The sequence below is a fragment of the Rhipicephalus sanguineus genome, chromosome 3, assembly GCF_013339695.2.
Source record: "Rhipicephalus sanguineus isolate Rsan-2018 chromosome 3, BIME_Rsan_1.4, whole genome shotgun sequence".
Lineage (NCBI taxonomy): Eukaryota > Metazoa > Arthropoda > Arachnida > Ixodida > Ixodidae > Rhipicephalus > Rhipicephalus sanguineus.
This window is the reverse complement of record NC_051178.1, coordinates 111,498,978-111,560,890: the sequence shown is the minus strand read 5'-3', so window position 1 is coordinate 111,560,890 and position 61,913 is coordinate 111,498,978. Positions and strand designations below refer to the sequence as shown.

At 46.8% G+C, this 61,913-nt stretch overlaps 1 protein-coding gene and 1 long non-coding RNA gene across 2 annotated transcripts; one reads left to right on the top strand and one right to left on the bottom strand.

The window, feature by feature from the left end:
* The first annotated feature begins 2,853 nt into the window (after positions 1 to 2,853).
* Positions 2,854 to 9,301, top strand: LOC119385760 (solute carrier family 2, facilitated glucose transporter member 6-like). The gene is made up of 4 exons (XM_037653146.2): positions 2,854 to 2,886; positions 3,025 to 3,311; positions 3,915 to 4,187; positions 8,959 to 9,301. The coding sequence occupies exons 1-4, from the start codon at positions 2,854 to 2,856 to the stop codon at positions 9,299 to 9,301; spliced, it is 936 nt and encodes a 311-aa protein (XP_037509074.1).
* A 9,216-nt stretch (positions 9,302 to 18,517) lies between these two features.
* On the bottom strand, positions 18,518 to 27,528 carry LOC119386952 (uncharacterized). The gene is made up of 3 exons (XR_007415605.1): positions 27,452 to 27,528; positions 24,462 to 24,515; positions 18,518 to 18,640 (listed from the first exon to the last, which is right to left on the bottom strand). It is a non-coding gene; the product is annotated as an uncharacterized LOC119386952 (long non-coding RNA).
* Between the last annotated feature and the right edge of the window lie 34,385 nt (positions 27,529 to 61,913).

Sequence of the window (61,913 nt, the reverse complement as noted above, 5' to 3'; positions counted from 1 at the left end):
TCTAAATAAAAGGTTTTTGGTTGGTCGTGAAGCCACTTTTGCACCACAATATGCGCGTCTAAATCTGAGGCAAAGTGACGACCACGCAAGGCATTCTTGAGTGGCCCAGACAAGAGAAAGTCACATGGAGCTAGGTCTGGGCTGTAGAAAATTACACCATCTCCCGCTAAAGGGGACCATGAGACGATGCGAAGCCGGAGCACTTGCACGATCGCGTTCCGTTGGCGTTCGTTGGGCATACTACCGACCTCGCGTCGTGGAACGCGAAGAGGGACGCTACGCGCGTCGTATCTTCCATCTAGCCTGGCCGTTAATTTTCACAGGGCGAGCGGGGAACGCGGTCGACAGGCGGGCGAGAGGGGGGTCCGCGTAGGAGAGGAGAGAGAAGGGGAGGGGACGCGCATGCGCTCGAGCTCATCGCGGCGTTGCGCAGGAGAGAATTTCGGCATGTCTAGCCCGCGTTTCAGAGGAAGAGTGGAAAGGGGGAGGGGAGAGATGAAGTGGAGAGGGGTATGGGAGAGGGTGAGTGGAGAGGGGAAGGGGCGGGGGTGAGTGGGGAGGGGAGAGGGGTAGAGGCAGGGGGAATGGTGAGGGGGAGTGGAGAGGAGGTGTGTGGAGAGAGTACGCGCATGCGCAGTAAGGGTGGTCACGCCGCACACCACCACCACCGAATTGAGCTCCGCCTTAAGATACTTCGCATCTAAAAGGTCTTCTATTAACTCAATGTTCATCTTGTTGATGGTTTTAGTAGTGGGATGAGCCCTGTGTGGCCGTGCATTGGCATGTAACAACAAAACTTCTGCTGCAACAAACCTTGCAGTTTATTGTGAATTGCTGGCTTCAGCTTCTTTTCTAACATTTCAATATAGCTCGCATTGTACATCGTCAGTCCCTTTTCCATGAACTCTGCCATTATAAGCCCCTGTGAGTCCCAAAACACAGTTAACATAACCTTTCCTGCGAATGGCCCAGTCTTGCATTTTTTTTTTGTTCGTCGGAGATCTAGGGTGTTTCCACTGCATACTCTGGCGCTTTGATTCTGGCTCATAATGATGAACCCATGTTTCACCTCCGGGGACTATTCTGCTTAAAAATGCATCACCTTCGTCGTTGAAGCGAGTGAGCAAGCGTTGACAGATCCTAACACCAGTGGGCTTATGTTCTGCAGTAAGCTTTCTTGGCACCCACCGTGCACAGACTTTATTAAAGCCGAGCTCGTCGTAGATAATTTGATGGGCCATGACTGATGAGCCATGACTGATGTTCAGAGCAGATGCTATCTCATCGATAGTGATTTGCGTATTCGCCAGACCCATCTCTTGAGCTTGCTGAATGTTGTCAGCTGTACTGGAGGATGATGGCCGTCCTGCTCCCTCTTAATGCGTTACACTTGTTCGACCACTTTTAAACTTCTCGATCCACAAAAACACAGTTTTATGTGATAGTATACATCTCGCATATTTCGAGGATAGTCTCCGATGAATGTCTGACCCTTTAACGCCCTCCGACCAGAGGAATCGGCTTACTGCTCGTTGTTCCGCAAACCTCTGACATAGCAGCCATGATATGTCTCCAACAGAAGGAAAAAAAATGGAGGAATTAGGATGGAACTTTCGCAGCATTACCGCAACAGCATAACAATAAAATATGCGAGGACAGAAGACAAAGTGTGCAATCTAAGAAAAGTCATGACAATAGTGTAGATAATGTTATACTTGCCCTTGTGTAAAGTTCGCAGCCTGCGAAGTTTTCCCCGGGGAGCATCGAGTGCGTCTCCTACCGAACGCCGCGTACCGCAGCCTTGCCTATACATGCAGTATATTGCTGCAATGAACCTTGCGCGAGCTTCCAAATGTTCATCCCAAGAATAGCAGATTGTTTTTGTGTGCCTAACTGTGAGATGAGTATCCAGTTAGCCCGGCCTGAAAACCAGCAATCCCCATGGTCCACGCTATTTCTGTCGCCCCCTCTGGGCAAATACGGAGCTACGCCTCTGCTCAGCATGACCTGCACGATTAACCCTGACAGCGGGCCATTGCGGCGACCTCCAAGAGCTAATTGCGGAGGCCACGCTGCTCTACCATTTGAGCACCGGAACGGCAGTTACATCTGCCCTCGGAGCCCAATACCTTGATTGCTCGCTAGATTCGACGTTACGCACCTGCAAAAATGGTATGAACTTGAGCTTGTTGGCATGGCTTCACAGGAATGAGCGCGGCCAAACGGGACAAAAAAGGCAGGACTTGGCACAGACAAGACAGGACTTGACAGCGCCAAGTCTTGTCTGTCTTTCTTGTCCCGTTTGACCGCGCTCCGCTCTTTCCTGCGGAGACGCGCTTGCGACACTGGCCATCAAATCACAGCGCACAATCTACCACGGACACATCCTTGTACTAGGAAAAACTTGACTTGCTGGCCCAGAACGCTCGGTCCCAACGTTACGCGGCTGGATCCTTTTAAGAGAAACTCATGCCACTGGGAAGCTACCCATGACAGTCGGAAGAGCTAGTTGACAGGCGAAACAATCAACCACTTCCAGCGGTCGCTTTTAATTTAGTGTTCATTTATTCTAAACATCTTTTTCTCTCTCTGCGCCCGCGCCCCAGTGCCGCTCTTCGTCCTCAATACAACATAAACATCTCGCAGCATTAAACTGCTTATATGTGGTTGACTCAAGCATGAAAATTTAGAGTAAACGTTGTATAATAGGTAGTACGACCACCACTCATATCTTTTAAGTATTGCAATCGATTACTCGGGTCATTTTGATAGCCTTTTTCTCACAAGAGTTAACTTACACACATGTTTTGATATTTGTGTTTTATCTAGACACGTAAATTCTCCAACATTAGAATGCAGCTGCACGGATTAGGAATCACACCTTCGGTCTCCTGTTTCTCTGGTGGTAATCGGATAGACATTGAGTTACCTCAACGCGGTCACGTCGTTTGACATTTTCTTCCAAATGCGATCGATCGCTCCATGTGTTTTGGCCGTTGATTATTTTGCCACCGGCATTTGCAGGTAGCCACGAGCGCCGGACTTCTGACGGCTTACTCGCTGTCCGCATTTCCCTGGGAAGTGCAGGCGGGCGGTTGCGCGCTCACTGCCGTTCCTATGCTGGCGATGCAGAGCTACATTGTCGAAAACCCGCGCTGGCTTCTGGCGCGGGACCGCTCACTGGACGCTGACACGGCCGTGATGCGACTCTACGGCGTCGACCCGCCCCCTGACTTCCGACAACGCAAAATCGAAAGCGCCGCAGACCAGCAGAAACCACCAGATGCCTGGCTATGGCCCAAGGAGGCCAGGTGAAAATATTTTGAAGAAAATGGCTTCCGCTGCCTCTAGCACTAGCTTTCTGTAAGAGGGCACGAGGACGATTTCTGACTCATTTCAACTTTCTCCGAGTAGCCACCAAAATGGCTAGTTTTACCTAACCACTTTCTAATATTTCTAAATTTAGGTTAAGTTATGTCTAACCGTGTCTAATATTGGTAACAGCAGGACAATTCCAGCTAATTTATTGTGGGATATCCGCTGTGCTAACTGCCTCGCTGTTTTTATACCACGTCAATTTCATTGTTTAGTTGAATCAGAACCTTCTTCTTCTTTTTTTTAATTCGACTGTCTGGTTGTAAGCTATGTCGGATAGCTCTAATCTATAGCTCTAAACAGCCATGGTTTTTGTCTCCGACAGGTTAACGTAATTGGTCAATCACCGCATTTGAGTTATACGTCCATTAGCATTTACTGTAAAGTAAAACGCGTTCTTTGTCGACCGTTCTTGGACGACCGACGGAGTGTGGTTGAGTCGCCGTTACACTATTCGCACTGACACTGCGTTTACACAAGTGACCTTAGTTGTAATTGTCACTTTTTTAAATGTTTGGTCCTTTCCTAAACAATCCCAGGAATGTCACGGCTTGCCTGCTATTGCACCTTCTTCAGAACATCTCCTGCGCTCAGCTTTGCCTGCTTCGAGCTGTGCAGGTGATGGGCGCCGCAGTGACAGACGTGCCCCCACAGGCTTTCGCTGTGTTGCTAATTATCCTGCACATAGGATGCGCCACCTTAGCCATTGTCGCCACGAAGATCGTCAGCCGACGTGGACTCCTCGGTCTGTCGGCCTTGCTGATCGCAGTTGTTCTGCCCATACTGCGACCGCTGGATCACCTTGGCTTCGTGTAAGCAACTCCCTACTAAATGACGCGGCTTTTCTTACCTCTTTACATAGCCCCTTCCAGCGTAATGCGGAAACTTCACGGCATACGTACAAACAAAAATATTGCAACAACTTCGCGAAAATTCCGGCACATCCCACGCTATGTGGGGATCAGTTTCATGCGATCCTGTCAGCGGGTAGCTGCTTATGCCTCACATTGAGCCAAGTCTTACGAGGGAGATCGGTGTTTATGTGTCATTTGAGTAGCTTTGTGCGCATCTTGAGCCTACCAGGTAGGTTGACTACACTGACCCTTAAAGAGTAGCTCATTGTATGGCGTAACGTGGCACTAACGTTACAGCACAGACCTCAGTTTTTTAAAACGAAGTTTCAGCACCGTTCGTTGGCGTATTCCTGCGGGGACGAGCAGCGCTAGACTATAGCTTGTTGAGTGATACAGGTAGGCTATAACGTAAGCCTTTGCCCCGCCACGGTGGTCTAGTGGTTATGGCGCTCCACTGCTAACCCGAAGGTCGCGGGATCGAATCCCGGCCGCGGCGGCTGCATTTTCGATGGAGGCGAAAATGTTCGAGGCCCGTGTACTTAGATTTAGGTGCACGTTAAAGAACCCCAGGTGGTCGAAATTTCCAGAGCCCTCCACTACGGCGTCTCTCATAATCATATGGTGGTTTTGGGACGTTAAACCCCAGATATTATTATTATTATTATAACGTAAGCCTTTGTGTGTCAGATTAAGTTCGCGAACTATAACAAATTATATGCCTTCTTCAACCCGCGCAATTAAGGTTTCTTAAAACGTTTCCAATGGTTATTTCCACTCCCCAATGTTGATACAGACTGGAAATCACCAGTGGCGCATGCACGCATACCATGAGCTGTAGTATGTGGCTACGTGTGGCACGTGACCCTCGCAAAGGGTTTCGTGACATACGCGACACGCATGTCATGTTATTCGTATCGTGACCTTTCAGTCGTATTTGTCACACAGTCATACCTCCCCCTCCACCCCATCCCCCCTTTATGGCAATTATGCCCCAAGAGCACCCACACGTGGCGGCTTGATATACAGAAACGGGGAAAATGATTTTCATTCCCAAATAAATGCGTCGCATTTAAAAGGGTCATTAGTTCTAATATGGTTGACAAAGTGACGTTAAGCTGTATGATCAATTTGTAGGTTGGAACAGTAAAAATGTTTTTGCTTTGCGAGTTTCCATTAAAACGAGCAATTGTGATAGCTGCGACAGGCGACGGGAGATTCCCAATGAAATTCCTGAGCTATCGCTGTCAATTTCGTGTGTGACAAACAGGGCATCCCCACTATCACGCAGCATGATTAAAAGAAAACAGGAACGGCGTTACGCAAAGCAGACCCAGTACATAGTGTTCCAAATTGACTAGAGTGGCCACCACTAATATTTTTCTATAATGATGTTTAAATAATTAGTAATAATTATATGGATAGCTCGACAAGTACTCACGTAGTTATCGAAATGTCAATGAGGTAATATGTAGCCATGTTCAAATTACATCTAACTGAGTTATTTTCAACAACGTACTAATTGTGTGCTCATTTTCTCGGGCTCATAAAGAAAGCCCGCGAAATATGAAAAATAACACGTGACTACGCTCCCACCCACCAGAGTAAGCAGCACCCTGAAATAAGCTTACATCAAGCAACCGCTTTACCTGTTGTCCGTTACAAGCGTCAGCGCACATTGGCAAGGTTACATGTCGGGCGCCAACATGCGTCGCAATCTTGCAGAATACATTTCACTCGATTGTGCGCCACTATAATTATCCAGATATCACGGTCGACTGTTCCCATTGACAACGCGGCCGAACCGCTGTTCTGATTACGGCTTGGCTCTGTAAGACGGAAGCGCCGCGTTTCTTCTGCCGGGGAATGGCAGATAGGGCGATCCATATTTTATTCCCCTTTATACTGACTACCTCGCAGTGAGCCTGCTTGAGCTCGCAGCTTCCTGATGGGCGCAACAGCCTAGTGACGTGTCACTTTTCAGACATAGCGGGCTTTCTTTATCAACTGGTAAAAATGAGCGCGCAATTAGTACGTTGTTGAAAATAGTGCAGTGAGATGTCACTTGAAAATGCCGACATATGCCTCATTGACATTTTAATGATTGGTTGTGTAGTTGTCGAGTTACAAATATAATTATGACTAATTAATGAAACGTCATTAAAGAAGAACATAGTAGTGGCTGCTCTAGTGTACTAGGAACAACATGAACTAGGTTTGCTTCACGTAACGCCGTTCCTCTTTTTTTTTAAATCGTGCTGGTGTTTGTTGGGACGCCCTGTTTAGCTATGCACACCGCACAGTCAGAAGCACTGCAAATTTCTCAGTGACGCTGCTTCTCATCATACATGTAGTTGGAGTTCGATATCCTTCGTAATAAAGCTCTAAAGTTAGAGGTTTTCTAAAAAATCAATGCGAAAACGGAACACACTTAAGTATGTAAAATGTTTTAAGGGTCTATTCTCAGTCCTTGCATTGATACTGACAAGGGGACTGACAACCAAATTTTATAGTGTAGCCCTTTGATTCGGGCAACAGGAATTTGGCCGGTAAGAGCGTTGAATCCTGCAAGGTTAAAGTGGCGAACATAGCTAAGCTATTCATTTATATATTGGGATCATGCTACGGTGATCATGCTGTTTATCATAGTCAGAGACTGAAAACTATGTCTGAGCCCGATATTGACTTAAAGGTTTCATTGGGAAGGAGGGCGGGGGAAAGGGTGGAGGTGCAAAGAGGTGCGGCCTAACAGGAGAAAAAAACGTAAATTTTGCTTATGAAATCGATATCTAGGAAACGTTGAGTAATTTGCGCACTGTGTAAGAGCCACGTGTACCATGTTGTCACGCATAGGTCAAGCCAAGTGCTTTCATGACAAACTTGCCCCAAGGTTTGTAAGGGAAAATTACACTTTTACACAGCTTGCGTTTTCTCTTCTATCCATTTATTGCGGTAAACGGTATTCTCAAGAGCTTTACGTAGGTTACAAAACAATTGGTATAGCGAGGCTTGTGCAGCGTATAAGTATTCGTTCCCTCTTACGTACCCTGCTACCCCCCCCCCCCTATGCACCTACTACGGCCTGGACCTACTTCGGGGCCTAGGTTAAATATTCCTTGCAGGTTCCTCAGAGCCTGTGTAAGACTGTTTAACGGTGTGTCCATAAAAAGGGAGTCAGAGGGGTTGTTTGCCAATGTATTGATTTCAGCAAAATTTTTAAACAGCTACGTATAAGAGCGCGAAAATCCACATGACACACAGGAAGAGAACGTACACAACAGTGTGCGTTCTGTTCCTGTGTGTCTTGTGGTTTTTCGCGCTGTCATTCGAATCATTTACAACCACCAGGCCCAGTTTTTCACACTTTTAAACAACATAGCGAAACCTCCTTATACGTTGGACTCGGACTTTTAAATGCGGAGCGTTTCTTAGTCGCACCTGCGGCGTCGGCCGCCGTCCACACCCCCACTGCGCATGCTCGGCTCGTCTCGTGCCGGCAGCAAGCCTCTCCTCTCCCTCCCTCACATCCTCGGCTCGTCTCGTGCCGGCAGCAGGCCTGTCCTCTCCCTCCCTCTCTCCCTCCTTCCTCTCCGTCCTTCCCTCCTCTCGATCGAACGCGGGTGGTGTGTATATAAGCGGCGGAGCGCGCGTTCGGAATTCAGTCAAGGGCGTCTTTACTTGGCTTTCGCTTGACCTGACGCTTTGCATGACTCGAGTAGATGCGATGGAAGCAAGAGTACCTTCAATCAGCGTCCCACCGCTCGTTGAAGGCAACGTTACCCCACCCTCACTGTCGTCGGCGTCAACAACAGCAAGCAACGCGGAAGACAAGGCTGCGAAGAGACGAGCATACAACGCTGAACGCAAGCGTTTGAAGCGAGCTGCGGACCCGGAACTTCCTGCACGAGAAGCTGCTGCCAGACGGCAACGACGTGCTGCGGATCCTTCACTCGGGGAACGAGAAGCAGCTGCGAAACGGCAACGACGGGCTGTGGATCCTGAACGTCGTGCTCGAGAAGCAGCAACCGTTCGTGAACGTCGAGCAGTGGATCCATCACTCGGGCAGCGCGACGCTTCTGCGAAACCCAATTACGCAACATTCACGCGATACTCCCACCACTCTGCGACGCATTTACTCGAGTTCCCCCCGTGAGAAGATGCGGGCGACATTTTTTTATTCAGCGGCCGCCTCCGTTTCAGTGCGAAAAAAGTATAATACAATATCTTAAGCGCGGTTTACACGTTGAAATGATATCTGTAATTTAGAAAAACTAAAAAAAATATATTTCCATGCCATGATATGAGACGTTTTGTTAAGAAACATAAAAGTAAACTCCTGTTTCGGTGTTAGCCCTCTTCAGATACAAGAACATTACAAGTTTGGCTTCCGAATTAACAGGTTGCAAATGGGCATTTCTTAGTAACTCCTTGTTCATTTCCCCTGTCTATTTCTTTTTTTCTTAATTTCGGTACACACTTTCATACATATTAAACATGCCGTAGAATGTATTACGTCATTTATGCGGTAGTATTTTCACCTTGGCGCCAGTCATTAATTAAATCACGAAACGTTGCAAATTTGACAGTTCTACACGAGAAATAGGAGAATAATCAAGTCTGAATTTCAATGAAATTACCCCGGGATCACCTGCATGTCTTCTGTAATCTGTCATGAGCACAAAATTACAGTTACGTTCCAAAATGACCACCACCCGCACTGAATTACCGACAGAGACTGGGCTGTGGACAAGGACCCCGCCATACCCAGCTCGAAGGTCCTGCCTTCGGTGGGCCTGTTCGTGCTGGCTTACTCGGTGGGCTTGTGCCATATCCCGGTGCTGCTCACCGGCGAACTGATCCCCCTGCGGTTGCGATACCTCGCCTCGTCCTTTGTGTGGGCATCCCGCTGGTCGCTAACCTTCGTCATGCTCCACTTCGACGAGGAGCTGCTCGCCGCTTTCGAGTACAGGGTAGCGCTGCTGACGCTCAGCCTTGTTGTTGCAGTGGTGGCTGCCACTGCCATTGCTCTCATCCCCGAAACCGAAGATCGAACTCTATCGGACATTGATAAATAACTGACTGGCCCCCCTCGGCCGCATCCTACGAGCGTTGCTGCGGACAAACACCAGACCGAAATCTTCGTTTGTCGCTGCAACGTCTGAAGGGAAATCCTGTCGAATAAACAGAAAATGATATTGTTTACGTTGCTAAGCTGAGTTTCCTCAATATAATAATTTCGCAGTTTTCCATGTCGTCCATACGCCTCTTGTTTCTTTATTACAGTCTGCGTCTCTGTTCTCATCAGCGTGTCAATTGCTGTCCCGGCTATTTTTTCAATGAACCCCAATTATTATTAAGCTAAAGACCTTGCAACGCTCTTGCTTTATTTCTGGTCAAAGCCTTCATTTTCTCTATGTAGTACCATTTGTATTTCTTAACAGGGAAGCTGTTTAGCAAATCGTACCTTCACCGGCGAACCAAAAACCTATCATCATCATAAGCGGTAGACGGATATGTGCCACCGAAATTGGGCAAATCCCACTACAGCCCACTTCATCATAAACGCGCGTGTGCCACAGAAATTGGGTAAATCCCACTGCTCACCTATGGTCCACCAAAAAATGAAGAAGGCAACAGTTAGCCCAAAGAATGGCCGCGAAGCGACGGCGGCGAGAAGACTCCGAGTAAGTACAGCGAGAGCACACTACCAAATGCCTGTCACGTCAATGCGAGTTCCCCGCTTAAATTACTACCTTCATAAATCTCGCTTCTCATTAACTAATCTCTGTGCAGTTTGTAATGAACCGGAAAGTATAGATCACTTTTCTATCATGCCACCGTTTCGCCTCACTATAGAATGGTCCAGGGACCCGGGGGGTCCAAACACACTTGCTATTAAAGTTTTTCCCTCTCTCTCTTTCTTGAAATACCGACTGGTAGGCTGGGTTTACCATTTACTACTTCTATCCTGTTGTCGTTGGAGCCGGTCAGTTTGGGGCAAGCCGCAGTGCTATTATGACTGCGCTACATAAATTCATTCAAGGAACCGGAAGAGTACGCTGCTAGTGCTACTGACCACTGAAACCAACCTTTCTCCCCTTTATTATTATATTTTTTTTTTATTTGTTCGGTGCTTATCCTACGGCCTTTTGAATTTCTTAAGCCTTTCACATTTTATTTACATCGCGTTGCGTTCTTTGTTTTTCTTATGTTTCATAGGGTTTACATTTCTCTTGATAAATGTCAGTGTGGCCAATCACCCTCGTGGGTATGAGCCAGTCTCCTCCTCGTGGGTATGAGCCAGTCGAAGAAACAAACTAGAGAACGGCAAAGGCAACGGCGGCTGCGAGCTCAAAAAGCGGCTTTTCTAGAGCCAGTTCCAAACAACCTTGGGGCACATAATACAAGTACACTTGCGAGGTATCCACTACACCATCAATCATCATTTTTGTGAATTAGGGAGACACCCACTATGCCACTACGGATAAGCGAGGTACCTGTTACACATCTGTGAGGCATTATGTGCACTTTGGTGATGCTACATGGCACTGATGACGATGATGCATTATGGCTGAGCACGTTTTAGTAGGTGGGAAGCTCTCAACAACACACTCGTTGTGCAATTAGCAATGTGTGACGCCTGGTTGTTATTTTACTCGTCTGCCACGCTATATTACATATGTTAACGCGATTTCGAGCCCGACATAACGCCTCTATAGGGCGCCAAGGAGTTTCAAGCACCAGTGTGGCTCTGTGGTAGAATACTCGACAGCCCCGCAGAGGGCCAGGATTCAAATCCCATCCGATTCTGGCTATCTTTAAATGCGAAGCATTTCTTAGGAACCACAGGCACTTTGAGGCTTTCTATCTATCTATCTATCTATCTATCTATCTATCTATCTATCTATCTATCTATCTATCTATCTATCTATCTATCTATCTATCTATCTATCTATCTATCTATCTATCTATCTATCTATCTATCTATCTATCTATCTATCTATCTATCTATCTAGCCGCCTACGTCTGGGTGCTCTCATGATCACCTCGTTAATTTGGTGTAGAGCAAAACTGGCGTGGGAGGGTAAGAGGGTTTGACGAATATGACTGTCTGGTCATGACATGAGTAACGTGACTATCGTGTCGCGTACGTCGCCAAACCCTTTCCTCCAGACACGTGCGGCACATACCCGTATACCACGGGCCGCGGAATGCGGGTGTGCGTCACAGGTGATTGACAGTTCGTGTCTACCCAGGAATGGCGAGAACAGACATCGGCGCATTAAATGCGAGGGCGTTAATAAAATATGACATCGGCAACGTTGACCCGACTAATGCAAAGAATAAGAGTCAGGATCTCAGCAGGAATCGAACCCAATCATTCTGCTTGACAGTCGGGTATTCTACCGCAGAGCCACGCCTCGTCTCGAAGCTGCTTTGGAAAGACACCATGTGCATGCGTTGCATGCGTAATGTCGGTGAAACGTCAGTTGTAGTTGCAGTGCTTGTTATCTAATTTCATAACAAAGCAATAAACATTACATATGTACTCCAACGATACAGGCGTCATGTTGGGTTAACGTCAGCTGTGGTTTCATTGTTGGCTCAGCTATTATAGCAGTCTAATAAACATTGCATTTGCAGCGTTATATGATTCATCAAATTATATTGAAGCGTTCACTCTACCCCTGAGGAACACGCTAACAAAAGTACGCGTGATATTCACATCATCGCACCGTAAAGGGCACTTCGTTTCCATAATACTGGCGTCTGTGCTCTGACGTAACGTCAGACTATTAGCTACTCTTTAAACGCCAGCGTAGTGGAGAGAGAGAGAGAGAGAGAATTTTTTTTGAAGGCAGAGAGGTCGGCCTGAGCTAGTGCGCTCTAGCCTGCTACTCTGCACAGGGGAAAAGGGAAAGGGGAAAAAAGGAGTGATGAGGGGTGATGATGGGGAGAGGAAAGAGATATGCGTATATACAATAATACAATAACCACGTGACGTAGTGGTTTCGCTATAGTCTTGTGTCCAGTTCTGTGCTCCTAAGAAAATCTATCACAGCCTTGATAGCAGTTGGTGACTTTGTCTGGTCGCACATAGCTGACAAAATACCCGTCTCACTTAGTGTTGCCACACCGATTCCCGACAACGTTAAAGCAAGTGCATTACGTTGTGACACGTAAAGTGGGCAGTCACAAAATATATGTGCTGTTGTTTCATGTACTTGGCATCGTTCACAGTTCGGGCTGTCCGCACGGCGGATGAGGTGTGCATAGCGGCGAGTGAATGCAACTCCCAGACGAATCCGGTGCAGCAAACTGGCGTTGCCTCGGTTCATTCTAGGCGGGAGGCGAAAAGTCATTTCCGGATCTATTTCCGGCAGGCGCCTGTATCGATGGTCTGGCTGAGACCAATAAGTGGTTATGCACTCTCGCATGAGCAATCTCAATAAAGCGTAGTGGAGATGCCTGGTAAGCGGACAATGTGCACACAACTACACATATAAAAACACGTCGACCCACCTCGTAACGCTTGCCTCAATGCCAACAAATGCATCATATAAAACTACTCGCTGCCTGCTTCGTATGAAACTGATTCCCACAAGGCGTGGGATCTGCGGAATTTTTTTTGTTTATTACATTTTTCTTGTTTCGCGCAAAAGCGGTTACGGACACCGGCGGTGGTGGCGGCGTAGGCCGCGGATGACAATGGCACTGTTCTTGTGATCTCATAAGAGCTCTCGCTGTAAAGGGAGAAGCTGTCTATAACTATCTCAGTTAGTACTTACCAAAAAATTGAGTCAGCAATACTATTCACCTCCGTTCCACTAAAAATGAAAAGCTGTCTATAACTAGCCTGAACGTGCTGCGAACCGCGTACACTGCAATAAGAGCGAAATTGGCATTTGGTTTTTTGCGGAAGGCCAATGTATCTGACCCGGAAACCCGGAGGTCTTTCTCAAATATTCGGCACTGGATAAAGTCGGGCGCACTCCGCAAGAAGCAGCTACCCGCCGGACGGGTCAACGGGAATTGACGCCTAAACGGCAACGTCAGCGTCATTCTGATCCAGAAGTCGGCACAAGAGATGCCAAAGCCAAGTGCGAGCGCATGACAGGAGATACAGAGCTTCGGGTGAGCGAAGCTGAGCTTAGAAGTGAACGTCTTGCATAAAAACCCCGAATTTAAAACGAGGTGAAGCGATGCAACGCAGAACGCTTCGCTGTTACATCAGACTTCGCGACGTTGGGTCAGTGACCTAGCAAAATTTTCATATATAAGAATGATGGAGGATATAGTCACTAGAAAACCCTTCTTCGCACTGATGTAAGCAAGAAAACCGCACAGGAAAGCGGTATATACGTAAAGGGAAAAGAAAACACCAAAATGAAAGTTGCTCGAACTACCTTCATGAAATCAGATCAGTTGCTTTCACCCTGAATTATTCTCAAGTACCAAAAAAATATCAGCAGACAACAAGGTCTCGTCACATTTCTTCATGCGAAACATTATGCAATATATAGTATTAGGGTTGCGCGATGAAGCAGGCGGGCCGTTGACCCATGAGAGACTTTGCTGTGCACGCAAAGGCTTCACTGAAGAACTGCGAGTTTCTCAAAGCCAGATTGATGGCATACCCGTGCATTTTCTCGTAAAAAGTGTTCCATTGACTGTAAACTCAAAAGAGGTACACAAGCTGCTCTTTAGAGATGAGCGTGTTGGTTAAGTTGAAGGTGTCGCTCCAGTCATTCATCCTCCCGGCGCTCGCGGCTGAGGCAAGACCAAGTGCTGTGTGGAACGCTCTGCGCCACCAGCTGTCGTTTGAGGCGTCAGTGAAGTAAGTTTCTCTGAAGCAGTGGTGGTGGCTCTCCACAAACTGACGGGTACTTGCCGGGTCCGCGTCTTCAAGAAGCAGCGACCTAACTTCCGAGGCCAGTCCCACTCCCAGGCGGCCAAATCAAGGATACTCTCACGGGTCGTGTACGGGTCAAGAAAAAGATAGAGCTTATTAGAGATATAGATGACATTTTGCCTCCGCAATCTTTTAGGCGACGCGAGTTCTATACGGCCCGGTATATTGAGTTTCGTTGGAATTCTCTTGATTTCGATGTTGTGCCCTCGAACGGCTAGCAAGTCTAAGGCAAACGACCAGGACATATGTGGGATTGTAAGGCTGGACACGGCGTTGCTTATATCCTTCGGTAGTATTGGCCTCAGTTTATCAAGGTGAGCTTCAATGCGCGCACGTTTAGCACTTCCGGCCACCACGTTTGCTCCGATTGCTTCTAGGCACACCTTGCTGCGCATGAGCGAGAATAACGCCCGTATGCGCGCGTCCAGTGACTCGCTCAAGACAGCTTTCGTCTTTGCTATGTCGTCTACTCGACATACACCGACCACCTCGCACACTGATGAACTCGTTCACTGTGCAGTGCGGTCATTAACTGCAGTGCGCAGGTATTCCACGCTGTGAATAGCAGAACAGATGATGAGGCACGCGATCGCTGCCGGTTAGTTCTATGAATCTGAGAAGAGCTGGATAATATCTGCCAGCTTGTGGGCGGCCCTGACCGAAAGTCTGGTTACGTTCGGTAGTGTGGCGAACACGAAATCTTTCAGAAGAGCTTGCCACTCGTCGAAGGTGATGCCAGGAATGGGCACCATTGTAATGCTGAATTGCTTAGTGTCCGATTCCCCAGGCTCGAGAACAGTGTCGGTCACTCTCTGTGCGAAACTGCGAACATCGTAATCGTTTACGGTTGCGTTAGTATGGTCGTCGAACTTGCGAAGAGCCACACTCATCGAGTCGAGAATATTCGCGTCTAGAAGGCAGCCGCTGTAGGTCTTCACACGGAGAGTGGTCACTGAACTCGTGTTCGCAAGATAGGCCTTGATATTTACGACTGACCGAAGACCACACTTTAGGCTCATCGAAGCGAAGAAGCGCGAAATTATAAGCGAATTCATTGATGCCGTAACGTTATCTATGTTAAGCACAGCAACCATCACGTCGGCTATCTGTTCCTCATGCGGTAACCAGAGCCACCTCGCTAGACTCCGTCGCAAGTCTTGTAACACTCCTTGGCTGGCGCCTCCACTGTGGGCCATATATGTGACTTCGATGAGCTTCCAGGCCATGGCGACCTTCAACGGTGGTGGCACGAAACCCGAGTCTGGACTTCTTGCTCGAGAACTGACGTACTCGTGAAAGTCCTCGCAGGCATTTAAGCTGTGCTTGACATTCGAGAGGATCAGTTCTGCGTCGTCCTTGCAGCAGAACGCCACTTCTCGTTTGCCTCCAGCAATCCTCTGGAACTTGTAACGTCCCAACACAAACGGCGTGGTTGCAGTGAGGATCACTGACAGCGCTGCGCCGGCTGCGACTACGCTGATGTACGCCCATTTCTGATAACGAAAGCCCGTCGTTAGCACCGCTGCGCGCAGTCGCCATTCTCAGACGTAGACTGGCCCTGGAGGTCTTCGCGACTGCTCATGAGTAGAGTATAGTAGATCCTATAAACTCTGGCATGATCATGATCATGATCATGACCTGCTCGTGGTCGAGGCCAGTCCGAAGGTTTTCTTCTTCCTCTTGACTACAATATGTCCCATTCACGAAACAGGTCTTGGGCAAGTAGGGGTAGACTTTTCCGTTAGGTTCTATAGGTTATCAATGTTAGACCGCTAAAGATGAATAACATATTATTTCAATTGGAAATTATCAATAATGAAATATTTAAAGCCGAAAGAATTTACCAAGGTATTCTTTTAGTCTCTATGATAAATTCAGCAATAGCCAAGCAAACGTCCCCGCAGCTGTATTCTATAGTACAGGATTAGACTGGAAGAATAAGTGATTATAATATTTCTTATGTTTCAGCGCAAGGAGACACAAACACGAGCAAGAAGGGATGAGGACGTCTCCTTGCGTTGAAACATAAGAAATGCAGTACCAACTAGCCCACCAGTTGGTTTTATTGATTCTAATAATTCCAGGCCGAGTTTTCGAAGAGGTTGTACAGGTATTCGTCTGCCAGCAATTTTGAAACGGTGACAGGATAGAAAGACGTGACCGACGTTTCATTCACATTACTTTGATTCGCTGATTCGCTGTTCTTCTTCTTCTTCGCCCTGTCTTTGTACTAGGATCGAACACATCCCAAGAGACAGGTCGGATAGTTACACTGTTATACTGGAAAGCTGGAGGTGCTAGTAATGGTGCAATAAAAGTTTGAAATGTTGTTAGGGGTGTTTTGGAAATTTTCAGCCTAATTAGTGCGAAAATGATTATAAGCTAATATATAGTGACACGCAGAAGTATTACGACCTATATTGTAGGCTCAGGGCAGGTGGTCGGCCGGAGCCTTCGGAGAGGACACGGAAGGAGCAAAGAACAGAAACATCTGTACTCTTCGAAGGTCCGGGCCAGACTGCCATGCTGTCACGGCGAACGCGAGCGCGCATTCGAGCGTGATGATGATGATGAAGTCCTTGTCCAAGCGGGCCGTCTTCTTTCTTACGCCAATGTGACTCCCAAGACAGTGCCCCAGAATATCCAGAAGCAAACAAACAGTTATAGATATTACAGAGCGTAGCAAGCGACGAGGGACCTCGACATTTTGCTCCGATGGACGGCACCAGGGTTGCCAATGGTGGCTACTTTTCGCCAAATTGGCGAATTTGAGAGGCTCGTGGCGACCTAAAATTATGAATGGCGACATGGCGAATTTTTGGCGATTTTCAGCTTAGGTCTCCACTGAGTTATGCATCCTAAGCTCAGTGCCTTCCCAACGAATGAGCGGCACTATTCTCTGTATTTTTTTGGATTTTGAGGTGCACATTACGCGCCGTTCTGTATGTCCGTCCTGTAACTCGTGTGTATCTCCTCAATTCATCTAGATGCTTCTACCTCAATTCATGTAGATTCATCTAGATGCTTCAGAGCTTCGCTAAAGTTTCACTTCTGAAGGGGCTAGATGACGGGTTGGCCGTGTGTTCCGGCCATTTGTTCCGCCAAAGCTCCAGCTATTCTGAATAGCTTGGCGACCTATTCACCGCTGCAGTATCCCCGTAATCGAGCTCGTATAGCGAAGATGGGCGGATACGCGGGTGTTCGTGCAATAAAAAATTATTTATTCAGGCATTTTCTACTGTTCTCGGTGAGCGTGTGCAATGAAAACAATTGCTATATAACATTTTACAATGTCTACCTGTTCAATTATAACGCACTGGATTGACGCGGGTAGATATAAGTGATTATATATGAAAGGGACAGTGGTGTCCGGTATCATTTTAGTTCACACTGAAATGTATAAGACTCACTAATGAACGATACCTGTAAGAATTCTGTCTTACTACTTTCAATAAACCTGTTAATTCTTTTTTTTTTCATATGAGGGGATGTAAAGCTGTCTACAAACAACGCCTTCGCGGCTTTCGCCCAAGGTTTACCACACTTTTACCTTTGAAACGAGCGGACAGGGATGGAAGGATATCATGAGCGTTTTATTCTTTCATACTTGCGCCTCCGCGCACATCTTGCGGCTAGTCGGAGAACCAGGTGCACCAAGCACTCCCATGGTGAAGGGGCGATGCGCCTGGCATTGAGAAATGTCAAGATACTTTAAGGGCTTTGAATGGCACTGTATTCTACGGGGCTATACATCAGTGAAAATTCCTATTACTAGGATATGCCGCACACATCTAGAATGGCGACTTTTTTGGCGAAATTTCTAAAAAAATGGCGACTTTTGGCGACTTTCTGCTCGTTGTTTGGCGACATTTACTCGAAAGTCAGTGGCAACCCTGGACGGCACCCATCTGTGGGGGGTTCATCTTTGTGCGCTCGTGAAACAAAATTTATCCTTGTCCTGATATGGCGCAACAAGCAGTGCCAATGCACGGCCAACGGGAAACGCGTTTCATTATAAAGCTTGTCTGTTGTAGGAGTTCCAGTTTAGTTCCTTTGCAGTGTATTGTTGGCCAGGTCATCAATGAGGCATTGGTCAGATATTAGTCACATGTCCTGGTACCAAGGGGGAAGGGAAGCTTTTCAAAATTGCTTCGGGCTTCATTTATTAACAACTCAGAAGATGAAATGACAGCCCGAAAGACCATGGTGCGTTGCTGTTGCCATCTGAGCGCGAATGACACATTACAGTGGCGTAAAATCACGGCAAATAAGCGAAAAACTTCTCGTTAGCAAGTGCTGTTGGTGGTGAGCATTACTCAGTTTCACATCGAGATAACACATCAGCTCAAAAGAGATATTCTTCACTTTTATAAATTTAGGAAGACAAGAAGAAGCAATTTTATTAGCTTGAGGGAACCAAGGTGACACCTTTTAGAAAATGGCGTATAGCTCCTTGTGCTACTGAAACGTCCAATGGAAGCATGTCACCCCGAAGACACACCTGGAACAAAAATGCGGGAATGTGTGGGGTACAACAAGAGAAAAAAATTAATATGAACGTGAAAAGCCGACGAAAGAAGGCCCTTTACGGATGCAAGTGCACTGCAAATTGAATTGACGCCGTTCACAGCTTGAGACAAAACTTAATGATATCTATGTTTCACTGACTGTGAAAGCACCGTGAATATGGTCATCGTTAACAGTGAAAACAGGCCTTGTACACGTCATGAGACAGAGAGACACCACACACTTTCTCACCGTCTTAGTTAAACAACAGATACCGAAAACAATTTTCAATTCAGAGGTGCAACACTTCTCCGTCGCTGTAAGATTTTGATAATAATCATAATACCACAACTCGCTAGCATTCTAATGTAGTATGACTGTTATACTAAGAAAAGCGATTTGAAAGTAATGTAGTGCCAGAATCATGGATGGAAAATTTTTGATTGATCGCGTCTTTTATCTAATTGAATGACTGTTTCGATTAATATGGGATTAGATCGGGCGGAAAGTTTGTGGGGAGCGGAAGACCCAGTGCAAGGAGCAAGATATACGCTCAAAACCGGTGTGGTATTCCTTGCCAAAATCTAGTCACCACACCAGCGATGCGCCACCTGCTACCTCTCTGACGCACCCTTCGTAGCTTGGTGCTTTGTCCTTATGGAAACGTCTTCTTAGCAGCGCTTCAAGTGAAATAAAAATTGGAGCAAGACAAGCGGAGCGTGCACCTTACACACGTATTTGCACATGCCACAGTGTCGAAAAAATGCCAGGCCTGCGCGGAAAGCGCAGCACAGTCGCAGCGAAAGCTGGAAGAGCGGCATTTCCAGAGCCCGCTGTAAACTCTCTTGGGGCTACTAATACAAGTACACTAGCAAGGTACCCACTACGCCATAAATCACAATATTTGTGAAATTGGGAAGCACCTACAACGCCATTATTTGTCATTGTGCGCAGAAGCGAGGTTCCAGCTACACATATGTAAGGCATTATGTGCACTTTGTTTACGTTACGACTGATGACGATGAAGAATTGTGGCTCAGCCCTTTGTAATGGGTTAGAAGCTTTAAACGGCTCACCAGTTACGTAATTCGCATTGTGTGACGCCCGGTCGCTATTTAACTCTCCCACCATGCAATATAACATACATGGACATGAGAAAGAGAGACAGAGAGAAGGGGGAAGAACTTTCTTGAGACCCTGAGGAAATGGATGATCGGCTTATGGGCTTCCTTGGCAACCAATGCAAGTGCACTTGCGAGGAACCCACTACGCAGTAAATCATAATTTCTGTGAAGTAGGGAAGCAGCCACTATGCCATTTTTCGTCATTCAACGGAGAGCCGTGGTACCCGCTAAAAACATGTAAGGCATCATGCGCACTTTGTTGGTGTTGTGCCTGATGACGATGAAGAATTATTGCAGAGCCCCTTGTAGTGGGTTGGAAGCATCCAACAGCCCACTCGTTGCGCAATTCGCATTGTGTGACGCCTGGTTACAGAATTCGCGTTGTGTGCTGCGTGGTTGTTATTTCACTCTTCTACCACACTAAATTACTTATGTTAATGTGGTTCCTTCTGGACATGAAGCCTCTATAGTGTCGTTTTGCAAGGCAGTTCCAGGCACCGGTATGGCTCTGAGGTACAACACTGGGCTCTCACGCAGATGGCCCAGGTTCGAACCCCGTTCCATCCTGGAAATTTTTTCTTATTTCGTTTTTTTTTCTTATTTCGAGCGATAGTGGTTACGGACACCGGCGGCGGCGGCGGACAACTACGCCACCAAAAACGGCCGTTGAAATGATCTCATAACAGCTTTCGCTGTAAAACGCCAGGCCTGTGCCGAAAGCGCAGCACAGTCACAGGGAAAGCTGGAAGAACGGCATTTCTAGAGCCCGTTATGAACTCATTTGTGGCTACTAATACAAGTACACTAGCAACGTACCCACTACGCCACAACTTATAATTTTTATGAAGTTGGGAAGCACACACCACGACATTATTCGTCATTCTGCGGAATAGTGAGCTACCACCTGTAAGGCATTATGTGCACTTCGTTGATGCGACAGTTGATGAAGATTAGGAATTATGGCTGAGCCCATTGTAATGGGTTCCAAGCTGTAAAAGACCCCTAGTTACGTAATTCGCATTGTGTGACGCCCGGTCGTTATTTAGCTCGCCCACCACGCTTTATAACATACGTTAACGTGAGAAAGAGAGAATTAACTCTATTGATATCCTGAGGAAATGGATCATGGGAGCCTTATGGGTTTCTTTGGCAACCAATATAAGTGCACTTGCGAGGAACCCATTACGCTATAAATCATCATCATTTTTGTGAAGTAGGGAAGCAGCTACTATGCAATTTTTCTTCCTTCTGCGGAGAACCGTGGTACCAGCTAAACACCTGTAAGACATTATGTACACTTTGTTGATGCTGTGGCTGATAACGATGAAGAACTATGGCAGAGCCATTTGTAATGGGTTGGAAGCATTCAACAACCCTCTCGTTTCGCAGTTCGAATTGCGTGACGCCTGATTACAGAATTCGCGTTGTGTGACGCCTTGTTGTTATTTTACTCTTCTACCACACTACGTACATTACACGTGTTAATGTGGTTCCTTCCTTACATGAAGCCTGTATAGGGTCTTTTTGCAAAGATTTTTCTAGCATTGGCATGGCTCGAGGTAGAATACTCGGCTCCCACGCAGATGGCCAAGTTCGAACCTCGTTCCATCCTGAATATATTCTTATTTCGTCTTTTTTTTTTCATTTCGCGTGATAGTGCTTACGGACCCCGGCGGCGGCGGCGGACAACTACGGTGCCAAAAACGGTCCTTGTTGTGATCTCATAACAGCTTTCGCTGTAAAAAAAAACATATGGCAGCTCCCCTACTGTGAAACCTGTGGAAGTGCTTAGCACGGTCACCCAGCGATTCCCATTCGTAGCGTTCCCAATGCTCCGTTTACCAAAGTGTCCATGATGCCAGAGAGAGAGAGAGAAGCAACATTATTGAAGTCAAAAGTATTTTTACACAGGGATGGCGGTCAGGCCGTGCCTGGCTGCCACTTCCTCGGCTCGTTGTATGGCATTAGAACGTTTAACTGGGCAAGTTGGTGTGATTCCATCTCGAATGAATAAACCGCGCAAAAGAACGAGGACGAACAGAAGAAACAACAGACCACAGCGCTGACTCGCAACTAAAACTTTATTTCACAAGGAACAGAATAAATAGCATCTGGGAAAAGATATCAAACGACCATCACGTATGCACAAGGCCACAAAAGTAACAACAACAACAAAAAATAACACAATAACGTACGTGAGTGATTAGTCACGAACATGAGGCAAGTTATCGCTGAGATAAGAAACTTCAGCCTGTGACAAGACTACCGAAGGTTGGCTGACGCATATGTGACTTTCCAATGACATGTAAAAAGCTTCCATTATTTCTCGTGTGCGCTGATCCCTGTGCCTGTGCAAAACTTCCGTCCTATCAAAACTGGGATTACAACCACTTTTTCGACAATGAAGAGCAAAATGAGAACCAGTGCCGTTTTTAACATTTTGCGCATGCTCTTGGATCCTAATGTTTATGCATCGACTAGTTTGCCCTATGTAAATCTTGCCGCAGGAACATGGAATTTTATATACAACGTTAGTTTGACAATCTACAATTTTTTCCTATGTTTGACCGCGCACCTTAGCCGTTTGTCACTTTTTTCTCCATTTAACTTTCTGTGCACGGCTGGACATACCTGTCGCAACTTGTGGCCCACACTGAAAACAACGTCAACATGGTACCGATTTGCCACATTTTTAATTCCATGTGATAACCTATGCACATAAGGAATCACTGCTAAATTCTTTCTTGTGGTATCGCGATTGCCATCAGCTGGCCTGTTCGGTCTAGCTTTTACTGTTTTCGCCACTTTTTCACAAGCTCTCGTGATAACCCAAGTGGGGTATCCTGCTTCTTGTAGTCTGCACTCCTGTCTTGCAAAACTTTGTTGCATCAAGTGGTGACATGATTTAAACAAAGACGACTGTATGCATGCAACGCTGATACCGCTTTTGACCACTTTCGAGTGTTCAGATGAAAACGCTAGTAAAGGCTTATCTGCCCTAGGGGAATACTCCCAACAAATGTGATCCCCCGTACAAAAAAATAACTTTAAATCTAGAAACTGCAACTGTTTTTCGACAGGCAATTCACACGTAAAAGACAGGCCCTTACCGCATTCTCTGAACACTTTTAAAACATCAATAATTCTTCTTTGTACATCGTTGTATGGCCCGGTTTTCCATGGCCGGTGGCTCCGCCTATAACCACTTCACACTCAGAGACAAAAGGCACCCCTCAAGGAGCTGTTTTGTCGATGACCCCGCCGTTTGAGGTAAGCATGTAGGGTTTCCGCGGCACGAGTGAAATCTTAGGGAGATTCGCAAACTCGGTGTGCGGCATGTGCACTACTTTTTGCTGCGCTTTATCGAGTTGCTGCTTTTTATGGCAGTTGAGATACGCGTCGTCTGCAGCGAGTTCCATCAGTTTGTTCACCCCATCAGATGTAGAAACGCCGAGCCCGCGACGAGCAGGGGGAGGGACATTAGCTTGCTCGGCGAGGCGGTTGCGCCTCGCGTGTCGCAGGAGTCAGTCGCTAGTTTCCGAAACGTTTTTAGCGGTTTTAAGTAATTTATTGCGATGACGTCTTGGTTATTTCTGTCAATTATATTATTTAGATTTTGTTCATTCATTTTAACCCGGTTTTTAGCATTGCTAGTCTTGTTATGGCCTATATTGAGCGCTTTACTGTGAGCGTGGTCACACCACATGAGACATATGGATGGACAAGCCGGACCCTTAAAGTGCTTCGCACTTAAAACACTTCACCTGGGCCCTTGAATTAAGATCAAATCAGTCACAGCTTTTGGCGCAGAAACGTACTCATGTGAAACAAAAGCTCTGAATCTGAACACATAGCACACAGAACATCGAAATGGGATATTTTAAGCTCGTGTCATCTTAGCGTGCATGTAACAGAAATGATGTCGTTGAGAGCCTCAAATAGTGGCGATTTTAGGCAGGTTGCAACATTGTACAGCATTAATTGTTTTAAAAAATGTAGAAGTCAAGCTGCATAAAAATATGACTGATTTTAGCTTTGAAGCAACCCATGTTGCTACAGCACTGTACACAAATAAAAATATTATCGGGCTGTCACGGACGTAGATAAATGGCAAATAGTGCTGACCACTAATCAATATGTGGGCAGTAATCTTATCAGCTGTACTTCAAGTCTGTCCACTTACATCTGTCCCTGTTTCTTGCAGTATTCCGCGTCTCACAGATGTAAAAGTGATTTTGTAACCTATGAGTTCTTGTAGCCTTCTGTATCAAATGGCAAAATAGCTTGTCTGACTGTACGAGGCTTCTCGTAGGCGCGCCACACGTAATTTATTTAGCTATAGTGACGTATGAGTTGGCACTTTGGGCAAAGGCTATATATATATGGACAGATTTTGATGACATTAGAGATGTGAAAAGCTTTATGCGTATAGAATATAGCAGAATGTTTCATAAAACACAGGTATTTGCATTCGAGACATGAACTAAGTTACTTTTATAGTATAACGGGATTACTAAAAGTAACAGACGTAGTAAGGTAACACTGAGTAGTGGCGGTCACAAATATAAAGAAATATCAAGTGTGCAGTAGGTGTTCAACATACGTTATCGCCACGTACGTTAAACAGCCTCTTTTTTTCTTCTATTCGTGATATTCAAGAAATAGGAAAAACTTGAGGGCTCGTTCGCTTACGTTGAAATGATGCATCAGATCAGTGAACTCGTTCTCCTTGAAAAGAAACATTTCCTGTAAAGTAGAAGAGTACAAAAAATATGCTGTTAATTTTCTTTTCTCTGCTTACTTTTTTTGAAAATGCAACATGTACGTTTCAGCGTTTTGTCGCGTGGTAACTCCATTCAGTAATAACTAATAGTTCCATAAGCTTAATTTAATGGAGGAGGTGAAGTAACCTAACAGCAATGCGCATTTTTCTATTTATAAACTTGTCTGTGTATTGTGACGGTTCATTCAAATTTTTCGATTAGGAATTAAGCTACATTTCAACTATTTTCGTTTTTTTTTGTTTTTAAAGAATGAAATGAGTAGTGAAATTACTTGGAAGGTTTCATATTTAGATATTCTTGACTGTCGAGTGGTTCCTTAATTGGAAAGCAGAGAACACGTAGGCGGGCGAACAATGACAATCGAAAAAATTGGCCGCGTATCTGCGTGCTTCGCTGCAAATGCCGTCTAAAGACGATAGAAGAGGCGCTGCGTAAGATATCGACGCCATCTGGCAATACGTCGGGAAACATGAGTGCTGTGTTGCGGGTTGGTAGTCCCGGCGCAGCAGCAGGCGAAGACCGGCGGTGACCAACGCGACCGGTGGGGACGCCAACCAGCCCGAACACGCGGTTTGGCGCGATGCGCTGAAGCAGAAGAAACGTCCGCACTAAACGAGTACTCTCCACACACTATTTCATTTACACGTCGCCTGCGTAAAACAGGAATGCCAGAGCGGCGCCCCATAGCATTTGTACAGTGCAATACAGAACCGAAACCGAAACACAACAATGAGCTCGTGCAGAGGGCACAGAGGAAGGCAAGTTTCAGCGCAGTCGCATTTTCAGCGCAGCTTAGAAAGTAGGGTGTTTGGAATTACGTATGTATGCATTTTCTATTAAAGGAACACACCACCTAATACTTACCTAGTGATGTTGCCCTCAGATATGCGTGATATTTACTTTTTGATCGACAACGTTCACAAATACGAACAGCCGTACCAGTTCAAGATGGCTGGCCATTGGGCAAGTGGTTCAACTTTGGCCGAGTGGCCGAATCGAGTGACGTGCCGACAAACAGAAAGACGGACGAAAATTTCTCCGTTTAAGTATCCCAAGAAAGACTATGGTCTTTAAAACCGAAAAATGGCACAAACGCTATCGAGTGACTCGGCCAGCCGGCATACTATCAATTTGGATAAGTGGTTACAAGATGCAGGCAAAAGCAAATTTCATGAAACCGTAAACACGAGCAAAAAACGGCAAAAATGACCATGACTTGGCGTTCGGTACAAAATTGATTAAAACAGGTAAAACGAAACATTCAAAAATCAACGAAATCTAAAAACCAAAGTACCACAAAAAAAAAAGGTTTGTGTTAGCGTGTCATCAGTAGCACTGCTTGACAAAGAAATTAGCTACCTTGAGCCTCGTTTGTGATCACGCAGCTTGTTGTCAGATGCTTATGTATTCGGGTTTTTTTCTTTGTTTCTTTTTATAATTTCTTTGTTCTATTGTTTCTGGCTGCAGCTTTCTAGCCTTGTTTTCACTTGTTTAAAAAACTTTTAGCTGTTTTATTCAGTTTTGTACCGACAGCCAAGTCATGGTCTTTTTGCCGTTTCTTGCTCGTGTTTACAATTTCATTAAATCTGATTTTGCCATGCATCTCGTAAAACAATTATTCATATTGATAATTATGCCGGCTGGCCGAGTCATTTGATAGCGTTTGTGCCATTTAGCGCTTTTTCGGTTGTCATTGTTCGCATGCCTATATATTTTCTGTCTTTCCAATAAAGAAACCACTTGATAGTCGGCGCTCTGTCCTGTGTTCTTCGTCTCGTTTTCTGCGTTGTTCTGCCACAATGTACTATCGTGGGTTCCCGCGCACTCGTATCCGACACTGCAAGTATATTTATGTGAACTGTCGTATTGAGGGTGTATACCAGGGGTCCCAAACACGCGGCTCACGGCTTCGCACGGAATAATGTTTTATGACTTTGGTAATTAAGTGCTCGCATCATTTTATCGCCTATTGCAATTAGTCGCGCTTGCTTAGGGTAAGCTACACAGATGACACATGTCTCAAGCATTTCTTTCGTGAAGCGCCAAGTGCGGTTTCTATGAGTTGAAACATTACCGTGGAACGAAAACTCCATATTTAAGAACTGGCGTCAAGATAAAAGCCTTTGTAAAAATCAGTATCAATTTGTTTTCCGAAACCTGACGTCAAATCCCTTTTTTGAAATGACCCGTATGTGGAGTATGGGAAAGGTGTTCATTCAAATGACAACGTTTGGTGACATTTTGAGTCTGCTTACCCCCCTCCCCCGATCCCACCACCCTCTATGTTCCGTCCCTTGTGGAACTAAATTTCGTGACTGCGACTCCCTAACTCACGTCAGTTTGAGACCGCTGGTTTATAGACTACATGAGATCGCATACCGATATTAAGCCAACAAACGCAGCGTTTCGGTACCTTGTGCTTGATTACGAACAGTGCACACGTGCCCACTGCATCTACATTGTCTGTTCAAAGCATTGTCGTATAAGCCAGTTTGCTTCAGTAGATACTGTCTCATGAGCGATGAGTTCAGCGTGTATTTCATGGATAGGGACGGCTTCGTACATATCTCCCATACCGGGGTTCGCAGTACTTTCTATATCGTTCACCTATTGCAGAAAGCATGCATGCGACAGAATAGACATCTTGAAGCATCATGTGAAAGATGAAGTCGCATTAGACCGAAGCCCAGAGATGAAGATGACGGTGAAGCCCCAAGCTATTGAAAACATGAATATGAATGTTCGTGTCTGTAATAGGTGCGCAGCTACCTCCTTGCTATATACAAGAAAGAAATATCTTCTGTGGCTGGCCCCAAGTTGAGCTATATCAAAGTCCTTACTGAACCTAAGGGAAGAGCTAAAGTACATTCAAAGAAATTGTGCAAAACCCCAACTTACTGGCTTTACAGTGTAGAGCATTATTGAGCCATTCACTACGCACTGCCGCACCGCTCTCCTGAAGGCAAGGCTACTCTGCAGAATACATTGAGTGAAAGGTAAAATGCGTAAAATCATCAAAATTGAATCGGCAACAGAAGGCGTATGCTTAGAGAGAAATGAAGCCGCTTTAGCACTAGCCATCGCACTAAAAATAGTCCAATATGAAGCCATATTTTCTTATTAAGGGACACTAAAGAAAAACAATGAATTGGTTTAGATCGATAAACTCTGCTCTAAAGACTGTAATGTCATTAATTTCGCCATCGATGGTTTATTAATAAAGGTGAAAATCAACTTCAACGTTTCATTTTAGGGGCGAAGCTCCTTAGGGTGTGGGTCGTCCCTCCTCTGTAGTAACAGTATGTAGCCACCTCGCCCGATCGGCAACGGTGGAGCGCCGATCGGCAAGGGCGCGAGGACCCTGCCGTACAAGAGGTAAATCATACTAAAAGACATACTTTGCGGGCGATATACTCTAGTGAGCTTTGAACTGTTCGTCTTGATGTACATGATAAAAAAATTATTTCTACGAAAAACGCAAAGCACACCTTGAGCAAGATGTTTGGTTTTGGGACGCTAAATGGGACCATGACGCGATGCCAAGCCGGAGCACTTGCACGATCGCGTTCCGTTGGCTTTCGTTGGTCATGCTACCAACCTCGCGTCGTGGAACGCGAAGAGGAGCGCTACTCGCGTCGTGTCTTCCCTCTAGCCTTGCCGTTAATTCTCACAGGGCGAGCGGGGAACGCGGTCGCTCTTGGCGCGCTTTCTCTTTCGCTCGGGAGCGGACACTTTCCTTGCATTTCACCGATCACAAAGCGGTGATAATGAAGTGACCACGTAAACCAACAGTACAATAATAGTTTGATGTTTAATATATACACGGCGTTTCACACTCTTTACATGATGTACTAGGCGAATTTCACCGAAGAGTTTCATGGTTTACCGATGATCCCCTCCGGAGCTTCGCCCCCCTCATCATCATTCACCCCGTGGATATGCTGTGATATTTTAAATGTTGCGCCGAAATCTCCCCGCGTGGCGTCACAGATTTCAAAGTGTATTTGTCGTATTTTGACGCCATTGGCTCAACAAAATTTCCCTAAACTTGGTATGTTAAGTCTATGGCCTCCTCAGAGGACACTGTACTTCATTTTTACTGATTATGGACTACGTAGTCCCTAGTAGGCGCCGTCAAAGCTTGTGACATCACAGCGAATGGTGCGAAAACTTCAAGGCAGCGTCGCCGCCCACATTTTGTTTTTGCGTGTTTTCTCGCTTACTAAGCGTCTTCTCGCAGCAAGCGTGGTGTTTTTGGCATCGTGAAGGAGTATTTTACTAATATGAGAAAAATCGTTTTGCTCTTTAGTGTCTTTTTAACGGCTGGTTAGCAAACACGTTCCACGGTATTTATTTATTTATTTATTTATTTATTTATTTATTTATTTATTTATTTATTTATTTATTCATGTAAGAAAACACCTTCCAGGCACTGTCGGATATTAAGTAAGGGGGTCATTTCAACAATGAGCAAAGTACAACAATGGAAACAAGAAAGAAACATGGCTGATCCCTCCGTCACAGGAATCGGTATAACACGAAAGTGAAACGTGTCTTCACAGAAGTATTGCTTATTGTGCAGTGATATATTAGAGCTTGTACAATGTTTATTGGTGTTCGGCAGTGATAGCAAATTTTGACGTGGATGTACCCACCTTCACGACTAGTGGTGTATGTTCATCGCGAGGACTAATGCCCATGATTAAGATTTAACCGTTGCAGTAGATGAAGATTTTAACATATATACCTGGACACAGCGCATCGTGAGTCCCGCGCAAAGATGACATCAACAAGCCCATAATAAACAATAGTACTCGATGTGCACTTCTTCAAAGCGCCGTCAATTAAGAAGGTGCTCCCGGGCAGTAAGCTAACCTACGCTTGTGCTCATGCATACACTACCACACTGCGCTACAGCAACACGGGAGGCAGATGTTCGTAGCTCGAGCCGCGAACGCACGCAGGCATTCCACGTCCCGCTGGTATCTGCCTCGCTCCACTAAGGCACGACATTCGCGCGTCGACGTCGTTGCCTTTCTGCAGCGCTTACTGCAGCAGTTCTTAGTCGGTGTATTAGTCCGTGTAATCGCACTCGATGCAGTCGGCAGCGAAACACCGTTGGTGCGTATGGAAGCTGCACTACTCTGACAACAACAGGAAGCGAAAGGCAAATGCTAGATGCTAGCGAGGGCAGTGTTTTTCGCTGCTATCGATACACTTTAATCATGGCCTCCGAGATTGCGTGCCGGCGCGCAATCTCGGAGGCCAGGTTCTAGCTGCATCGTCGCGAAATCGTTCTGTATCGGCGCTACTAAGTGTCACGCCGCATTGCATCACTGCACCGCTCACGGACAGCGGCACCGCCCGGCCCCGTCGAGCCCCGCCAACAGAGAGCACCGCGTGAGAGATAACTCTTTAGAGATATAAGGCGCGTTTGTGGACGGTCGTACGTCTGCATTATTAGCTCAGTCGGTAGACCGCCGGGCGCGCCTTATCGTCGCGGACCAAGAGGTCGTAGGCTCAATTCCCGGCGGGAGAACTTTTTCCAACAGTTCTTTCTTTCTGATCCGTTAGCCTCCATTTTGTCATCGTCATATGTGTGACGGAAATACGTCACTAAAGTTTTGGTGGACCCCGGCATAAAACACTTTTGTGTTAAAAAAGAAATATCTGACCCAAGTGTGCAATGGCTTAACACAAATAACGCACAGAATGCGCGCGTACAACAGCTAACCAAAGAAAGAAAATGAAGTAGAAAAATTGGCAGAGCTTTCATTAAGTCGCGCAAGGCTTCAAACAGCGAAACCGGACAATTCTAATGTCGAATCTGGTTGCTTCTAAGTTCTTGCTAGGCTTTGTCTAGGTTAGTCACGACACGGACGTCCAAACTCCAGAAGAAAACGTTCGTACCTCTCATAGATCTGCGGCACTTCGTCGTTGGCATAGGGCTTCCATCGCTTCGGCATTCTTCTCGCTGCCGCCGTTGCCTTTCCCGTTCCCTAGTATGACAGCTTCGCACTAGCCGTGCCATGTCTTTCTATCTTTTTATGTCTTTATTTCCTATATTTCCTCGACTTTTTTCCTTCTCTCTCTTTCTTTCTATAGCTTCCTCTTCGTCTCTCTCTTATTGAACCAGTGGAGAGTAGTGGGATTTCCTTCTCACCCTCCTCCTCACCATCACATCTCTCCTCCTAACGCTCACTTCCCTTTTCCAGCCCCTTGCTACGCTTTACTGTAAAAGGCTATGCTACGTTCTGCCAGCGTGCCTGGATAGCCGAGTGGTTAGGACGCTCACCTTCGGATTGGGGGCAAGCGGGTTCAAATCCCGCCTCGTAAAGTTTTTTTTCGGCAAGAATTTTACTCTTTCATTAAATCGTTCTTTCCGTCTCTCTGTATTTTCTCTTTCTTTCTTTCTCTTTCTTTCTCTTTCTTTCTCTTTTCTCTCTCTCTCTTTCTGTGCTCTTTATCTTGCCCGTCAGAGTTATTGCATTCCACGTTGGCCAAGTCGGCGCACAAGTTCTGGTAGCGAAGCAGAAAATGGCCAAGAGGAAGAAGGGGACGAAGAGAGCACGTGGCAGTTCATGATGATGGTGATTTCTGTTCACGCGCCACGGAGCAGTGCTTGGCTCAAACAGCTTTGAGTTAATATTTAAGGCGCATTATTGGAGGGTACAGTAAAATACAGGTGAATTTGCTGCAATCCCTAAGTGCTCACTTAAACCAAAGGCCATAAGAAAGAAGTCAGATGACTTAAGGTCAAAAATTGACTAGAAGGAATGAATTAAACTTGCATGCCTACTAAACTTGTCTATCATAATTTGTTAAGATTTGGATATTTCACCTTTTGCTTTTTCTCTTCGTGATGAGCGTAGCACAAACTCATTCCCAAGCAAGCCTTTTCGGCGACCTGCAATGTATGCCGAAACATAGTAAGTGTTCATTTTGTGGTACCTGGCTACAGAATCATCCAGTAGAAATGCGCATAAACGAATCAAAACTTCTTTTGAAACAGCCTCGCTTTAGGCAAATATTTGCCATTAGGCCGTGAATCCGAGTTAGCGTAGAATGGCTTCGCGAAAAAATGCAGCGTTTGTTGGGTTTCTGAACTTAAATGGTTCCAGCACACATCTTTCAAGGCATCATTGAATGACCTCATTATCTGAGTTTATTGCCTCATGAATCCATTGGCGCAGAAATGTCTCGTATCTGTCAAGAACTAGCGGAGTTACAGGAATCTCTCACAAGCTTTAAGCACTTTCTCATCTCTCGTCCCAACGAGCACGCTGAAAGAAAAGCAGGGCGTGCTCATCACCAGACAGCGCGGATTCAACACAGGACAAAGAAAGAACACACACGCACAGAGATGACACGCGGGAAAGAAGCTACGTCAGTGCGTCATGAAACGCGATCACGCTGTCCCGTTGGGATTCCTGCGCGCGTAACGTGTTGTTACTGCGATGAAAAATTCGTGTACATGGGGTGTTGCTGGAGCGGTGTTACAACTGGTATTGCAGTTGTAGCCTTGAAGAAGACAAGTCCGCTTGTCGAAACGCCGGCTCCAGCTAAAATCTCATGTTCACGAATTTTAGATGCGAAGCATCTCATGGCGGAGTACAATCCGGTGGTGGTGGTGTGCGGCGTGACCACCCTTACTGCGCATGCGCAAGCCGTCTCCACACCCCCCCCCCCTCTCCACTCCCTCTCCCCCTCCTCCTCTCCACTCCCACTCCTAGTTTAGGTAAAAGGTTCGCGTTAGGTCGTACACGCGCTCAGTAACTGCACTGGTTGCGCCGGTGTCATGAGTTCCAACGTCAGTAACACCTTAACGTTGCAGTTGCAGTAATACCTTAACGCCAGCCGGGATCACGGAGCAGCGGAAGGCTCGACGCGCCGAAGCTCAACGTAAACGTCGGCAAGCGGACTCCGAGCTCCGGACTAGGGAAGCACAGCGCAAACGGCAACGTCGGCGCGAAACTGCTACAGATGAAACGCTGGCTTGACATGCCGAAACGCTGCTTCGCATGGCCTCATGGTCCCCTTTAGCAGGAGATGGTGTAATTTTTTCATCTCTGTTCAACCTTCCACATTCCCTTCAACTTCTGCCTGCGTAACTGCGGCGTAATTTTAGTACACTGTAGAGCGCGACGCCCGCATGTGGCGACATCTCCCATCAAGAAGCGCATGTGATTCAAACGCCACTCCTGATTTATGCCAGCTATTAGCCAATGGCAGCAATCTGCTGTTTGACGACATGCAGCTGGCTCCCTGCCCACCGAAGTGAGTGAGGATGGGGTGTCCCTTTTGACAAGAGGCCGCTTAGAGAAAATGGCAACTTTTCACTCCGCTTGTAAGCTGTACGTGCCGCAACAAGATTGTCGAATTGGGCCTTCGCTGCAGTGTTTACGGTTCGTGGAATCTGTTTTTTCACCAAACCTGAGGGGTGGTTCAGGAACTTCTTAGGACAATGTCTAGACATCGCACCACGGCACGATTTAATGAAAACAGTTTGTTATTGGGCAAGCTGGAACAAATTAATCTGCGGTTTTGCATTGCCTCAGGGAGGTGTTGGTGTTGGATTCTTAATTGCTCCAAAAAAGAGGGGACCAGCCCGAAGACCGATTGCACTGGCTTACAGGAGGTCGGCGAGAATTCCATGGGATACCGCAACCTTTACCGCACGTTGGATGAGCCGGCACTGGTCTGCTGGCTTGGAAGCACGCGCAACCTTCACTGATGAAGTGAACATTCCCTTCCTTTGTCTCGGCTGGCGGCGTCTATACGGCTAGCGTTCTCATTTTGGAGAGTTAATTAATAGAGATGAAATCAGTTGAAGGGCGTGTAAACAACTGGTCTCTACCAGTGGGGACCGCATCCACAACCTTCCGAGGCGGCGGGTACGCTTCCCACCGGCGGCGTGTTGATTTTCTAATTTTCTACCGCGGAGCCGAGAAGCTTTTCCTTTGTCCGCACGGATCGTACAGAAAATCAGTATCATGCGGGTGTGCGCTGTCTCTGTCCTCGTATTCATCTTGTTATTCGCTCTCCGAACACGTGCGCACGGCGCGCTTTCTCCGTCTGCGGCGATTTGACAGGCGTGGGATGAAATGACTAGTATGGACAAGAGAACGAGCCAGGAGAGAGAGAAAGAGAGAGTTGAAGAAAGAGATAGACAAAAGCAGATAGAGAGATATAGAGAGATAGAAAGATAGAAAGACAGAGAATGTAATAGACAGAGAGAGAGAGAAGAACAGCTATCAAGAGAGAAAGAGAACTAAAGAGATAAAGAGAGAGAAAAAGAAATAGAGAAATAGAGAGAGAGCGAGAAAGAAAGGCAGGGAAGACAAAAAAGTATAAAAATACTGAGAAAGAGACACAAAAATAGACATAGCGAGAAAGAAACAAATAAAATGAAACAGACACTAAAAGGATATAGAACAAACAGAGAGAAAGTAACAAGGAGAAAGAAAGAAAGGAAGAAAGAAAGAGAAAAACAAAGAAAGCAAACAAGGCCGCCCATCTACGCTGTTTGCTCAAATCCTGCATCCCTAGTGAGAGCTGCGTCATTTTTTTTTCGTTTACATGAAATCCTTTACCCTAATTTCATGCATACTGCACTTAACATAAACACTACAAATAATGCCCTTATCCTTATCTTGAACTCATTATATGTTGTCTGCATACGGGAAAACGGGCTCTTCGATCAAGTCAACTTACATCGCTTATTTCTTCAAAGAGATGTGTAGATAATGTACTAGCTAAGTTACTATACTTGCTTTGAGAGCAGGGCCATTAGCCGAGAGATCTCCAGCGGCATCACAGGTGGACCACAGGTGTGTCTTATAAAGCTTTACATATTCGTCGGTGCTCCCCTCTCTGAGAACGAATGCGCCATGAAGCCTAATCACGTGCTGTATACTGCATGCGTCGGCGCGCATTCTATGGGCGGAGGAATTCGAAGCTCCGACCACAAACTGGATAAAAGAGATGCAGCGAGCTGTTCGCTTCCAAAAACGGACAAAATTCAAAAGAAAGAACGCGCTTTAAACGCTGGTGAAAATAAAATTTGTGCAAAACGAATCAAGTGTATCTTTTACACAACAAAACAATCATGAGCCGCCGTTTGAGCCAATTTCATTCAGCGAGCTCGTTAGAACCAATGAAACGACATGTTCGTAAGGAAACCAAATTATATGGAACCAAGTTCGGAATTTATTCTTGTCGGTACATTCCTATGTACCGTCTAATTATACATATTCTACGCAAAAAAAAAATTGTCAGAGGCGTTCTGCGGATTTCAAAAATTGACGTTACAGCGCACCTTTATCATCTTGGGCGTGGTCCACGGAAAGTTCAAGATGAGACTTTTCCCGCACTTTTGGATATACTTGCTGGCAAGAGCAGCGCTTTTCGATGCCGTCAGGATGCCTGGTAAAAAAAATTAACTTGAAAAATTTACATCAGAAGTAACACGGGTGGTCTTGGTAGTTACGTCAACGATCTTGTTCTAGCGATACTCAAGTCTGCCTAAACATTGGTGCAGTGCGAGCATGATTATTTCCACTGTGTGCAACGTACTGCTGAAGGCGAGAAATCAGGGAAATAAATTGGCCGAGTATCTGCGTGCTTCGCTGCAAATGTCGTCTAAAGACGATAGAAGAGGCGCTGCGTGAGATAGGGACGCCATCTGGCAATACGTCGGGAAACATGAGTGCTGTGTTGCGGGCTGGTGGTCCTGGCGCAGCAGCAGGCGAAGACCGGCGGTGACCAACGCGACCGGCGGGGACGCCAGCCAGCCCGAACACGCGATTTGGCGCGAAGCGCTGAAGCAGAAGAAACGTCCGCACTCAACGAGTACTCTCCACACACACTTTTATTTACACGTCGCCTGGGCAAAACAGGAATGCCAGAGCGGCGCCCTGTGGCATTCGCACAGTGCAATACTGAACCGAAACCGAAAGACAACAATGAGTTCGTGCAGAAGGCACGGAGGAAGGCAAGTTTCAGCCCAGTCGCATTTTCAGCGCAGCTTAAGAAACTAGGGTCTCTAGAATTACGCACCTATTACGTATTTTCTATTAAAGGAACACACCCCCTAATACTTACCTAGTGATGTTGCGCCTCAGATATGCTTAATGTTTGCTTTTTGATCAACGATGTACACAAGTATGAACCTAGTCAGCCGTTCAAGATGGCTGGCCCTTGGACAAGTGGTTCAACTTTGGCCGGGTGGCTGAATCGAGTAACGTGCCGACAAACAGAAAGACAGACCAAAATTTTTGCGTTTAAGTTCCCTAAGAAAGACTTTCGTCTTTGAAACACCAGGCCTGCACGCAAGGTGCAGCCCGGTCACAGCGAGAGCTCGAAGAGCTGCCTTTCTAGAGCCCGTTCCAAACTCCTGGGGCATCTAATACAAGTACACATGCAAGGTATCCACTACGCCATAAATCATAGTTTTTGTGTAGTTGGGAATCACCCACTATGCCACTATACGTCTTTCTGCAGATAAGCGAGGTACCCACTACACATCTGTGAGGTATTATGTGCACTTTGTATATGCTGCATGTGGCTGATGATGATGAATTATGGCTGAGCACATTGTAATGGGTGGGAAGCTTTAAACTGCACACTCGTTGCGCTATCTATCTATCTATCTATCTATCTATCTATCTATCTATCTATCTATCTATCTATCTATCTATCTATCTATCTATCTATCTATCTATCTATCTATCTATCTATCTATCTATCTATCTATCTATCTATCTATCTATCTATCTATCTATCTAGCCGCCTGCGTCTGGGCGCTCTCCTGGTCGCCTCTATAACTTGTACCAAAATTGGCTTTGCCGAGGATCAGTGCACCACGAGCACGGTCATGGCATGAATAATGTGAAACGCCTGTTGTGCACGTCATGAAACCCTTTCTATCCGTCACGTGTGCCACATACCCGCATAGCACAGTTCATGTTATTCGGATATGCGCCACACGTGAGTGACAGCCTCATTCCTCAATCAACACAGTAACCGCGAACATACACATTGAAACGTAAGGCAAGTGAGGGAGCTGAAGGCAGAATTCCCCTGGAAGACGCTCGACTGCCATTAGACTTTTAGCTTGTACGTATACTTTTTAACGTTACCGTGTTACCGGCATACCGGATTGCGTTTACCGTGTTACAGGAACGCATATTTCAGAAAGGTTTTTGCTCGCCATACGTAAATGTTTACGTTCGTACGTAAACATATACCTTTATGTTTGGGCAAACCACTAAATTGCGATGATAACTGCATTTAAAGTACATTTATTTGGGTAATATTGAATTGCCGTTGCGGCAAAATCATGAAAGGCTTTTAGCGTGTGCAGTATCCCGGTATACGCAAACGGGTGCAGCAATACCGGGCGATGGTGTCGACATCTTGTGACGCTTCGTGTAACCACAGTCATGGACACGTTTGTTTTCGCTTAGTGTTCTTGAGGAAAAAAAATGATTACAAAGGCAAGTCGTTCGTAATTATGCCACTGCAAAGCATTTACATTGGAAGTAAAATACCCAATGTTTCTGCAATAACAATTTTGCGCTTGCCTGGTTCACATTGGCCCCGCTAGATGGTGCCACCTGTCATCCAGCCTGTCAGGGGCTTTAGGCCTCTCACGTTTAAGGATTCGGCATTCTAGGTCGCTTTAGCCTCGGTAATCCGGCTGAAACAAGGTGCTCGTAAGGGGCACTCACACTTCGGCTTATTTTGACTAGGCAGATGGAGTCTCCGCAAAGCGGATATCGCGAGTAGCCACGTACGAAGGTGGATTCGCGAGATGGGGCCGTAAACCTAATGCCTATCCGGCGTGTAATTTACGTTCCGTAAACCTTTACGTTCCGTAAAGGTTCGCGCATGCGCAGATTCCATCCGCTATCCGGTAACACGGTAACATAAAGACGTACAAGTACAAGCTAAAAGGCCCTACTCAGTCGTGCACGTGGTCCACAAGAATGTCGCAGCGTGCTCTTTATTTCTTATGATGCTAGGCGATGGCCTCGTGCTGACCGAGTATGACGTCAGATTGACTGAGAGCAGCTTTGCGGCACGCAAAAAAGCCGCTGCTAAGTGCCCTGGTGGCATACGGCTATACTGTAGCAATGTGTACGTCGACCGCTATAACGCACGTTGTCGCGACGCTGTGGACAACGTGTACGTCATCCCGCATGGGATAACATAACTCCTTATAAGAACGAGCAGATACACAGGGATGCCCTGACCAAGGTAACCAGCATGAACGCAAGCGGTATGGGTGGACTGCCCGCCAGTTTGCCTGAACATCGGCAAGCCGCACATGATCACGGCCAACATCAACGTAAGCGAGGGCCTCGTTAATGAAAACATGGGCACCTTGTGGTACATCAAGCGTGATAAACATGGCAACCTCGTGTCGAAAGCTGGGCGAGTTGGTAAGGTTTCATCTTCTGGCAAACTGCGCGGCAGACGGGACACAAAGAAGGAACTACTGCGCTCGTCTGTCTTTTTCGTTCCTTCTTTGTGTCCCGTCTGCCGCGCAGTTTGCTGGAAGATGGCAACCTCGTGCGACTATGGCTTGAATTTCCAACATCCCCGGTAGACATTGCCGTCCCAGCCAGGACGAAGCCCACCACGGCCGTACATCACTGAATAGATTTCAAATGGGTGCTCGTGGTAATTCGACCCATCACAACCATGATACACTCCAGAAAAATATCCCGTGTAAGGGGACGCAGTTTCTCCTTGCGCAAGCAAACGCCATAACGAAATGGGCCACATACACCCAGGTAGTCTACGGATACGATAAGGGCCAACCACTGAAGTTGATCTACATAGAACTTACCGAGGCTACCAGCCTCGACGGTCTATACCTGACCAACGCAAAAGGTGACTTCAGGATCCGACATGTCGCCGGCTCTATCGAGAGACAGTCTGTCGACGACATGATCCGGCTAGCAAACCGGCCTCTAGACATTGTCTGGTACCGGGCTACCATCTTCATTCCATGCCACAAACACAACAATCACCTCAGGCTCGCCGCTCTCAACGTACAGTCTGTGCACGCGCACGTGCACGACCTCGAAAAACACTCTGCTCACAGAAACTGGCGTGTTAGCACTTTCTGAAACCTGGAGCGATGAGCTCACTGTGTCGTCCACAGCAATGCGCGTCATTGCAGGTGCGACGGCGTAGGCACGTATAAGAAGACGGCGATGCACAACTTCAACATTTGCCGCATCCCGCTTCACCGGCCACCAGACACCGAACACAGACAGGCAAGCAGCGGAATCGACGAGGACTGCGTTGCGCCCATCGGTTACAATAACAAAGACACTCCGCTCACCGCCATCTACAGAGAGCTCTCAAGAACCCCTTCCACACATGCACACAGGTTCGTGAAACGTGCATGCGTTCTCCATCATAACGGACAACTATAAGCACTATATATCAGCTTACCGCGTCTGGTGTTGTTAATACCCTTGTTGCTGTTGGCATCGTTATGCAACTGTACACAACTGGTTATATAACACGTGTCACCCTTGAGCATATGTGTGCGCGTATACCATTTGAACATTTCTTCAGCGTCATTCCGTAACGTTTCGCTCAAGGTAAAAAAATACGCTACAGTCACCTTCCTGCCACATGCTTCGCGTAACATCGATTCCCACGGTTTGAGACCTGCCATATTTTTACATATGTGAACGCGATTCCTTGCGTGTATATAAGGTGTTTTTGCAAAGGAATTTCAAGCACTGGCGTGGTTACGTGGTAGAATACTTGAGTGCCACGCAGTGGGCCTTGGCTCAAATGTCATCCGATCCTGGATAATTTTCATTTATTTCATTTTTTCATATTTCCCGCGATAGCTGGGACGGACACCGGCGGCGGCGGAGAACTGTGGTACTGTTGTTGCGATCTGATAGCAGCTTTCGCTACAATACACACAAGATGAAAATCTCTTCTGCTTCGAGTTTGTTTATGACTTGGAAGTGATACGCACGGCGCTGAGCTGCAAAACAGGCATCCTGATCCTTCTTTCGTCATATTCTTCTGTTTCACCGATATGAAACTTGCATGACTATATTTCCTAATATGATAAAAAATCATTGAGCGGGAAATGTCGCTGAAGCCAACGTTTCGAAAAGCGGACTGGTATTCGTCGAGGGGGCAGCTGAAGTCAACGCTACTTTGAAGAATATGAGTCCCCATGCAATGTGGTCGCATATGCTAAACGCAGACCCTGGCGCATGCCAAATATTGTCAGGTTTTCACGAGCCTGCCAAGTTCCTTTCTGGTGAGGATCGCAACAATGAGACATAAAATAATGTCAACACAGAAAATAGGAAGGATAACCTCTTTTCTTTTTTCGTTAAGTGCAGAGGTTTTCTGCTCATCATCATCATCATCAGCCTGTCTACGCCCACTGCAGGGCAAAGGCCTCTCCCATGTTCCGCCAATCAACCCGGTCCTGTGCTTTCTGTTGCCACGTTATACCTACAAACTTCTTAATCTCATCTACCCACCTAATTTTCTGTCTTCCCCTCACGCGTTTGCCCTCTCTTGGAATCCAGTCAGTTACCCTTAATGACCACCGCTTATCCTTCCGACGTGCTACGTGCCCGGCCCATATCCATTTCTTCTTCTTGATTTCAACTATGATGTCCTTAACCCCCGTTTGTTCCCTGACCCACTCTGCTCTCTTCCTGTCTCTTAAGGTTACACCTATCATTTTCCTTTCCATCGCTCGCTGCGTCGTCCTCAATTTAAGTTGAACCCTCTTTGCAAGTCTCCAGGTTTCTGCTCCGTAGGTATAGTACCGGTAAGATGCAGCTGTTATATACCTTCCTCTTGAGAGATAGTGGTAGACTACCATTCATGATTTGATAATGCTTGCCGAATGAGCCCCATCCCATCCTTATTCTTCTAGTTATTTCACTCTCATGGTTCGGCTCCGCGGTTACTACCTGTCCTAAGTAGACGTACTCCTTTACAACTTCCAGCGTCTCGCCACCTATCGCAAAACGCTGTTCTCTGCCAAGATTGTTCCACATTACTTTAGTTTTATGCATATTAATTTTCAGACTCTTCTACTTTCCGTATCCAGTTCAGTAATCATGAGCTGTAATTCGTCTCCCGCGTTACTCATCAATGCAATGTCATCAGCGAATCGCAGGTTACTGAGATACTCTCCATGAACTCTTATCCCTAATTCTTCCCAATCTAGGGCCCTGAAAACCTCCTGTAAACACGCGGTGAATAGCATTGGAGAGATCGTGTCTCCCTGTCGTACGCCCTTCTTTATTGGGATTCTGTCGCTTTCTTTATGAAGGACTATAGTGGCTGTGGATGCGCTGTAGATTTCTTCCATTATGTTTATATAGGCTTCGTCGATGCCCTGATTGCGAAGTGCCTGCGTGACTGCTGATGTCTCCACCGAATCAAATGCCTTCTCGTAATCTATGAAGGCTATGTATAGGGGTTGGTTGTATTCCGCGCATTTCTCTATCACCTGAGTGATAGTATGAATATGGTCTATTGTTGAGAAGCCTGTACGAAATCCTGCCTGGTCCCTTGGTTGATTAAACTCCAATGTCGTATTAATTCTGTTAGCAATTACTTTTGTGAATAGCTTGTAGACAGCGGACAGTAAGCTGATGGGCCTGTAATTTTTCAGGTCCTTGACGTCCCCTTTCTTATGGATCAAGATGATGTTGGCATTCTTCCAAGATTCTGGTATCCTCCCTGTCGAGAGACACTTCGTATACAGGGTGGCCAGTTTCTCTAACATAATCTCTCCACCGTCTTTCAACAGGTCTGATGTTACCTGATCCTCACCAGCGGCTTTGCCTCTTTGCATTCCCCTTAGGGCTTTCTTTACTTCTCCTGTTAATACTGGTGAGATGTCAGATTCCTCTGGGATATTACTGCTTCTTACGTTATCATCCTGACTGTCTCGGCTGCTGTACAGATCTCTGTAGAACTCTTCCGCTACCTCAACTATTCTATCCATATTGGTTGTGACCTTGCCAACCAATATGGATAGAATAGTTGAGGTAGCGGAAGAGTTCTACAGAGTTCTACAGTTTTCTGCTCAAGTGCACCTAAAGGCACGTGGAAAAAAAGCAATAGATTCCTCACACGTAGCATTCGAAAGCATGCCTACCCATTAGGTTAGCGCAGGTTAACGTTCCCCCGTATATATCAATAGATATGCAGTAATGTCCATTGAAGTGCACGGGACAAAGGCGTCACGGCAGCTCGATTAGAGGTTGTATCGCCCGCATTGTGCCAACAGGTGGGATCCGATCCCACGTGCGGCAAGTTCATTTTACAACGAAGCTGCACATGCCTATATAGGGCAGGGGTCTCAAGCTCAATTCAGTTAGCGGGCCGCTGTCCCGAAATTCAGTCCTGAAAGGGCCAGGACAAGGAGGAATTGCAGATTGGGCAAGTTGGTGCATGAAAATCACTTATATATATATATATATATATATATATATATATATATATATATATACATAATATATATATATATATATATATATATAGTTCCTGTTTCCCGTCATTTCCTTCCTTGTTATTGTATCTGTTCTTCAGGCTGTAAAAGATCGTTAAATCGACCCCCCGCTAAATCGAGAAATCGCGTAATTCGGGCGTGTTTTCTGGTCCCGGCAAGCATATGTATTTTTAATGGCATCAAACTCTCCTGAGCCCAAAGCTGGCCGACAGGCAAGCTTTGGGCCTAACGGTCCCGACGTGGGAGTCGCCCACTGCGCGCTGGGGCGCGTCCCGCAGGACCTCTTTAAAGCTATATTAATCAATCAATCAATCAATCAATCAATCAATCAATCAATCAATCAATCAATCAATCAATCAATCAATCAATCAATCAATCAATCAATCAAACTGTCCTGAATTCAGTAATTGTTGGCCGCAATCCGGCTAACATTTCGGACGATCCTTGGAGCGCGCCAAGCACGAAGTGCCGCAAACTTGCGACGCAAGGGAACGAAAACGGCATTCGCGAACAACGGAAACGGCCGCGGACCTTCAAAAAGGCGTGATCACCATGCACACTCTTACCACAACCGTGTTAATGGCGACCAATTTTTGTAAAACTTCCTTGTAGGCTACAAGACTTCAGCGGTTGCGGCAAACTTGTTTAATTTTTGTTTCTACCATTAGCACGCGAACCACGCGGGAGCTATCTATGGTTGCGTCGATAGCGACAGAGACCAAATATGCGACAAGCAGTAGTTTTGTTGCCGCCGTGTGCCTTCAGAATTGCGTAGTGGCCTTCCATGATTGTACATCAGCGAGCAAGGTTTGTTCAGAGGCAGACGCGGTGCTCAGCAGTTTCGTTTCGACTCTGGGCGTAGGCCGCTTCCTTTAGAACAGCGTGCACGCTATCATCGTGTTTTAGCGACCATGGTTTCGTCCGCAGTTGATGGGGCAATGGGTAGCTTTAGTTTAACTTCGTGTAAATGCGCCCAATGTCACAAAACTCAAATATGGTGAAAGCTGTTGAAGAGCTTCCGCCTGAGTCCGCATGCTGGCATGAAACTCGCTTCCTATATATGTATACATTGCGCTAGATGAACGATGAGTTGCCGGCTATTTTTCCGGTGATAAAAGTCTCGTCATGTTCGCGTGGTGTCGGTTATGGTAGCGATACGTAAGAAGGGATGTGTTCAGAGCACGCTTCGGCTAAGGAGACGGAAGTCTTGAATAGCGCTCACATGGTGAAAGAAGTCGCAAAAGCCGAAAATTGCGGCATTTACCCTGCTGTTATGCAAAATAAGTACAGGTATTACGTCGTCATCAAGAAAATGCAAGTTTATTAATGTAATACGCACTTCTTTATTGTTTTCTTGATATTTTCGATAATTCGGCATACGGTTGATTCACAGATTTCTTTCGATCCCGTGAAATCTCATAACCAGCTTTTACTGAAAGCAATGCGAAGGGGGATGCCTTTAACAAAACGTCAAATAGCGTTGCTCATTTCTCGTATGTTGGTCATTTTTGAAAGAGATTTGGCGCCAGGCTTCGAAAAACCTATAGATGCGGGCGTTCTCTTCCTCTTTACTCTTTTTCCCGGAGCGGGAGGAAGACGAAATTCGTTATTTCGTAGAAGGTGGCCTTCGACCTCTGCGAAGTCAGTGACCCAAAAACATTCTTAGAAAATCTAAGAGACTCGTTTAGCCTACTATCCCAACAAACCAGAGAGAGAGAGAGAGAATTTATTTACAGACAGGCAGAGAGGTCGGCCTGAGCTATAGTTTGCTCTGGCCTGCTACTCTACGCTGGGGAGGGGGGACCGAGGAACGAGAGTGACGAATGACGATGGTAACGTAGGGAGATGAGAATATAGTTCCGTTACTCTGGGACAAACCTAAAGACGTGCATCCAGTCCAGTGGCTTGTAAGAAGGCTACGACTGCTTCTATAACCACACTTGTCAGTTACCAGAAACACTTGAACATATATTTCGCGCCTGTCTAGCGCACGCACGAGAACGTCAGAAATTGATCTCCTCGATTGGGCATTATCATAGTAGACCACTAAATGATGAAGTTGGGTTAGGTCTTTGGCCTGACGTCAGCACGAGTTTGTCAAAATTCTAAGACAAACCGTCCTTCCGCCTTGCCCGCTAAGTTCCTTCCTGGCGCGGGTAGTTCTCCATTGTGAGATGAGGCTCATGAACATACTTGTCAAGAAGATTTTAAAAGAAATATACGGCGAGGACAGTCATGTCGTGGCCGGGCCACAAACAAAAGGTCCGCGGGCAACCTGTCTGAGACCTCTGGATCTGCCCGCTTGTTTGTGCGCAGAAACTCCTAGTGCCCTCTGTGGAGCAGTGGTAGAACTAATGTGCATTAAAGTGAAACACTCGGCGTCCTCTTTGAAGAGGCAGAAGACAGTGATGCACTAGAGCGTAACAGAATCGTTACCGGTGGTAGCGTTTGAACCAGGCCCCCACGCTCCGAAAGCAAGTGTCTTAATCACTACACTATACGCCAGTATATGGTATCAGTATATGAATGCCTCGTATTTTTAAACACCGTGGCTAGGAACCCTCGAGGAGCAAGATGCCTACGGGGAAAGACGAAGGGAACAGCAACGGGAATGGTAACGGCACCAGCGGCCGCCTCGGAGCAACAGCAAACAATTATTAAAATAATCGAGAAACGTGCTACGGCCTTCATATTAAAGCGATAGCGTTAAAGAGCTCGTTTTGCAGAAATTTCCGTACCGTCGGCGTCGGCGCCTTCGATTGTGAGCGAAAATCAGCGCTGTCCATGAAAAAAAATTGGAAGTGTATGCAGAAAACATGATTGATCCCTCTGTCATAAGAATCGGTACAACACGAAAGTGAAACGTGCCCTCGCAGAAGTTGTTGAATGTTTATTATAGACTGATATACGAGAGCTTGCACAATGTCTGTCCGTGTTGGGCAGCTATAGCACCGCTTCATGCGGGCGCACCCAAGTTGACGTCTGATGGCACATCTCCATCCCGACGACAAACGTCTACGAACATGATCAAATCTTTGTGGTAGCTGTAACACCTAACATACACCTGGACACAGCATATGGTGAATTTCGCGCTAAGGTATCTTCAGCATGCACATAATAATTAACATTAACTCGACATGCGATCGTTCATAGCGTGGTCATTTGAGGAGGGAATTGGCAAGGTTTGCGCTCCTTATTATTCGGTGCCAGTGCATTCGAAGCTGTAGGCGGCGGAGAAACACCGTTAGTCCATATGGAAGCCGCCCTAGGCTGACGAGGGGGCGTCATACGTTGACGCGAATGGTGTATCGCGTAACTGCGTCGTCACCGAATCCAATCACCCTGGATGCCGCATTTCACCGACCATAAGAGTTTTCTACAATATTGCAACGAAAGCCTCCATCGCGCTGAGGCTACCAAAACCCTCGCAGTTGGTGCTTGTTAATGTCAGGATGCATTATTCATGGCCACCGAGATTGACTCTGGCAACGCGCCGTCGGTAGTGTTGCTAAGGCCATTCCTCTCGCACTGGGAGAGCGTAATCAGAGTGGTGTGACAGCCAGAAGACCATTGGATAGTAAGCGCAGAGTTTTTTTTTTACTCATCTTCGCTATCCCGCGGAATGTTATGCCATCTTCGATAAATCGCCCCGATGCGCACCGGGGCACCAAGGCGCTACGATGATTGGACGAAACGGTGCACCGGTGCGGTTTCATGAAGCTGCTATTATACTTACGGACTACTTTAGTTGGCAATGAAGCGAAGGCTACAGAGCCACAATGCACGTATCCTACACTCTAAGCCGCAAAGGACGAAAAGGGGTCTGTGGTTCGTCCTTTTGGGGGGTAACTGCACTGCCACAACCATTACTCCCTAAAGGATGAACGAGTCGTCCTTTAGGGAGTAACTGTCAGGGGACGAACTGTTAGTCCTCAGTTGTTTTGAGGGACGAAATGGCGGGGTGTAAAAGTTACCCCTTTTAGGGAGTAACTGATTTATTCCTCTTTTTGCATGGTAGCTGCGTAGGGACGAACTGTTACCCCTGGTGGGACTAACAGTTGATCCTTCTCGATTAAAAAAAGATCTTATAACAGTTACTGGTTGAATTACCGAGAATTTTGAGGTTGATACACGCATTTGACGACATATACAATTAACACACAGAAATAAATTCAGAAGTAAACTACAGAAAATTCACAACAAACACACAGGATTCGAACTCGTGACCATTGAATCAGCAGTCGCGTACGCTAACCACTATACCATACGCCAGTACGTAGCAGAGTGAATATTACCGGGGCTATATATGTACAGGCACCGTCTGGAAGCTGCGCGATGCCATGTTAGTGACAGTAGCAAGATTCCTTATATTAGACTTCAGCCTTCAGTGTTTCGCACGCAACCATTCGGTGATGACGTTCATGAAAATGTAAAATGCGTTGGATTGGTTCTTCTGCGCGCGTGTTTCGAGCGAATTTTGGCGCTTGATGAATGTATGTATACGTTCTCATATATGCTCTCATCGCTGTTCCAAGCTTACTCGCTTCTCACTGTACAGAACACGGTTGGTTATATCGTTCAGCGAAAATGTCTGTTTAATGACAGAAAAACGAAAACGTCTAAAGGAACAACCAAGTTTATTCAACGACTCGTGTCAATTCTGCAGCATCGCGCGTACACATAAATTCAACAACTTTGTTGAATACAGAAGATCGGATTGCTTCCCTGCATTATAGGAGAGACAATGAAAACTGCAATGTTTTATCCGAATGGATGCTGTCCAGCCGACGTCAGGAAGTGCAACAGCACCATCAACAGCTGCTGAGAGCGTGTTCGTAGCTGCAAGATGTTGAAGACGTTTCTCAGGAGGCGCAACGCTCTCATTCATCGATTTCCTGAAAAAGTATAATTGCAGAAGCATTAATATTTCCGGCAGAACTCTTCGTGCACTTGCAGTTACGTCACATGGCGTCTGTTAGAAATGCTGCATGCGTAAAAATTAGACGGAAACTGCTCTTTTACAGAACCTTTTAGTGCAATGAAACAGTTCAGAATGTGTTATGAAGTTCAAAAAACCCGTCCTCGAGTTTAACGTTTCACGCTTTCACAGCCACACGCTAGTGGGCCCACTTATTTATCAATAAAGCTTGCTCTTCAATTGAGAGACAGAAAAATTTAATGATTCCTATCATCGCTACAAACGAGCGAAATCACCGATGCCGTCGCCGACTGCCTTTGTTAGCGATGGTAAGCCTTTAGCTAGTCATGCTATCTTTACAGCCAATCTTCCCAAATGACTTGTTTACCTTGCAATAGAATATATTGTGCGGAGTTTACGTGAATTTTCTTTTAAAAAGTCGCGAAAATTTCTGGTAAACAACGTTTATTTGGGCAGCACTGAAAACAAAACTATTTTTGAACAGCTGTACTTGCTACAGCTGAGGTTACCGAGCCTTCACCGAGGTTACGATGTTTCGATGGCCCAACCATCATGCTTGTAATTCTAGAGCCGGCGGGGCAGCACTCGCGACGCCGTATAGCGCGAGCTCATCAATCATGCGTGTTACATATGAACTGCACACAGGTAAATTCACGCGGAGTGATGGCAGCCTTGTTTGCACTCACCTCTCAGGCGATGCACCAGTCGGCGCGTAGCATTTCGATAGCGTAGCACTTCATTCCAGTAGCGGATCACGTTTACCACAGCGCGAAGATGATTCAGTGCAGCACAAGTCACAGCAATCGCAACCACGAAACGAGAACACATCCACAACACACTGCAAACCCGCCGAGTCATTGCTTGCCGCACATACGGCGAGAACACCACGCCGCGCATTGATACAGCTCGGGCGCGAGCACATTTTTTTTTTTGTGTGTGTGGGAGCTTTTTCGCATTTGTTTATTATTATGCCATATAAACGATATTACTTTACTTCTGCCGCAGTTGCCGTAGTTTACAAGACCGTTTACATTTAAATAAACTGTTAACAGTTCATTTCTTTAGCGGACTCTTTGAATACGCGCATGCTGACCATTCGTTCGAGGCCGCCACTGCGCCGGAAAGTTCCATGGGAGTAAACGTTGCTCGCTGTGGTCTAACAGTTCCTCCCTCACTTTGCACACGGCACCATCGCCTTGCAGTTAATCCCTCCGGGGACTAACTACCTGTTGCGGCTGTTCGCACCTTTGCGGCTTAGAGTGTACCGCTAATGAATATAGTCCCACAACTGCGTTCGTATTTTCTGCGTGAGATATATAAGATACTCCTTAATTTTCTACATGCAGCGTTTTGAGATGAAACGCAGCGCACACAAGCGAGATATTTGTATTTCTTTTACTTTATACGTTGTCACTTTGCGCTTTTGTGTGCGTGAAAAAGTCGCGCCTTTTACCCGTACCTTAGACGCTAAGCAGCGTTTGCGTCGATATGCAACGCTAGCTATCACTTTCCATGGCGTTACGAGACGCGCGCCAAACCGGACTACTTCGCGTAGCAGTACATGTACAGACGCTCCGCCCCCGTAGCTTTGCCTTCATTGCGAAGAAAAGTTGTCCGCGAGTATAGTTAAGAGAAAGATCCCACCACGGCCTGGTTAGAAACATGACGGAAACGCGGCGTGCGTCGTGTCTCCCCTCTAGTCTGGCCGTCATTTCTCACGGCTCGATCGGGGAACGCCGCGTGACAGCCAGGCGAGCGTCGCAGAGAAATTTTTAAATTTTTTTAGGTGCAAAGCATCTTATAGCGTAGTTCAAGCTGGTGTTGGGGTTGGTGGTGTGCGGTGTGACCACCCTTACTGCGCATGCGCATACCCTCTCCACACACCTCCTCCCCACTCCCCCTCACGACTCCTCCTGTCCACTTCCCTTCTCCCATTTCCCCTCTCCACTCCCCTTTCCCCCTCTCCAGTTTCTCTCTCATCTCCCCCTCTCCACTTCCCTATCCCCTCCCCCTTTCCACTCTTCCTCTGAAACGCGGGCCTCCACTGATCCCATTAAAAAACAACTGACCTCCATTAAGAAACACTGACCTCCATTAAAAAGGCTGGACGGCGCATCCCCGCTCTGCGAGGCGGGCGCTTGTGAAGCCACCGGAAGGTCCCCTGTTTGTCCCGGAAGCTGGCGTCTTCTGTCCGTCTCAGTCGCGCAATTCAAATATTGTCGGGTGGCAGCTGTCGTTATGATCGTTTTTTATTTTTTCAAACTCTGCGATTGCTCTTCATTTTAGATGCCTACGAACGCTACACGAAAGATGACAGACGCCGTGCCGACACCGTCCGAATATGTCGGAGTGCTGCAACGTACAAAATCCGTAAAATGTAATTCAACTTTCAGGTACTTACGCGTGAAATTTCTTCCCTGATGACTTTTCCGGTCGATTCGTACAGTTTACTGCGCTACATGCAGGTATTTCTTTCAAAAAAGAAGAGAAAAGCTCTCTTCCGGGACAAAAACGGCGGCTTCCAGTGGCTTCAAGCCCGCGTTCTCGATGCGCCATCCAGCTCCTCCTAGTGGATGCCGAAATTCTCTCCTGCGCAACGCCGCAATGAGCGCATGCGCGTCCCCTCCCCCTCTCTCTCCTCTCCTACGCTGCCCCCTCTCACACGCCTGTCGACCGCGTTCCCCGCTCGCCCTGTGAGAATTAGCGGCCAGGCTAGAGGGAAGACAAGACGCGCGTAGCGTTCCTCTTCGCGTTCCACGACGCGAGGTCGGTAGCATGCCCAACGAACGCCAACGGAGCGCGATTGTGCAAGTGCTCCGGCTTCGCATGACCTCATGGTCCCCTTTAGCGGGAAATGGTATAATTTTTAGGGGCGAAGCTCCTTAAGGCGGCACCCGTTCATCCCTCGTAGTAGTGCGTAACCAGTCGTAACGCTAGTACCAGATCTTAACCTCCAAGGTGGTGCCGGTGGGAGATTTTTCCTGTGCGTTGTTGAACAATAAAAAATTCCCAGCGTGCGCGTTAACTAAAAGCCGAATTCTTCTGTCTCTCATTCCCCATTAGCAGCCATTGGTATGTTCCAGTAGGAAACGTTAGTAGAAGTAGAAGTGTAAGTGTTAGCTAAAAGCCGACTTCTTCTGTGTCTCATTCCCATTAGGAGCCATTGTTTACCTCCAAGGTAGTGCCTGGTGAGATTTCTCCTGTGCGTGATCAAAGAAGAAAAATTTTGTTCAAAACGCCGTTGATTAATGAAATAAACCAACGAAAGACGCCAGATGTTTTCTAAAAGGAAAACGAAAGAACGCCAGATGTTTCTAAAGCAAAAGGAAAAGACGCCAGCTGCTTAACGAAAGACGCCAGATGTTTTCTAAAGCAATGGTTTTCTAAACAATGAAAATTCACAGCGTACATGTAAAATTAAAGTGAGCTGCAAGTCGTCACAACTCATCAAACCTTTAGTATAAACGCGCCCGATCTCACGTCGGTGATGATGTACTGGGCAGAATTCACGGAAGATTCACGGTTTACCGATGAACCTCCGCAGCTTCGCCCACTCATCATCATTCACTCCGTGGATATGCTGTGATTTTTTTTTATGTAGATGGAAGCTATGAGCAAGGTTTGGGCTAAAGCCGCCACCTCGCGGTCTACGGCTTTGACAAAATTACGCTTCTTTTGGAAACGCGCCTAATGGGACGGCCGTTGCAAGGTTGCAACGGCGCGTTGCCTTAGCTGATCGCGGAATCCATGCATAACTTCACTCTGCCTATCCCACACGGCGACACCACCCCGCGAACCAAGAGCACTGCGAGAGGAAAGTGCGAAAGATAAAGGCTGAAGCCTCCTGCATGTGTGACCGTGGTGCAGTGGTTACAGCGTCCGTCACCAATCGTCGCGGACCGAGAGTTGTGCGTTCAACTTCCGTTTGCAAAACTTCTTCATTCTAGTTTTTTCTTTGACATCTGGTCGTGTGCATTTTGCTGACGTGTTTCTGTTACGGAAACGCGTCATCAAAGTTCTGGTGGATCCCGGCATAAAACACTTTCGCGTCAAAAAAGTATTTAAAAACCTCCGGTTCGAGGGCGACCGGGGATTCGAGCCTGCCACCCCTCGCTACGTGGCGCAATGCGTTTAGCTGCTTGGCCACCGCGCAAGCATCTTCTAGCATACTAACGGCCAACAATTTATATACGCCATTTACCGTTGGTGGTACGCAAATGTCAGAGGTTCTTCAGCGACTTGACTATCACCCGCGAGATCGCGCAAATGTCGCACGGGTAGGCTTTTCAACGGCATCGCCCCACCGTGTGGCCGTGTTCGTCGCGCCGCATGCGTGGATATAGCATCTGGAGGGCGTCCGAACTTTGCCTTTCCTTGAAGCAGGGTTTAGGCCTCCACCACGAAGCGAATCCAGGCTAGCGGTTGGGAAGGCGATAGGAACACGGTCCCATTGCGCTATCACATTCAACTGTTGAAAGGAAAACACCCGAGTCCTTCAAGTTTTTTTTTCTTATAAGATGGCTTGTGTTGCGCCTGCAAAATTAAGGCAGCTTCTTACTAGTGGTGCCAAGCCTGAAGGATGTGCGGAGCTGGACGGCGTTCGTCATTTCTCTTTAGTTCTCTCTTTCTTTATTTTTCTTGCTTTCTTTTTCTTTCTTTCTCATTTCCTCTATTCATATCTGTTTATTTATTTATTTCGATCTATCTATTTCTTTCTTCGTCTTCTTCATCTTCATCTTCCTAGTTATTCCCTTTATTTCTCTCTTGCTTTCGATTTCACACTTTCTTCCTCTTTCTTTGTATCTTTTTTCTCTCTCTTTCTTTCTTTTTCTATCTTTGTTTCTCCCTATTTCCCTCTTGGTCATTCTGTCTATGCTATGCTTAGATCTCTCCCGTCCTCCTTTTCCTTCTCCTCATGCTCACTTCCCTCTCTTACTATTTCTTTGTTTGTCACCCTCACTTTCTCTCTCTCTCACTTTCTCTCTCTTCTTTTAACTATTTTTCTTTCTCTCTTTCTTTCTTTTTCCGACAGCTTTTCTCTATTTCTCTCTTTCTCATTTTTACGCTATGCTCTGCTAGCGTGCCTGTGTATAGCCGTGTTGTTATGGTGCTCGCCTTCAAATCGTCGGAACGCGGGTTCGAATCCCGCTTCGCCAATAATTTCTCCGTTTCTTCTTCTTTCTCTCTCGCTGTCTTTCTACCTTTCTCTCTTTGTGCGTACTCGTTCTCTTGCCCATAAGATTAGTGTGTCCCGCCCCAGAGAAATCGCCGCACGTGTTGTGGGAGCGCTGCAGGTGAAGACGAAGAAGAGGACGAAGAGAACGCGTGCCGGTTCACGATGATGATCAATTCTGTTTCCGACAGACAAATTAGGCCGATTAAACAGCTCCGCTGTTAAGATGTTTTCACAGCAATGCATTTGTGCCGAAAAGTGAAATCAAATTTAAGGGGTGGGCGTAAGCTTGGCTTTTGTAAGCTGGATTTCCCACAATATGTGTTGCAGTAAAGCCTAGTCCTAACCTCCATGGCTGTGTCATCATCGATGTATCGCGGTATAGCCTGCACAGTGGTTTCAACGTTAATGGACATGTTCCCAACCTGGCCTTTCATGTCAAACTCGCCTCCGCCGTGTCACCTCTGGGACGTGTGCTAAAATAGCATCGGATACAATTTAATAATTCCGGAGAAGCCCCACCCAGATTACTGAAGTGCGGCAGCCGATCGCATCCGCGAGTAAGCAAATATTCTCGCTCATGCATTCGGCAATCTTCTCCGAAGGCGGGGTCACCGGCCGTACGGTTTATGACGTCAGTCTGGAGTATGCGCCCGTTGGCGTAGACTTCGTCTACATCGTTTTTTTGAGGAAGAAATGCCGCAGAATTCTAGAGTTGTCTTCGACTCTAGTTCCAGCAGGTCGGTGCCAGCAGCATATCACCGTTTTATCTGCAGTTGGCATGACTCGTCGTACTACTTGCACATTGAGTTTAATAAAGGCAAATGATTTGTATTATGTTTTGGTCTCTTTCCATAGTTCGTCGGCTGTTTGCGATTGTACCTAAAAATTTCTCTAAATTTTTCTCTCTTTTTATTAATCACAAAATAAGGGACACGATCCACACCACCTATGCTTTAGGCACCATGCTTGGGCTTATTTACCAGTCATATTTACCAGAGATGTTCGCTCTTCACACTACAACTTCAGCATAAACGATGTTCCAGATTCACCCCCTATGCCTGTAAGTTGCGGCGCTTGGTAAGTCTTCCATTACTCTATAAGGCTCACCTTAACACCCAACAATGTAGGTGGGAGAACGGTACTGCAACACTCCATTTATAAAGGCATCACCAGCGCAGCGCGAGTCCCTGAGGTGGGATCGCACTTGTGCCAATTTGTACTTTACTTTTCGGGCTTTACGTTCTCTTTCCTAATTCGATATTCATTTGGAATAAAAAGAAAGATATATACACTATGCGTTCGTTGCTTACCACTGGCTTCTTTAAACTCTGGATAATCTAGAAAAATACCGGTTATCTAATGATTTGACAGTTCGCAACTGAATGTCTTATGCTAACTACAAAGCAATTATTATTGAATCATTTCAGAGAAACAACAAAGCGAAATTCGCTATGGTAAGAGCCAGTGTGCGGAGGAAAAATGAGACAGTAGTGGGCATTCTCCTTCGTAACTGTCACTTTCTGACAGTCAGAGACGTTCTTCCAAGAAAGAAGTTGCGCTCACCTTGGCTTTTTCCGCACACATCGAATTTACCGCATACCCCTGTTTTAAAAGCAAGGTTCATTATAAAAACGGCACCCCACAGCAGACCTGCATCCATGCTTTCCTTTGGTCGCGAGTTCCTCGACGTCGTGTGAGACAGACGGGCGCGCAGCTGCACAAAGCGGCCGCCTCTCGAAACCCTGTCGTGTGTAGACTGTCGGTTCAGTTTTCTCATTTCTTTCGTGTGCGTGATTTATACCGAGGAGGTTAAGAATGAGAATGTTCAAGCATTGCTCTTGTGCCAGCCTTCGGCTTCATTTTTTGCGACTGTCCCTGGTTTATTTAAACAACTGGGACATCATATCTTCTTTATTAGGCATCATTCATAAGCGCTGTAGTAGCGGCTTTCACAAGAAGCAGTTCCAGCTGACACCCATTGTATGTGGAGCTTACACCTGGCAAAACAATGCTTACCTTTCGTGAAACTTCAGCTTTTCCATGAAAATAATTCCCATCAGCCATTCGACTCTGCGCGATCATTTGAAAGGTTTGCGTTGGAAACGGCTGTTGAAGTGAACCGTAAAATTTACTGATGATGTCGCTGCACCAAACGGGAGAAGAAACAAGCATTCACCAGTGCTACCAATGCAAGCTACGTTTACGAACGCAATAAGGATGCGATCATTTGGAGGCTGGATGGGATCGAAATTTCGCAAAGAAGCTAAGCCGCAGTCTGTATCAAATGTTCCACATCATCCGGGCATCAACCTCCGTCTCTCTAGGCCTGATAAAACAGTGCCCCTTACTGGCACATTCTGTACTCCTGGGCGTTTCTTTTCTTTCAACCTTTTCCAAGTGGTGTTCGAGTAGTTTTTTATTGAAATGTCTCTTAAAAAACGACACTGTCACTTAAATGCATAAATTCATAGATTACATGGAACAGGCACCATTATTCACCACTTGCCATCACTCAACCAAGAGTAGTCAGTGGAAGTCAACACTAAATGACAGTTAGCCAACATTATCGAGTGCTATCCAACAGTAAGCCGACATTATCAAATAATAGCACAAGAAGCTGAGAATTAGTGAACGTTACCTGAAGCTAGCCCACCGGTGGCCACAACAAGCAGCTATTGTTCCACACTAGGCAGTTAGGCAACATTACGCACGATTTCATAACACAAGCCCACTGTTGGCCAACCCGTGCTGCTATTATGCGAGTAAATACAGCACAGTGCTCAAGGATTATGCGAGTAAATACCTGACAGTGCTCAGCACAGTGCGCTTGGCTTTGGTATCTCTTGCGCGGACTCCTGGAGAAGAACGACGTTGACGTTGCCGTACACGCGCCAATTGCCTTTGACGCACCCGACAGACAGCATCCTCTTGCGAAGAGCGCACGATTTTATCCAGCGCGGAATAACCGAGAAAGACTGCCGCGCTTCTGGATCAGAGCAGGCAAACAAATGCTGATTTCGCTCTTACTGCCTTGTATTTGCTCCGCGGCACGTTCAGGCTAGTTATAGAGAGCTTCTTTATTTTTGCTGGACCGGAGGCTAGTAATGCATCAATCCTTATTTTTGTGTCACCCATCCGCTAGGCTAGTTACAGACAGCTTGACAGCTTCAATTAGTTATAAACACACACACGCGCGAGAGCGCACGCGCATGCACACACACACACGCACGCACACGAGAGAGAGAGAAAGCGGAAAGCCGCAGACGACGAGATAGGAAACCTTATGCTAGGTAAGTGCTGGGGTTGGCAGGCAGGCGTGGCGTAGTACTATCAAGCTCTAGCCGGGCTAATAATCGCGCGCCATATAGCGGATGTTTGAAGCAATTCTTAACGAAATCGTGCTCATAGATATGTTCAGTGACTTGTATTTTCTGAAGTGGCATTAGTGTGGTGGTTATTATTTGCGGAAGTTGTACAGTTTGCTAGTACCCAATGAAGTTGTTTCCGTTACATTGTTTTCTAAGTGTCTCAAGGAGCTCCGAGCTGCCGCGGTGGCTCCGTGTTTATGGTGCTCGGCTTCAGACCCGGAAGATTAGGGCTCAGTTCCTGCCGCGGCAGCCGACTTTTGATGGAGGAGAAATGTTATAGTCCCGTGCATTATCAGTGCACGTTAATGAAACCTTGGTGGTCGAAGATGTCTCGGGAGCTCCACTACGATTTGTCTCAGAGGCTGAGTCTCTTTGGTGCGTAAAACCATAAAAATAATAAAAAATCTGGGAAGAATTCCCGCAACACAGTATAAAATCACCCACCGAAGCATTCCGTACCAGCGAACCTTAAACGTGCGGACCCAGTGTTTATCACTGGGTTAATCCCGACGTTTGATTAAAGTAATTACCGACTATTGGTTACGTCTCTTCAGAACACTTAATTTGTGTCTGTCGCACGTGTGTTCCCTTCTTCACTCTTAGCGGATCAGTGGCGAGTAGTGAGATTTACCCGATTTTTTTGGCGCGTACCTTTTGCGCGCTGACAACTTCTTCATTTTTAATGGACCAGTGTAGTTTAGTGAAGCTCTCCTATTCTCTCTGGCACATACGCGCTAGGCGCATCAGTGCAGGTGGTCGCCTAGCCATATGCAATTTCGTCGTAAAGAAGGAAAAATTATGGTATCTTCGCACTAGTGGTGCCAAGCATGAAGAAGGAGCGCAGCTGGGTGGCCTTCCTTGTTTCTTTTTATTCGTTTCTTTCTTCTCTTTCTATCTCTCTGTTTCTTCTATCTCTTTTTGGTGTCTGTTTCTTACTATTTCTTTCTTGCTCTATTCCTATCTTTGTTTATGTTTCCTTTTTTTTTCTCTCTTTATTTCTCTGTTTATTTCTCTCTTTCTTTCTCCTTCTGTCTCGCTCTCTGTTTATTCTACCTCTCTTTCAGGCCTGTTTCTTTCTATGTAGTTCTCTATCTTGCTATGTTTTTCTCTGTCTTTATATCTTTTTATGTATGTTCCCTCTATTTCTCTCTGTTCTTTTCTTTCCTCAATTTCTATCGCTTTCTTTCTCTCTCTCTATTTTCTAACTCTTCCTTTCTATCTCTTTCTTTCTCTCTCTCGTTTTCTTCGTTTTAGTCTGACATTCGCACCTGCTGTAAACGGTAGTGGAGCTTGCCCAATTCCTGTGGCGCATACCCGTCTGACGAGTTTTGCGCGACGGAGCAAAAGTTACCGATAGCTTAAAGGGCCCCTCACCAGGTTTGACAATTTTGAGCTAACGAGCGCAATGCATACACTGGGCGTTCACGATCACGTCTGCCAAAATTTGCAACGCTACGTGCCGCGGAAATGGGTCAAATTTCAAGGTGAACGCTGCTTGCCCTTCCTCTCGCGGGCGCGCGCTTTAGAGAATGAGGGGATGACGTACATGAGAAAATGGCCCTACGTAGATGGTAGTGCTGTGACGTCGCTCCTCTGCGTAGACACTGTGCTCTGACGTCGCCAACAGTAGCACGTGACACTGAGATAATTATTTGACACGACATGTGTAGTTTGTGTAATTTGTTGCTTGAATATATTAATAAAACTTGCGAGAAATAATGAGACACACAAAGGGAATGTGTGCGTCTTTTTCATTTTTTTTTCGTGAATTGCAGCGAGATGCGGGGCTAATGTGCCTCTCTTTCCCATGCGTTCGTGTCCCCGCGGTTAACGCATCGAGCAGACGCCAGCCCTGGAAACGAAAGTAATGTTCTGGCGCGTTCGAGCACTCATTATGCTCATTTATTCTACCGCGTCCAAGTAAACCTTAATGCGGCACTGGCTCATGAAACCGCCACTCTCGGGCCCGTACAAATGTCTCAACTTTCATGCCCGTCCCGAAGAAACAGGCAGTACACCACAGAGAACGCCGACAAAACGCCCACGGCCGCTACATAAAAAAAAAGGTAGCGGCCGTGCAACGCCGCTCGCGTGCTCGGGCTGGCTCGGGCACGTCATGCGCACGTGACCATGCATGCGCATGACGTGTCCATGCGTATGTGTCAAGTGAAGAGGGCAGGAAAGGGATTTGGCTTGCGAAGGCTACACGGGGCGAGTGGCAAGGGTTTGAAACTCGCCTCCTCGCATCATTGTTTCGCGCCGCTACAAATGATTGTTTTTCTCAGCTCGTAAGTAACCGATTTGAAAAATTCTTGCGGCATACTGCTCTTCATTCGACACACAACAACTTCCAGCGTCTATCTAAAATTTGCTATGTGGCCTGGTGAGGGGCCCTTTAAAGGAGCACTGACATCAAATTTCAAGATCGAGATGTGCCCATCATTCGATCGCTTGGTATGCATAGGTCTTCTTGGCCAAATTTGAACGGCATCCGTCGCGTGGAAGTTATTTTAATTCGATGTCAAACAGCGTAGGAGAAAAAACAAAAAATCGGCTGCCCTGCAACATCGACACTAGTGCTACGTGTTCGGTGTGATACATTGCACAAAAATCACCCTGAGTGACGATACGCTAGTAACAATGACGTCGACGATCTCTGAGTGTGTTTGGAGCCGACTGCCAGCCATGCTTTCACTCTCTTTGCTGTGTCGAAGCGTGCGGCGTGCGTTTGCGGGGCGCACATGCACAATACGACGACTGGCACCCGGCGAGGCCTATTGTTCCGCACCCCTCTCGCTTTGTTGTCGGGCTGCTCTCGAGGTAGTTTTCGTGAGGGGTCACGCGCTTAACAGGTTTAACCCATACCGAGGTACCCACATACTTTCAATCTCTACCGCGCGCGGGGCCCCGATTTGAAAACCGCGTTTTCTACGTCACCACAGCTTGAGTGCACGTGGTCTTTGACGCTCCCCGCATGGGTCGCTAGTTTCTTGTGGTTTTTAGGCGGGCGTTTTGAAGTGACGCTAAAATGGTCACAATTAACTACGCTAGAATTAGTTATACGATACGCTAGAGCATTTACGATTTAACTTAGGGATTACCAGACCCAAAGCTACAAATTACAGTAAAAAAGTCAGCAACAAAAATTTTGCTGTCAGGGGTCCTTTAAACAGTATCACTGTCAGGACAAGGAAGAGAGCGCGTGTCGGTTCAAAATGATGATATTGTTACGGATGTGATGGGTTTATTTACAATGCGAAGTAGAAGCTGGAGAAAAACACAAGAGACGGTCGCAAACCGCCGGTCAGCAATCCCTCGTGCCAGTCCCTCTTCTTCCTCCTCCTTTCAGCGCCGCGTTACATTTCCCTCCGGGCAAGACGAAGCTCACCGAGCGAGTCAGAGTGATCGGTTGTTGTAGGGCTTCAATCGTGCAATATGCACAACCTGCGTGTTGCGCGAACGGCGGTTCTCAGCTGTTACTTTCGCGACGACGTAAGTGACGTCACTCAAGCACTGGGTAATGACAAAGGGACCAGAGTATTTGGAAAGGAGCTTCTGGCAGAGTCCCTTCTTTCGAATAGGCGTCCATAGCCAGACAAAATCACCTTTGGCGAAGGTGACTGGCAGGTGTCTTGCGTCGTAACGGTCTTTAGCACGAGCATGGGAGGAGAGAGTTCTAAGTCGCGCAAGTCGACGCGCCTCTTCGGCGCGACACGAAGTCTGCGCAACACTGGCATTCTCGTTTGTCGAGAAAGGAAGTATGGTGTCGAGAAAGGTTTGAGGATGACGAGCATAGAGAAGGAAAAAAGGCGTATATCCTGTGACCTCGTGTTTTGCGGTATTAAAGGCGTATGTAACGAAAGGTAGTACAGCATCCCAGTTCTTATGGTCCGCTGAGACATACATTGAGAGCATATTGATGATGGTACGATTGGTGCGCTCTGTTAGGCCGTTGGTCTGTGGATGATAAGGTGAGGAATGCCGATAGTGACACCCACAGAGCCGTAACAACTCTTCAACAACATCAGCGGTGAACTGCCGGCCACGATCACTGATCACCACACGAGGGGCTCCGTGACGGAGGATAATGGAGTGCAGCAGAAACCACGACACATCTGATGAGGTGGCTGAAGCAACTGCCATCGTTTCAGTATACCGCGTTAGGTAATCTACGCACACGATAATCCAGCGGCGGCCGGTGGCAGACTTAGGGAAGGGGCCGAGTAAGTCTATGCCGACTTCCTCAAAAGGTGAAGTCGGTGGTTTAACAGGTTGCAGTGTGCCTGCCGGATGAGTAGTAGGTTGTTTGTGGCGCTGGCAGACATCACAACTCGCGACGTAGTGCTTGGTCGTCTTCCACAGTCGAGGCCAGTAGAAACGTTGTCGGATACGGTGAAGTGTCCGGGCAAATCCAAGGTGCCCAGATGTAATGTCGTCATGCATTGCGCGGAAGACCGCAAGGCGCAGACATTCGGGGACGACGAGTAGCAGTGGGGCGCCATCGCTGGAGTAATTCTTGCGATATAGAAGGCCATCATGAACTACAAATGGCGTTGCGCGTTCAGAGCTGCGGGTCGCATCGATAATTTGTCTCACTGAAGGGTCGCGCTGTTGCTCGTGACCGAAGGCGTCCAAACTAGGGAAGTTGGAGGAAATCGCAACGAGGTAGTTGTCGAAATCGTCGTCAGCAGTGTCCACATTCTGAGATGGAAGACGAGATAAGCAGTCGGCGTCTGCGTGGCAGCGACCACTCTTGTAAGCAACAGAAAAGTTGTACTCTTGAAGCCGCAATGCCCAACGAGCTAATCGACCAGCTGGGTCGCGTAGTCCGACAAGCCAACACAGTGAATGGTGATCTGTGACGATCTTGAAATGTCGGCCGTACAAATAAGGTCTGAATTTTTGGACGGCGAAAACAACCGCGAGGCATTCAAGTTCCGTTACTGTATAATTGCTCTCAGCCTTCGTCAAAGTACGACTTGCGTACGCAACGACGTGTTGACGTCCGTCATGAAGCTGAACGAGCACAGCGCCAACGCCGACACCACTAGCATCTGTGTGCAGTTCCGTGAGCGCCTCCGGGTCGAAATGACGTAAAAGTGGCCCGGAAGTGAGCACAAACTTCAGCTGCTCGAAGGCAGTCTCACATTGAACGGTCCACTGGTATGGGATATCCTTCCGGAGCAAGTTTGTCAGTGGATGAGCAAGCTGGGCGAAGTCCTTAATAAACCTGCGAAAATACGAACACAGGCCCAGGAAGCTACGAAGATCCTTCACCGTCGTCGGCTGCTTAAAGTTGCGGACTGCAGTAATCTTGTCGGGATCTGGTCGTATGCCGTCCTTGTCGACGAGATATCCGAGAACCAGGGCTTGGCGCTCACCAAAATGGCACTTCTTTGCGTTTTAAAATGAGCCCAGCTTGTTTGACGCAATCCAGAACAACGCTGAGCCGCTGATTGTGCTCGTGGAATGTCCGTCCGAATATAATCACATCATCCAGATAACACATACAAGTCTCCCATTTGAGACCGCGAAGGATGGAATCCATAAATCTCTCGAAGGTTGCTGGGGCATTACATAAGCCGAACGGCATAACGTTAAATTCAAATAACCCATCGGGCGTAACGAAAGCAGTCTTCTCTCTGTCAGACGGATGCATTGGTATCTGCCAGTACCCAGACCTTAGGTCGACCGATGAAAAGTAGGCGGCGGAGTGCAGGCAATCAACAGCATCGTCGATGCGTGGTAGAGGGTACACATCTTTCTTTGTGACGGCGTTAAGGCGGCGGTAGTCAACACAAAACCTCCACGAGTTGTCTTTCTTTTTCACGAGTATAACAGGAGCTGCCCAGGGGCTGCATGACTCCTGAATAACGCCCTTCTGCAGCATGTCCTTGACCTGTTCGGCGATCACTTTCCTTTCCGCAGGGGATACGCGGTAAGGCTTCTGGCGTATCGGTGTAGCATCTCCCGTGTTGATTCGGTGGTGCATACGGGATTTCGGCAACGTGAGACAACGCTCGTCTTGAGCAAAATCAAAGACTGCCACATAGCGTGCAAGGACTTCTTCGAGAACATGCTGCTCGGAAGAAGGCAGTGACTTGTTAATCATGCGTCGCAATTCGGCCGAGTAGTTGGGCGTTGTCCGACTGATGCCTGAGGACTCTGCAACCGTTCTGATGTCAATTGCGGTCTGCTCTTCAAATGTTGCCAGTTTAAGTCAGGCTGGGAGAGCAACAGGCTCTGGGGAGGCGTTGACCGTCCACAAAAAAGCATGTCCGTCGATGGCTCGAATGACACACCGCGGAACCAAGACATTCTTCTTAATAGCGTTGGTGCGATCAGGC

What these genes read in the sequence shown, in the direction of transcription:
- LOC119385760 (XM_037653146.2), top strand. Translation starts at nt 2,854, where the DNA reads ATGCAGCTGCACGGATTAGGAATCACACCTTCG. An exon ending in GATTAGGAATCACACCTTCG is followed by an intron (nt 2,887 to 3,024) that starts GTCTCCTGTTTC and finishes CGGCATTTGCAG; the next exon opens with GTAGCCACGAGCGCCGGACT. An exon ending in CTGGATCACCTTGGCTTCGT is followed by an intron (nt 4,188 to 8,958) that starts GTAAGCAACTCC and finishes AATTACCGACAG; the next exon opens with AGACTGGGCTGTGGACAAGG.